Source organism: Bacillus rossius, chromosome 7, assembly GCF_032445375.1.
Source record: "Bacillus rossius redtenbacheri isolate Brsri chromosome 7, Brsri_v3, whole genome shotgun sequence".
NCBI lineage: Eukaryota > Metazoa > Arthropoda > Insecta > Phasmatodea > Bacillidae > Bacillus > Bacillus rossius.
Genome location: NC_086335.1, coordinates 61,363,420 through 61,435,508, shown reverse-complemented (window position 1 = coordinate 61,435,508; position 72,089 = coordinate 61,363,420). Strand labels below are relative to the sequence as shown.

Below are 72,089 nucleotides of genomic sequence, written 5' to 3'. Positions count from 1 at the left end.
AAACAAAACAACAGTTAATGCTCCAGATAAAGTTCCACAAGTTCTTGTTTTATTTTTCTATTCATTACACTATTCACTCAATTCAAATAACTAAATCAGTTCCTCTGGACAGCGGAGGTCTGGTAGTTCTAAGGGAGATTAAAAAATTTATTTATTTTTTAATTCATCTGAATTTTATGTGGCGAGGTTAAGGAGCTGACCATTTTGTCTTACACGAGAAAAATCTTAACAGAACGAACATTAAATCGAAAAAAAAAAATTATTGTATTATTTTGTAAATGTTTAGATTACCAGAACAGCTATTAGTAATGTTGTTTAAATAAAACAAATGATTATTAATAAGATAAAAAATTGGTTGTCTGTAAAGTCTGTTTACGGACGATAGTTTAACGTGACAACGTCATAACAAAACATTGATGAAATGATTGCATACTTTTATGAATAAAATTTAATCATTTTTATTGAATTATCACTATTAAGTATGGATACAAAGAATGATTGAAATGAAATCTACAATTTAAATGATAAATTTACTTTTATTTGCCCTCATTAATTCAAATATGTTTATTACTTTAACGAACAGATTATATTAACTATAACTTTTATACATGTTTGCTATTTAATTTCTTCCAATCTGTGTTATTATGTTAAGGATAGGACGGTGATAGGAAAAGTAGGAAACGAATGGGAGTGTTTCAAGTTTATTGTGCCTCGAAAAAGTCAAATTTATGGTTGTTCCAATCGAGTGGAAGAGAGATAGATGCGGCGCAAGCGTACAATGAGCTTAACGGGACAATGTGCGTAACGGGACACTTTTTCGTGTGTGCAGCCGGCCTTCATCGATTTATTAGACGTTGTCACGTCAAAACTCATGACGTGTGTGTGTACAGAAACGCGTGTTTCTTGCGGCGGAGCGCTGAGTGGATCTGGTGGCTGCGGGTTCGCGGACTTCTTTAATTGTTCGGAGAAAACCCTTACGTCGGCCCGTCGACGGTTAGAGAAGATCCAGCAGACATCGACCCCTCTCTTCTTTCTTCTCGTCACAACTGGGACACTTTCCCTTCGCCCCATCATCCCCGCCTTTCCCCCCACCCCGCATCCTGCTTCTCGGGCGCTCCCAGCCACTGACACACTCACCCACTGACTCCTTTTCTTTTTTTTTTCTTTATCTTCCGGAAGGACATCATCCTGCCGCTCCTCCGAACCTGTCCGGCGACTGAACGGCGCGCACGTGCCTGCCACCTCCCGAGGGGGGAAGAGGGGGGGATGACCGAGGATTTTCTCTTTCGTCGTGTGAGGCGCGACGGGTCGTTACCACAACGCCGAACGTACAATAACGCCGAATACCGTAACGCCGAAAAATGTTGCTGCGGGGAAGGGGGGGGGGGGCACAGGAGCAAAATGAAAAACAACTAAATGAATTTGTGTGCTAACATTACCTAACTAACCTTTGTGGCAGTCCTGCAATGACATTTTTCGGCGTTAATGTATTTCGGCGTTGTGGTAATTCGGCGTTGTGGTACACAGCAGTTTTCTAGCTGTCGGCGTTGTTGTCAATTTGGCATTCGGCGTTATGGTTTTCGGCGTTATTGTACGTTCGGCGTTGTGGTATTTCGGCATTGTGGTGCGTCCCCGGGCGCGACAGGCGAGTAACCGAGAGCACATACCACTCCTTCAGACGTCGGAGGGTCACTCTGACCCTTCATTCAGCCGCCGGTCGTTCTTTTCACTTTCCTCCGGGCTGGTCTCGCTCCCACCTCCCCCCCCCCCCCTCCCTGGAGACACCGCCCTTTCCCTCGGCTGTCGCCTCGATCACACTGAAAGAAAGGTTTGTTTGCCTCAACAAAATATTTGTTCGTGTACGGCGAAATAAATACATTTTGTTAATTCAAAAAAAATATTTTGTAGTAGGAAAGATTCTGTTGACCCAACAAAATCATTTTTCAACTCAAATGTATATTTGGTTAGGTGTACCAAATAATTTTTGTTACTTACCGAGTTTTGTTGAGCTGACAAAATATTTTGTTCCGCCAAGTAAATATTTGTTTCGCCATATTTAAATAAATATTTGTTTGATTCAAACAAAAACTTTTTCTCTGTGCATGACCGACGTCTTCCGCTGCAGCGCCCTTTGAGGTCCAGACGTGTTGCTTAAATCAGGCAACACCGCCGCAGGGCGAGCTGCAACTGTACTGTCATCACAGCCACTTGCGGGCCTCGAGGTCCAAGTGCAAGATCCGGCCATCGAACCGCGGGCCCGCGTAGAGTTCCAGGCCGCGGATCGCCGCCCAACTGCCTCTATATTAGGTTTAAATTGTGGACCCTGAGGTGTTGTGAGCTGGGGTGGTTTGGCCGGGGGGTTGCAGTCAGGACTCGAACCCGTGACTGTACCGAGGGCGATTCCAGGAGCACGGTGGGAGGACGTGTGTTAGTGTGATTTTGGGTTCGTGGGTTCGAATCCCAGTGGAGAAAGTTTCAGTTGGGTTGCATGCCCTGCACTGCAGCGCCCCTTGACGTCCCCGGGCCAGCGAATCCAGTGTTCGACGTCCGGCAGACATCTTTGTTTCACCTCCCTATCGACATCGCCTTCGATACTGCATAGGGAATCCCTTGCTTTAGCCGCCAGTATAAAGTCTCCCAAATGCACCTATATTCAGCTCTGCAGTTACACAAATAACTAATTTATAGAGACTGGAAAAATTCGCGAGTTCAATGACCTCCAGGATAGACTCCATCCATCCTCTACCTACTTGGAGAAACGGCGCCTGTTCATTGGGTGCTGAATTTTGAGACGTCTCAAGTGGGTAACTTGTGATTGTCTCTAACTGGCCAAGATTCCTACATATTAACAGTGAACAAATAGCAGAAGCAGCACAACGGTATAAATATTTGAATTTTAGCATATCACGAAATGAACCTGCGAATTTTTCCGGTCTCTACTAATTTACCCTGTTTCTGTTTGTGAAAAAATCACCAGGCACTGGTAAAAATTTACAGTATGGTAGGTACCTATTTCGAGTCTAATTTTTAAAAAAAAAAATCTTTTTTTTTAAATTTTATTTTGTCTTTAAAACAACTATATATTGTATATTGACCGCACTTCGCACTATCTTATATAATTACCATGTCCTTAAAAATGTATTTAAAAGCCAGTTAGTTTAGAAATATAACAACAAGAAGGTTCGTATTAAATTCAACACTCTGTATTTAATATCTTTTTCATGTTGAATATTTGTTTTTTGGTATGATGTATTACACGAATTTACATTGTTAAGTGAGTTAGTCTAAAAAAACTTAGGTTAAATTGTGTTTTTTTTGTTCATTCATTTTAACGAATTTTGGAAAAAAGGCTCATTCATAGTGAATTATTTTTGTAGGTAAGTAACAACCACAACGTACATATAAGATGAGAACATGACGCCATTTAAGGAAAGTGGTGAATTTAATAAATCATCCCAAATAAAAATTTATGTTTCAACTTAAAATAGAATTATATGAGAGAGATTTACACATTTTCCAGTATATATTTTGTTTTTAAAAACCGCTAACCTACACTATGTGGCCAAAAGCTTTTGTCCAAGAAGAGGTTAATGTTGAAATCATGTCCCAAAAATTGAGAAGAATGACTTCACTGCTTCTCTGGCATACTTTTATTTATGCATATAATTTAAATAACTTAAACTTCTTCTCATGTGTAAATTTCTTGACAGTCCACTTAAGTGTTTTCTTTTGGTTTATTGTGAGCGTTCCCTGTGTGTTTCGCCACTTTGTAGACACGACTCTCGAGTGTGATGCCTACCACCCAGGCGTTGTTAAATTCTTATTTGAACATCTACATACGAAATACATTTTGGAGAACGGGTTGACTTACGATTACATTATGTTGTCCTTAATAGCGACTTTTCTAGTAAGTACGCTGTGTTGGTCTTGTTTCCTTCTTAGCCTCAGATGCCCCATACTTAAAATTACTTGATTTTAGTTGATAAATTCTTTAGGCAGGGCGGTTAGAATTTTTGCCAGTTTAAGCAATAAACTCACGCATTTGTGAATGCAATTTAATGAAATTGTATATATTGTGTTAGGGAGACGTGATTAAAATTTAAAATTATATATATATTATATCTTGTATTTTTTATGAGCGTATTCGCCTTATTAAAATATATATTTGCCGGTATTTTGTGGAAAAATCACTACTACCCCTTTCAAAGAACTAAAAGCTTAATTTAATTTAGAGAATTAATAGGACAAGGCTCACTTGTTTTTCTCATATGCTATTTTGGGACCATTTTAATAATGTAAACATTCTTACGGCGAAATAACAAGAAATACAGATCCTTCATTTGCTTGGTTATTTATAAGCCATTAAATTGATAAGTTATTATTGAAAACATACCAAAGTATATGTTTTGGCTCAGGTTTATTTTGGTAAGAAACATACACATGCCAGTTATAAAAAGAACATTTAAGTACTATTTTAAATAAATACGAACGTAAATCCATTAAAATTTCAATAACTTATTTAATTTCAATTAATCAGTTTTGTAATGAAAACGAAACAAACATTTTCTACAAAAGTAATAGAGAAATATAAGTCGCACTTATTAACTGTGGCAGTTGAATATCGTATTAGGCGTTACCTGTGAAAATAAAATGCTATTCATTAGTAATTTCACTTGTCTGGAAGTATTCTTGAGAAATGAAGTACGTGTGAAGTAATCGTACTTATAAAAATTCAAATTATAAAACTTTAATGTGAAAATTTGGGCGGATTGTTCCTAGTATTTAACAAACCATACGTTTTAAATTTTAAGAACTAACTTACTTTTCGGGAAGAACTTTTGAGCAACTTGTGCACCTATTCAACATACTTGTGTAAAATGTTTAGATCCATTTACATAAATAGGTAATATTTACAAAGGTTCACGGTGTAATTTCCGTCTGAGAAAGGCCAACATTTTATTTGTTTCTGTGGAGTTAAACATACTTACCAGGTATTTTATTTTCAAGTATATTTCTCATTTTGTTTAATTTCTCATAAAATGCTTAAAGTAGTAATTTCCTTAACTTTTAATACACGTCCCTCTGTCGCGTGTAACTCGATTTAAAACGCTGGCATTGTTATAGTCAATATTTTATTTATTTTGTATAGCCATTCTAAAGTAAGGGCTAAAACAAATTATACATACGAACATAAACCAAACAAATATATTTAAGGTTGTTTAAGCTTTATTTCTAAAGATAAGAGTACGAATACTAAAAACTATTTTAGGTACAAATGTGACCTATATGACGTATTGATACCTTTATAACGCAAACAAATATTGCAGAAAGATGGATTTTCATCCAAAAATAACTTTGTCTTTTTTTATCCTTTTTTTGGCAGTTAAAATTAAAATGTAGACATAATTTTACAGTAGAGTCCCGCTAATCCGAACCCCGCTAATCCGAAAATCCGCCTAATCCGAACAGGGCTAGGACGAAAAAATAAATATTTTTATAACAATTATGAACCTTGAAAAGCAAAGAAAAACAAGTTCTTTTTCAAGTAATGTCATACGGTTATTAATATGTACATAAGAAAATTATGATTTATCTATTTCTCCTTCAACTAAAAAGAAAAAAAATACGATTACGTACATAGTACTTAAATATTTAAGTATTTATACTATGCTAAATACGCTAAATAATAAAGGTGTGTTTTGTGTCTGATCTTTAATATTTGACACATCACACAGATGTTAAATAGCCCACGCCTCATAAACACCATAAATGGCATTATATAAGAAAATTCCGCCTAATCCGAATTTTCGCTAATCCGAACAGGGTTCGGTCCCAATTAGTTCGGATTAGCGGGACTCTACTGTATTTGTAACTTTAATTAAAGCACTTCTTGGTCTTCAGATGAATCCAGTTTTATTCTGTGTGTAGTTCTCCAGCCAATTAAGTTAAGCTTATTGTTTTCCAAAATTGATTAATAACTAGTATTTAGGATCTCACCATAAATAACCAAAATTTATCCCTCCATACAATATTTTATTGCATATCTTTATCACAAAACCATTTTAGTTAAAAAAAATTAAAATTTTGTATTTATAGCATTTAAATGCAAAAATTTTCATTTTACTTTTACCGTCTGACATTATTTTTGTAAAAAATTATGTCTGTAACCAATTTCAATTTACACGCTGTTACGCTAATATCATGTTCTACTGTACAGTTTGTGTGCTTGTACATCCAATCACTGGTGCGGATACTCTCCGGCCCTTTGTAAATTTATGTTTGAAAAAATTACATCAACCATAATATTTATGTTACAACATGTGATTTGTTTTTAATTTTAATGTAGTAATTTTAGGTTTAAACCATTTTAATACTATATACATTAAAATGTATGAGTTTCAACACTTTTATTACAGAGTTTCTGTTAACTGCTCACTAAAAATATTGTCATTTAACTGACATATTCAATACAAAAAAACAAAACGACTTCAACTTTGGCTTTTTTATTAACAGGTTCATACAATGCATATAAAATTAAAAACATTTACTACACTTATACAAAAAAAATAATAATTTATTACAAAGTCATCACAGTCAGGCATGAATTGTATCACATTTTCTCATGCTCTTGAGTAATAGTTTGTTGTGTACTAATTTCGGATTACTGTCAGAATTTCATTACGTACTATTTTTGCGTCGTCAGTCATTAGCGGCGATTTTTTTTTTACTTATTGACAATAACAAACACCTTTGTAAACATAACAAATGTTCAGTCGTGCTTCCTCATTCGTCCTTTCAGAGTAATGTGTGATGAATTAGACAATTTAACATTTTACTTAATGTCAGTATTGAAAATTAATTACCACCGTCGGTCAGACAGTGAAGCATTTCATCTGTTTCAACCGTAGAAGGTCATGTGAAGTATGTCAGGTCGAAGTCTCGAGTTCAGCCGAGGTACCAGACGGCGTCACGTACAGTCTTCTCAAAGTGTCGCAATAAATTAAACTAACAACAACATTAAATAACAAACAACAACGACAGGATGAGCATTCTTGGTACTTGTAACTGCGGTTCAGCTGAACGCAGTTCATCTAAGACGTAGTTCGTCCGGGGTTGAAGTGTTGCTTCAACTCGGTTCAGTCTGTAACATTGAAAAATAAATACATTCGAAAATGTTTCTACCAACTCTGAGCTAAGATTATCATTTTGTATCTTATCGGTAGATTATTTAGTATATGTTGTCAATTGTGTAAATGGAGATGTGAAAATAAATATTTCATGTGTTCTAGTTTTTCTTTTTTAGTTTATACTTTTTAGAGCAATTTTTATCTTTTCCGATAAAATACTACATTTGTAAATATTAAATTGGTTACGTCATCTTTGAATGTCAGCCATTTTTCTTTTCATTTTAAGTTATGTGTAAACTGTAATCAAAATTACATTTAAAGTGAAAGGTTGTTTGTTATTGACCTAAGAAGAGGAAATTAGGTATATATCAAAGCGTTTTAAAACAAAGATGAAAATGTTTTTTTAAGAAAATTTTAGTGCCTGAAAGCAAGTTTTGTAAATATTTCTGTTCAGAGCAGTCATAATACAAATTTTACGTTTGTATGTCAAAATACCCCTATAAAAATTGCTTTATAAAATAATAACAATTTGCTTGTAGCGCTGCAAAATATTTGGCAATTTGTTTCTATTTTTATCACCTATATTATTTAAAGGTATGTTTTAACAAACAGAATGATATAAATTAGCTTTTTTTATTTCAGTTATATAACATTTTCAAAGATACTCATTGTTACGAAAATCGTATATTTCCAGACTTACAATATCTTATACGCAACAAGTACAATTAATTTTGTGTGGCCAATGACATATTTTTGTTGAATCGTGAAATATTTGGATGTAACAGAAAAAAATTGGTTGCCTGTAAAGTCGGTTTACGGACGATAGTTTAACGTGACAACGTCATAACAAAACATTGATGAAATGATTGCATACTTTTATGAATAAAATTTAATCATTTTTATTTTAATAATAAAAAGAATAAATACTTTAAATTAGACTAGTGATCAGATTTCTAAAATGCAAGAATAATTAACCTTTATTGCCGAAATTGTTTTTGTAATAAGCAAATGAAAACCACGTTAACTTTTCACTTCACTTCATAAACAGTCGAGTGGAAGAGAGATAGATGCGGCGCAAGCGTACAATGAGCGTAACGGGACACAGCGTGACGGGACAATGTGCGTAACGGGACACTTTTTTCGTGCGTGCAGCCGGCGTTCATCGATTTACTAGACGTTGTCACGTCAAAAAAAAAGGTTGATTTCAGTCCGAACATCCGAAGCTCTGCAGACCGCATGAGTGCCCGGGCCAATGCGGCCCTTGCAAGCCGATGCTAAAGGGGCAGCATATTCCCTGCAGCGAGCACCTGAGGTTCCCAGCCGGCTGTATCCCCCTCTACCGAGCACGGCTGCAGTGTGGCGGGCTGGCCGACCGGGAAAAACCGCGCTTGCTTATTGTGCATTGTGTCCAACAGAGCTCAGCGACGAACCACGCCGTGACGGTCGCGTTGGCGAGGGGAAACGGGGTGGAAAGAAGGGAGGGAATGTCGCTCACTCCTACGCTGCTCTGCAATCGGTCGATTGTGTCGGTCGGAAGATTATTTCCGCCATGCGGGAAATTTTTCAAGGAGACGCTACATCGCCGTGTCTGTTTCCTGCCATGTTTTAAACGCGACTCTTCTGTTATTTATTTGCTTATTGTTGTAACCCAAAAATCCCAAAAATTAACAAAAAAAAAAAGTCAGTAGCTCTAAAAACATGTTTGGATAAAAATTTTAGAAATGATAAAAAAAAAAATGCTTGCACGCTTAGTTCAATGCATTGCAAAACCCGTATATTTATTTGTCTGTTTATTTATATAACATATTTTTTGGTGGCTAAATGAGTGAGGTAAGCATTCTCTTAAACTGAATCACGGTTTTTATGTAAACTGTTTCTTATATTAGCTGTTCAAAATAAACAATTAAACGTGACAAATGAAAATGGAAATCTGAAAATCCCACTTAAACGCTAATTAAACGCTAATTTTTCCATTAATAAATCAACAAGAAATTAATTTACATATTGCTCTTAATTTATTATAGCTTAAACTGCTTGAAATTATATTCAGTGTAAACTTCACAAGGTGCCGGTCTTTGGAAAAATAAATGGTACCACATTAATTACAGCAACACACACACCACAGTTAGTGTTACTGATCATCAAACATGCGTCTTGTTCTATAAACTGAGAAGAGAAATATTTAACGTACAAGTCCCATAAACATTTTTATACTATTAGCAAATTATGATAATAATATTTTGTTTCTTAACTTTTGGTTGAATTTACTTGTTTACTTTTTCCATAATAAAAGTGGATGATATTGTAAACCAAGTAAAAGTTATTTGCAGTAAAAGTTATTTTCTTTTTAAAGTTTTCGAAATGACAAAGATAATATATTTTAAGTATATTTTGACGAACATGCAAACACATTACCTGTTGCAAGAAGGTATTTTATTTAATTTAAGTCGTATATTGTAAATAAAGATTTGTAAAGAAATATAAGTTCGGTGAAATATTCTAATTACTTTTTTGTTTATAAAATTTGCATTAAAAGTATTTTATTAAAAATTTACTGTTGTTGTAGGAGAATGAGCTGCCTACGACAAAGTGGTTTCATAACGAAAAAGTAGTTTCTAACGGACGTTTAAAAACCAAACATTGACTTCAACCTACTAACGGCCTTATAATTATGGTGGGGAAACTGTGAGTGCTTGATTGTTAAATAATTCAATTTTGACCGCAGCTCGTTAAGACGTAAGACGTACGTACTTCAATCGCAGCGCGTCACGCGCGGCTGGTTGAGTTAACAATGGCGGACCGTAATTACGGGTTGCGTCTGTGCGTGTTTATCCTGGCGGCCGGGATGGGAACAACACCGGCCATTACTTTCTGAACAACGTTCCGGGCCCGTGCTAGTCTGCTCGGCCACCGCGACGCGACGGGACAAACCACGCGCGGAAGCGGCGGCGCTGTGTGTGCTCGGGTGCGCTCCGCTAAACAATGGCGACTTGCCCGAAACGAGGTCGAAGAGTGTTTTTTGTCCGAACCGTGTCGTATTTCAGTGGTGCTTCGAGTTCAGTGAGCGCCATCAGAATGCTGTCCAACTGCCGTGCGCGTTGCTGCACTGATTATTAAAACCATTTTGAAAAATCAACGTTAGAGATGGACCAATCGAAATACAAATTTTCAAAAAGCCTATCATTAAATCTTTAGTATTCAAAGATTTTAAATTCTAGAAAAAAATATATTTGAGAAATAAACGCAAGTATACAAGGACTATATTGTTTTGTTTTTCTACATTCACGATCAATTTTTTTTGTATCTTTGTGTCTTTAGGAAACATATTTTGACAAAAAAATATTTGTATCACATAGGTAACTCGTAAATATACTTTCCTATTTAAAAAAAAAGTTTTATATTAATTTAATACTTTAATTTCGACATATTTATATTTTTTATTACTGTTTCTTAAGATGCATGTTCAGATTCGATATTCTGACTAGTGAAGAAGTCGATTCAACCCATGACTACATAGTTCAAATATATCTTCACGGAGCATTGAGTGTCTGTGGCTCAAGTGCATGATGCATAATTAATCAACTGTAATAGAAACGGTCTTGTTTTTTTGTGCTCCCGCAATAGCCCCAATGTTTTGCCAATTCATAGTCGTAAATTATTAATTTGAATGGTCCACAAGAAACGAGCTTAACGTTTTGAGGTTTTGTTGGTATTTTTCTCGACTTGTAAACTTCAATATTTCAATTTTTTGTTTATTTATGTGTTTTAACGTCACATATTTATGAGCAGAGGCTTAGGAGTGTCCTCCTAGTCAGGGGTTCGCGTTGGTAAAGCGGGATTATAAGTGCGACGCTCGCTGGTGCCTCTAAGTGCAAGGGCTCATAATTGGCGCGCAGTCTGCTCGTCATGCATAGGACAACTACGAAATTTATTCTGAAGACACACGTTCTAGCCCTCTACTCCCTTTTAAAAATACAGTTTAAGAATAAAATACGAAGACAAAACTACCGACCCGCCGTAAAAGAATACTTTTTTTTTTTGACGTGACAACTTCTAATAAATCGATGAACGCCGGCTGCACGCACGAAAAAGTGTCCCGTTACGCACATTGCTCCGTTACGCCGAGTCCCGTTACACTCATTGTTCCGTTACGCTGTGTCCCGTTACGCTCGTTGTTCCGTTACGCTGTCTGCGAGTGCAGTAATAATAGGTTATGTTACAATTGACTAAAAAATTATGGTGATTCATATAATTGATGATAGATATTTGATTACATTTTTATTTATATGAAAACTTGTTCATAATTATATTTAAACTTTATGGCTAAACGCCAGATTTTAAAATTAATTACTATTCATCTACACGTGAACTGTTTCGTCGACTGTTTATAAAGTGAAGTGAAAAGTTAATGTGGTTTTCATTGCTTATTACAACAACAATTACGGCAATAAACGTTAATTATTCTTGCATTTTAAAAATCTGATTACTAGTATAATTTCTAGTAATTATTCTTTTATTATTAAAATAAAAATGATTCAATTTTATTCATAAAAGTATGCAATCATTTCATCAATGTTTTGTTATGACGTTGTCACGTTAAACTGTCCTCCGTAAACCGACTTTACAAACAACCAATTTTTTTTTTCGTAAACAGACACCATTCGGCTATCTTGAGCAGTTTTCAAATCACTATATTTCTTCCGAAGCTGTGCGCACCATGTGTTGGTGTGTATGTGTGTGTGCCCAGGTATGTCGGGACCTCAAGGTGACGATACCCTTCAACCAGTAGGTTCACTGACTTAGTGTTTATGAATCTCAGACACGGCTAAGGTGTTGGGATCGAACCGACGACCCTCGCTGCGTGATTCCCTGGAGATAAGGCCACAGAAGAACCCTAATTATAGTTACAGACATACATACGTCCGGTGCGTCTACCCGATTTTAATCGGAATAACCGACTGCGTGAGCACTTTATCGCTCGCTTTGAGAGAACTAAGCTATTATTATAGTCTGTGTTTTGTCACTCTGACCAGTGACACGACTTCATGAAGTGTTGATCTTAGTAGGATACTAAGAAGTGTAAATTGTAAAAAAAACTCCTATTTTTGTAATATATGTTACGGCACGGTTACTTCTTAGGTAGAGTTTATTTTGGTTTAAGACTAATATTTTACATACTCCCGATCGTTCCCGAACGTACCCGAAAGTTTGCCACTTGCTCATGCAACTTCGCGTTCGTAATATTATATATACATATATACACAAATACATGACAATGAAAATTTTTTTAGAGTATTTTAATTTTTCGCTGACATACCTTTCACACGATCACCTAAACGTGCGAAAATCTACCCTTCTAAAAGGTGGGGGGGATTAAAGATCGAATTTTTGCGAGAATATAATTTAGTAACTGAACCAACCTAACAACACTTTTACTTTTACAACCGCCAAAAAAAATTTATAATTATATTTGTTGTTTGACTCGGGTTCAATGAATTGCAAGTTTCCCGATGGACTGTAGCGCTGTTTTTTTTTTTTTTTTACAAACGGACCAAGTTCAAGGTATTTTATTTTCTTCAAGCGAGTGCTTGTCGCATAACGGAAGCGCGTTGTTTCTTAACGGTGAAAGCTGAGGTACGCAAGGTCACGAACCCATTCACTGCCTTTCGGTTACTCGCAGCCAAGATGGTCTCGAAGCCGGGTTCAAAGACTAATCAGAGCGCGCGAAGCTCGCGTGGCCTCTCGTCGGTACCAAGGTCAACGTATAATTACCTCAGACTAAAATAAATGTGGGTCCAAATACCAAATCGAGCACGGATGTTCCAAGATTATTCGATTTGTAAACCGTCCCCAACTGAGCCTCACGGCATAACACGGATACGTTAATGCAATTGAAAAAACAAAAATAACGAATGCACTACTTGTAAGTAGATTTCGGAGACCAACAGCCTGTCGCAATCGTTATACCACGGATGGACTTCTGGTAAATTCTACATCCAGTTCATCGTTTCATGGTCTGAAAACCATTCCTGCCGAATTTCTGGACGCGAACCACACGTGGTTATAGCACCAGCCGCTAGAATTCGCTGCCGGAACAGCTACTTTGACTATTGAATCATTAGATATGCAGAGCGAAAGTTCAAACTAACTTCGATTAAAAGTGGAAAAGACTTGGTGAAATACTGAATCCCGTGTTTGGACCTGATTTTCGACAAAAGGAATTTTATTGAATATTGCCCAAACTTGTGAAAACTTGTGTAAATTTCACTAAACAGTTAATACTGTAAAGTTTCATTTTTCTTTTTTGTGAACTTTGGCACGCGCCATCCGCCACGTGAAGCAAAAAACATGGCTACACATTTCCGTTCCGTGAGACTTCCGTTCCGTTCACGGGATCACCCCCGCCAGACGCCGCGCGCCGACGGCCGAGATGTCTGCAACTGCGGGGGACTCTCACCTGGTCTCAGGGCTGCGGCGCGTAGGCGCGGTACGCCATGCCGTGCGCGTCCCCGGGGGCGGGGGAGGCGGCGGCGGCGGCGGCGCTCCGGCCCCAGCCGCCGCCGCCGCCGCCGCCTCCGTAACCGCCGCCCACGTCGGAGCTGCTGAACCCGCCGCCGCCGCCGCCGGAGGAGTAGCCCTCGTGGCTGCTCGAGTGGTGCGGGTGGCTGACGATCTCGTAGGTGACGGTCTTCTGCTGCTGCGACAGCAGCTTCTTGAGGCCGATGATGGCGGCGAGCACCAGCGCTATCTTGCCCACGAGCAGCGCCTTGCCGGCGATGAGCGCGATAGCTCCGAGCGCCAGCGGGATCAGCGCTGCCGCCTTCAGCTTCAGGGCCAGCAGCAGGGGCAGCAGGATCTTCTGCGCCTTCTCTGCGCACCACGGTAACACCACCATCAACACAACTGAGGGACGGCAGCCAATTAATACCAGCTAGTAAAGAATTAATAAAACATAAACACAAAGTAATAAAATATATGTATACAAAAAATTGAAAATTATAAAAATCAACCAATTAAAAACTGCCTCTGAAAATAATGAATAACCTCATAAAAAATAGTTTGAGTAACTGAACGTAATCCTACTCGATATAAAGGCTCTAAAATCGCCTACTTAAGCAGTTATTTCAACGCGAGGACTAGTCCACGCGCCATTAATCTACTATCTAGCCTGTTATCCAGACGTAAATTGCTTTGATACAAGTTGTTGTGAATGTTTCTTTTTTCTCGTATGAGTAAGCAATAAAATCAAACGTTCCACGCACTGTGCCTTGTGGAGGTCATGGCACAAGCAGGCGCAAGAGGAAAATGGTTTCTTTTAGCAGTGATGGTTCAATTATTATTTTTTTTATTATAGATAAATGTAGACGGAACGACCACCAATTAATTCCCGATACCCTGGGAATATTTTAATACAATTTCTATCCACGTGGAAACACTTAGCGATGTTCAAGGCTGATGGTAGCGGAACGAACGGTAAACAGCCGTGTCTTTTTTTTTTTCTTTCTCGCCGTTTCTCTCTTTCCAAACGCCGAGGATATGTTTGCGCTCGCTGACACGCTGCAGCACGAAAGCCGACTGCTTCCTGTTACACATTTCCGTCGCATTCACGCGATTACTCCCGCTAAAATTCCGTATACGCGAGAGCTAAACGTTTACCCATCAGAAAATTAGTAGTCGACATCTAGTGCTTCACGGACTACGAAGAGGATGATGGGATTGTCACACGGCACCAGCTCGTGACGACGCTTGCCTCGTCGAGACATGCGAGGATCGACGGAGGACAAGCGACGGGGAAGAGAGCAGCTGCGACGAAGCACTCGGCGAGGCGGACGCGTGGTCGCCGTGACGCAGTGGCGGATCAAGGATTTTGGTTTGGGAGCAGGGGTGTAGCCAGGGGGGGGGGGTGTTTTGGGTGTCCAAACACCCCCCGAAATATTAAAGTCGGGACACAAATTTAAGGTTATTTAAATTCAATATTTTAATTACGAAAGTGCTTAAAATAGCACCAATTTGCACATTAAAATCAAAATTTTTCCGGGGGAGGGCCTTCGGACCCCCTTCCCTAGTACGGGGGCAGGGTGTAAGTAAACACCCCCCGAAAAGAAATCCTGGCTACGCTCCTGTTGGGAGGGGCTTGACCCAGCTGAGGCTAGGCTTTATCAAGGCAAACACTAAAACAATAGTGGACCCAGATGCTTCTGGAGGGGGCTTGAGCCCCTTAGCCCCCCCCCCCTTCCCACTGGATCCGCTACTGGCCGTGAGCACTGGGAACGGGCGTCCAACTGCGATCGCGGACGTGACGACGTTCACGCCGCTCTCTCTCTCTCTCTCTCTCTCTCTCTCTTCTTGGAGACGCACGAGATTCCGAATGGAAAAGTAGTTACCACGCAACTGCTCCTTCCGAAGAGTCTTAGTGGCAGAGGTGTTGAAGGAAATTCATGATGGCACCTCTGGTGGTTGTCGTCTAGGGGTGAACGAAACTCTAGCCAAGACCCCGTCAAAAGCTTCTATTGGTCGAGGTGTGTCGCCAGGATGTGGAGGCTTGGTGCAGACGATGCAAAGCATGCTCGGCTAAAAAAGGGGGCGCACAACACCGGAGTCGTTGGGAAAATGAGGGCATACAACGTAGAGAGGATAGCCATCGACATCGCTGGACCATTTCCCCAAGACTGAAGATGGTAACCGGTATATTCTGGTAGCAATGGATTAATTTTGGCCCCACGTGACGCCGCGATGGGGTGGTGTTCATCGTCGGTCGCTTTTTTCGCCGTTCACCGACTCTCGTCCGTCCGTCGGGGCTCCCACCACGAGCCTGCAAGTCTCCAAGTCCAAGTCCCCCTGATTAGCATTTTCCGTCAGGGCACACTCTACTCGACTATACACGATTCAAGCCTTTTTACGTGTGTAACACCTTAACCTGTCGGTGTACGGCATTTGGTGCAACGGAAGTCGAGGAACGGAAATGTGTAACAACCACTGTTCTGCCATCTGTGGTGGATGGCCGCGAACCAAAGTTCGCAGATACAAAAGGGAAACTTTATGGTATCAACCTGTTTAGTGAATTTTTTAACAAGATGGGCAGAATTTTAATGATTTTCCTTCTTGTAAATCAGATCCAAATCAGGGGTTTTGTATTTTTTTCAACTATTTCTCGCTTTTATCGGAGCGATTTCATTGTATATGTATTATAAAATTTCGGTCTGCAAATGGAATGATTTTTATAGCGTAAGCAGCTGCTCCGGCAGCGAACTCTAGCGGCGGATGTGGAAACTACGCGTGATTCGCGTCCAGAAATTCAGTCCAAAAAACACAATTAGCGTGAGTTCGTTTTGACTTGGATCGTTATCAACGTGGCAGAGAATCCACATGTCTACACTCTTGACTTCTAGCCCCCCGTGCGGTTCGGACTTTTCACGATCGCCGAACCGCGAGACACCCGGTGATGGTGGGGTGTCTGCTCGCCCCTCTGTAATTTGCCCCACGGGCCGCGGGGGACAGACTGGCAGCCTCGCAAGTGGGCCTCGCTTCCCCCCCCCCCTTTTGGTTCGAGGTAGGAGACCTCGAACCACCAGTTAGTGGTCAGGCGAGAGAGAGGCCGCGACCGGGCAAACACAGGCCGAGGCACGACATGACACGACACGACACGACATTCTAGTCTGCATCAATAGGCAATGCACGCGGGATCAGACACTAGGCACGACGCCACCAAACTGTCGCGACCACACACGAGGCGACAGCGTCGAAGGACTGCTCAAACTTCGTCCGCGCGAAGACTGTCAGACGGCTGCGATGTTCTGCGCATGGCATGCCATTAGTGTACTTTAACTTTGAAGTAGCTCGACTTCTGGGTTGTAGCCGTGTCCAAGGCGAATTATGTCACCGACGTGTTTCGGTCGACGTTGCAGTCGCCATCATCAGTTCACTGAACTCCACCCTTTGATGATGACGACTGCAATGTCGACGGAAACGTCGGTGATATGGTCGCCTTGGACGCGGCTACAACCCAGATGTCAAGCTATACTTCAGACAATGGCCGCGGAAGCCTGCGATCTTTATTGTGCATAACATTGTTAACTTAATGGTAGTGTGTTTCGAGCAGACTAGGTAAATGCTGCTTGTTTTTATCGTAACTTTAATTTTAGGACATATTCACTTGTAAAATAAGTATTTCAATTGATATTTCTCGCATTGCGGATCTGGATGCAGATCAATTAGTACGTTCAGAACAGGAAAGTCCTGTTTTATACTATCCGTGTGCTCAGTGGTCAAGTATCTTATCATTTTTGATGGATTACCGGAAACGCTGATACAACTGACTTTTATTTATAAACAGTAGATTAAACACCAACTTCTAAATTTCTATATTACTAAGTTAACAAAAATGGACAACTTCCATAAAAACTTTACTTCCCTATTTGAACCCCTTAGGGGATGAATTTTCAAAAAAAAAATTCATTTCTCAGTGCTCACTTACATGATATAAGGAACTCATGTGCAAAATTTCCATTCTTCCAGACCCACCGGTTCAAGATTTGCGTTGTCTTTCAGTCAGTGTTGGAGTTTTATTAAGTGGATAATCAACATTCTGAAAAGTATCGCAACAGTTTGATCTCAAGAACGAATGAAGAAATAACGTTACGGAAGCAACGGCGTTGCAGCTGTCTCCGAGGCGTCGTGTGACGTCGTGTGACGTCGTGTGACGTCACGCCGTGTCGCGTGGCGTCGGTGTGTTACTCGGTGCGCGCCCCGCATGAGGGCGTGGCCCGGTGTGCGTAAAAGACATGATTCCTCACGTCCGCCAATCACTCGTGCGAAGCTTGTTGCCTACATCCAGGCACCTACCAGCTCCCTAATGGATACTTTACGTCAGCCAGACATTTTCTTTCATTCGAAGTGAATCGTTTTTACAGCCGGCAAAGGTTTCAGTAGAGGTGAAAGCTCATTGGAGCCCAACGTAAAAAAAGCAACGATCAGGAGTGGAGCGCTCGATGGCGTAGAGGGTCAGAAAACTGTAAGACTCTTTTGCATGTTTCTTTGACGATTCCAAACCTCCAGTGTCGACCTCCATTGCGTATTTTATGGTGCAAGTAAATCATTGAATTTATGTTCGTAGTCATTCAATAACATCGTGATTTTTGGAAACAATTACTGCCTTTGTGAACTATGCAAATTCGGCTGGGATTATCCTAATTATTTAACACGGAAAGCTTAAAGTATGTTTTCACTTAAGTTTTCTTCTAATCAGAAATAAACAGAAATTTTAACTTCTTGAGAAAATCAATTTACCTTACTGTCTGTTGAAAGATGAAAACCGAATTAAAAAGGGGAAAAAGGGGGGAAATAAATAGTGCTAAAAACACATAGAAAGATATTGTACTGAATACATTATTAACGGAGCTTAATTTACGCTGTCGCTTGGTATTTCAAACCACACTCTCATAAAGGCGCAAGATAAACATCGTAGCCTCTATCTAAAAGTCTGCATTTTGCGTCAGTTTATTTATCCAGTAAAACGCTAAATTTCAAAGTTAATTTTTTAGTGAGAATTTCTTTACTTTTACTTTTGTGTTGGATTTTGGTCCGATAGTTAATTTTAAACGAAGAAAGAAGTGAGTCATAAAAATAATTTTTCGTCTCAGTATTTCTTCATTTTATATATAACGTTTAAAAGAAAGAGGGTGATTTCCAGAAATATAATCAATGTAGTTTTAAGCTGTATATTCTAATACATGTACTTGCTTACCTGTATTATAATAACGCAAGCCCATCTAAGCATATAACAAAGACCACATAATTAATGGATTCTTTTCAGCGAATTTTTAAAAATCTAGAACAGGGTCATTTGTATGTTATAAATTGATACATCAAATTTTGTAAATGAAGGTGGACAAAACTTTTTTATTTTACTTTAAAAAAAGTTAGGAACATAGTTGATATTTCGTGAAATATGTCTGATTAACTCAGTTACCAGTGGCAGCTAATTTTAAGTCGTGGGGACTCAACGATAAGGAACAGTGATTTCCCTGTTGCCAGGAAAAGCTACCGATCACAATTATACCAGTATTTAATTTTAATTATTATTTATAATGGAAACTGCCCCTTAGTGTACATGACCTGGTGAGTAGGCTAAAACATCCATAACTATATTTCACAATTTTCAAACAAATTAAAAAAAAAATTAAAACAGTTTTAGATCAAAGGACAAAAACTAAAAAAAAAAAATACAAGAGGTTATATTTAAGAGTAATAAAGCCGTGAATATTAAAGAGCTTTTACCGCAAATTCTAGTGGTAGCAAACGCAAATTGAATAAGAATGTTTAGTGGAGAAAAGTAAAAATATCCCGGAATGAGTAATTTTACTTTCAACATTTTACACTTGTAGTTTAAATTTAAAAGCATTCGTTAAAAAATTTTCCTTATTAAAAAATTTTTTCCGTCCATCGGATGCCGTGAAGACTGTGCAAACGTTATTTATTTTACTAAACAAAAAAAATGTTAAAAAGGGATATTTTTTAAAAAAATATTCGTTGTCTGTTAAGTCGGTTTACGGACGATAGTTTAACGTAACAACGTCATAAAAATTAACTAATAGAAACTAGTTTAAATAAAGTATTAAATTCAAAAGCTACTTTTGAAAATCCCGCCTTAACCTATTTAATATAATAGTATATTCATAGGCCAATCGAGTGGAAGAGAGATAGATGCGGCGCAAGCGTACAATGGACGTAAAGGAAACACAGCGTAACGGGTCATTGTGCGTAACGGGACACTTTTGCTTGCGTGCAGCCGACGTTCATCGATTTATTAGACGTTTTCATGTCGAAAAAAAAAAACGCGTTATTGGTTTACTTTTCGAGCGTTGGCAGAGACTTCAACGCTTGATGGAAACGTAACCTCAAATGGCAGTAGGCAGTAGGCAGTAGGCAGTAGGCAGTAGGCAGTAGGCAGTAGGCAGGTGGTCCAGGACGAAGGACCGCACTCACTCTTTTTGCCGCGCTCCTCTCCTACGCTGCTGGCCTCCTGCTCCTCGTCCTGCGGGAGTTGGTCATCGCCGACGAGCGCTCGGCCGACGGACGCCGCGGCTCCCAGCACGTCGCTGCCCTTCACGTCGACCCGCAGCGAGTGCGTGGCCAGGAAGTCCTCGAGCCTGGACGCCAGCATCTCGTCGAGCCCCAGGCGGCCTCGGGGGGCGCCGTCCCGGGAGAAGGACCCTTCGGCGGTGCGCACCACGGTCACGCCCTCCGCCAGCCGCAGGGAGTCCTGGGACAGGAGCGCGCGGTCCACCAGCGAGAAGAGCTTGCGCCTGAGGCAGGCGGGCGAGTCCTTGCGCAGCAGGCAGTCGGTATCCGCGCCGCCCACGAGGTTGTCGTCGCCGAGCGAGTTGCCGGCCGGGGGCGGCTGGTGGGTCGGCCCGCCGAGGACCCGAGCCGCCCCCGAGAACACCACCACCAGCAGGATGCGCCACAGGCCCATTGTCCAGGAGTCGACTGTCTTGTGGCGTCGCCGGCCGGCGCGGGGGGACTTTTATACACGTGGCGCGCGACCGTCTCTCGTCCTGTGGGAAGGTTCGGCGTCCTCCCCCTCCCCCACACACACCGGGGACCCTCCCTTCCCTGCCTGGCCCGTCGCTGGCCCCCTTCTCTCCAGCGGGGCGGGTTTCCGGCGGCGTGTGTGATCTGGACCGCTTTCTTCCGCCGAGACCCGGCGCAGCTTTGTTCCCGTGGCCGCCGCGTCCTGTACCCCACCCCCAAACCTCCTCCCCTTACACCGGCTCCATTAACGGCCAGATATCCCCCCCTCCCCCAGATCACAGGTGGCACCACTTTCGTTCCACCACACCTCCCTCCCCCCCCCCCCCCCCTTTTCACAACCCCCTTAACTTTCGTTTCTGCTATTTCCCGACGAGTCATCCAGCAGACGATGTACGTACATACATTTAACTCTCGGCGCGCGCTCTATCTCTTTGGCAGCTTCGCGCAAACACTTTGGCTCAAGGCTGAGTTGGCATGCACTATTTTTTTTTCTTCCCCCACAACGCTTGAAACGTAAACAAACTAAAATAAACAAATGACATCGTTTGTACGTTTTTTTACTAGTATTTCTTTTTTTTAACATTTTTTGTCTTTTTTTAGTAGGTATACATATCTAATACAAAAACATTATCAACCATTTTTTTTTTAATTTAAGTTTAAATAATAACTAAAATCTTCAAAAAATTAAATTAGAAGACATATAATTACAATAATTACTGTTGTTTTTAAATGCAGACTGTTTGTGTAAAATATTCAAAGTAATATTACTCATTCCAAATATTTTTACTTTTCGCCAATAGACATACTTATTACCTTATTGTTTCACGTGAGGGTTTTTTGTTTGTATTTTAATTAAAATCGTCAATGGAAAACTATTTATAAATAATACTGATCAGGAAAAACATATTAAAAACAGCAGTGATTACATTTTAAAAGCAAAAAAATTTCATATTACTTTTTAAACCACAAAAAAGATAAGCATTAAAAATTCAATAAAATCACTCATGAAGCATAATGAATTGATGGCGATTCCTGGATTTTTCCCCCCACAGTTTACGGTTATACACACTATGTAAAGTTACATCCGAACCAAAGAAATGTTCGTCAAATATAATTTATTTTCCAGTTTATCACATAAAATACAAATTTACGTTAATGCATATGTATTGCGAAAATCACCCCAAAATTAAATATGCTATATACGAATATCGGGAATATGATTACTATATTTTCACAACGCTAATTTTGTCTGGAGTTATGTAAACAAATATAAAGCTAGACGAGACAATAATTTTACTTTCAATAGGTGCTATTTTTTATGATAACGCTGAACCAAAAGTAAAGTACTTACAGCACAATTTACAACTTGTTATGCAAAGTAAAATAAGATGATCTTGAAACCAAACCTTCAAGGTAAATGAAAGGTCATCAGAGGTGTGAAAGCATATTTTTTAATATTATTTTATATAATTTACGCAAATACATTATTTTACAGAAAATAAACCTTTATTGCGTGTGAGTTTTTCTAATCTACTTTATGTTCGTGTGCTGTATTTGTACTACATATTGTCATATAAATCTCACAAAAACTAATAATTATAAATATAATGCTAAACGTACAAAATATTAATTATATATTATATAATAAATACACTTGTATATAACATATATATTTCAAACTAACATAAAAATAAAATAATTCAATCATACTTAAATATTAGTAAAATTTCAAAATCTGTGTAGTCATCCAAGCATAGATTAATAGAATGTTCTCTTGGATAATTATTTTCAGTGTAGGATTTTTTAGAAAGAATATGAACAGTTTATGGAAGTCAAACATTTTAATTATATACATGAAAATTGTTTCGTGAAGTAGGAAAAATTTGAATTGATATGATGTGTATGCCAAGTAGGATAACTATGAGCTACACATATATAATTTGACTGAGTTTTACTTACATACATACTGTGTTTTTGCAGCTCGAATTTACAATTGATCAATATACTACATTCTTAAAAGTTTAAAATGTCCTTTGGATGGACAATTAAACATACATTAATAAACTAAACATAGTATAATTTTTTTGTTTTGTAATTAGTTCTTTAGTGACTATAAATAAATAGGTGTTTCGATTTTTTCCGTAGAAAAATCAGCTCTTGTTATTGCATTTCCAAATGTACACTTCTTTAATAAATTATACTCTTGGATGTGTAATCATGTGTTATTGTAACGATAGTGTCAGTGTCAAATGTTGACGACTGTACAGAAGTGGTTTTGAGTTTCCGTAGGAAAAGGAAAAAAAAAAAAATTGGTTGTCTGTAAAGTCAATTTACGGACCATAGTTTAACGTGACAACGTCATAAAAAAACATTGATGAAATGATTGCATGCTTTAATGAATAAAATTGAATCGTTTTTATTGAATTATCACTTTTTTGTATGGATACAAAGAAGGAGTGAAATGAAATCTACAATTTAATTGATAACTTTACTATTATTTGCACTCATTAATTCAAATATGTTTATTACTTTAACGAAGAGATTATTTTAACTATAACTTTTATACATGTTTGCTATTTAAAACTTCATACAATCTGTGTTATTCTTTTAAGGATAGGACGATGATAGGAAAAGTAGGAAACGAACGGGAGTGTTTCAAGTTTAATGTGGCTCGAAAAAGTCAAATCGATGGTTGCTCCAATCGACTGGAAGAGAGATAGATGCGGCGCAAGCGTACAAAGAGCGTAACGGGACAAAGTGCGTAACGAAACACTTCTTTCGTGCGTGCAGCCGGCGTTCATCGATTTATTAGACGTTGTCACGTCAAAAAAAAAAAGAGGAGCCGGTAAAAGTCGCACATGCGAAGGGGAAGTTAGAGGCGGCGAGAGGTCGGCGGACAAATAGATCGTGTCCGACGACGTTTCGGCCGGATCTCCCTCCCTCCCCTCGCGGAACGAAAGCGCGGGCGATGACGGTCATTACCTGGGTCCGGGCGTGGCCGGCGCGCGACGTGACCGTGACACGGAGAGACCGTCACGCCGGCAGTGACCACGCCGCAGCGACTGTCCGCCGCCGCGACCAACACCATACCTTGGTTGGGGGGTTTGTGAGTGAACCTTCTACGGCCGGTATTCCACTGTAAAATATTTTATAAAACATCTTTTATAAAATATATTTTCCATCTTTTAATAAAATATTTGATGAGTGCTTATTTTATAAAAGTTCTTGGCTGCCAAGTACACTACATAAAAGATTGTTGTCAAAGAAGTAGTCAGTAATTGCATAGAATTTGATTGTTTGCAGTGTATTAAGTGTTCATTAAACAGTTAAACTTATTAACCACATTGAATTGTTTAAAGAAAACATTATTATGGATGACAGGCCCCCCCACATCATTCTGTGGGCCCTGTTGCTAGAGGTCATGATGATCCCCCCCCCCCCCCCCTCATTTTTTATACTAAAAAGATTTTAAAAAATTTTTGGCTTCTATGTATATTAATTCTTAACCTTAATCACAATTATTTTTGTAATCTTCGTGCTTTGCACTGTACAGCATTTCATTACATTCATACTCAGCAAACAACATTTTTGTTGTTTCCAGAGTCCAAATGTACTTATTTGAGGGCTTAGTGGACATTTTTAAAATTTACTACCATGAATAGTGGTGGGCAGTGAAATCTATACCTGTTACTTTTTCACCGATATCAAAATTTCACGGGTATACCTGCGACCAGTTTCTACAAGTATCAGTGAAATTCGGTGAAATTGATTACCTACAGTAATACGACCACTAGCTTTTAGTGTCCACAAAATCGTTGAATTAAGTTTCTGACGTTTCAGTCTTAGTACAATCAATTTTTTATGTATATATTTTGAAGTAAAACTGTATGTGGAGTATACGAATTGCATACTTGTAATAATTACAGTAAAAAAAAAAATCACCGTTCACCGAATGAAAGCCTAGCAGAATATCACGGAAGATAATGAATTCTCATAAATGTTTTAAAATTAATATGTGTTCATTATGTTATTGAACTGAAAGGACAGGGATATAAATATGAAATCAATATTATTAAAAAAAATTAAAATAATAATTATGTAGTATTTTACAATTTTAACTCCAAATAAACTCAAAACATAATGAAAGGTTTCTGTGAAAAACATTGCATGTATTTAATTTCATCATTCACCGAGAGGCAGTGATTTCACTTATCCCCTTTATTTCACCATTTTTCGGTGCGAGGAAGCAGTTTACGATTACGAGCATTACTAAAGAGAGATTTCACCGTTCACCGTTTAATTTCACAGGAACCTAAATTTCACTGGAACCGATATCACTGATACTCAAAAGTAACAGGTAAGCCCACCACTAACCATGAATCAATGTAAACAATCAAATTCTTTTATAAAATGTAATGCCAACCTATTACATTTTATAAAATAAATTTTATAAAAGATATAATTTATAAAATATGACCTATTACACTATAAAAGAATCTTGGTCAAATAAGTTTTATAAAAGATGTTTTATAAAATATTTTACAGTGGAATACCGGCCTACGACAGATTCCTTCCGAAACCCAGTCACCAGGAAATTTGTTTTGTGACACCACAACAAAAAAAAGTGTTATTAACTATTTTTTGACGTGACAACGTCTAATAAATCGATGAACGCCGGCTGCACGCACGAAAAGGTGTCCCGTTACTCTGTGTCCCGTTACGCTCATTGTAAGCTTGCGCCGCATCTGTCTCTCTTCCACTCGATTGGAACAACCATCGATTTGACTTTTTTGAGGCACATTATACTTGAAACACTCCCATTCGTTTCCTACTTTTCCTATCATCGTCCTATCCTTAACAGAATAACACAGATTGGAAGAAGATAAATATCAAACATGTATAAAATTTATAGTTAAAATAATCTCTTAGTTTAATTAATAAACATATTTGAATTAATGAGTGCAAAGAAAAGTAAATTTATCAATTAAATTGTAGATTTTTATTTACTTCTTCTTTGTATCCATACAAAATAGTGATAATTCAATAAAAATTATTCAATTTTATTCATAAAAGTATACAACCATTTCATAAATGTTTTTTATGACGTTGTCACGTAAAACTTTCGTCCGTAAACCGACTTTGCAAACAACCATTTTTTTTGCACATATGAAATTTGCGATTTTCGAGATAACGCTGGGAATTTCTTGGTGAATTCAGCGCATGATTTTATAATAGGCCTAGTTCTATTGATGTTTCATTTGAAAAATGTTTATTTTTATATCTGTGGAAAATGTAAACGAATATTTAATAATTGGACATTTGTTGTTTTTTTTATTAATATCAATGCTGTGCACAGGTTATACTGGAAAGATATTTAGGGAACGGTTCACGCAAAAAAAAATTCACGTTTGGACGTACTGGGACAACGCAAAGCTTAAATTCCCGGGAAAAAATACGCCCCCAGTATTATATATCTGTATAGTTTGTTTCTTTCGTCGTAATTAACAAATTTACAAAATACCTGTAATTTAAAAGAAAATTTACAAAATAAATTACATTGAAATCTATTGTTTGTAGGATTCATAGGAAAACTCATAAGTGATGCGATACGCACATGCCACATTTACAGTTTCATCCCCAGTTACATTTGCTGTTTTTTCTGGTGTGAAAAGTTATACGTAAAACAATTGGGAGGGAGCCCGACAAAATTACTGGCCCCTCGGTTCCATGGTGTAGGGTTCATGGTGGTTGAAACATCGATCTCCAGGTGTATTCTAAAACCTCTCGACATTTTAAGTAGTGATGTCACATCCACCATCTTGAAAATCTATATTTTTTTATTACTTGCACGCACAGACGTCTGCCTACAACAGTATTGAATATTCAATTTTTCTTTCCCATAGATTTAAATTATTATGCGCCAGCTGTAGATGAGAAATAATTAGTTTTACCTCCAAAATGGATTTCATTTACGCAATAATAGCCATGTGTTGCCACAAAGTTACAATATATTTATTGTAGCCTTACAGACTAATTCTTGGCGACCGGTTTCCTAAGTAGGCTAATCTTTTGTAAAGTACAGGGGAAATAAATGTTTTCCTATGCAGAAAAGTGGGCTTGGCGGTTTTGTGGTGACTCAGGCAATCATTGCAAAGGGAAGAAACTCTACTTTCCAGCGAGGGAGGGAGGGAGGGTGGGATCCCCATTGTGCCCAGAAGCCGTGGGAAGTTTTGCATCCGGGCATTGGCTGCAATTAGCGCAGCCCGGTTCCCTGGCCGGTGGGAGCACTCCAGGTTTCCAGGCCGGAGTCCCGGGTGCAGGCGAGGTGGTCTGGCGGCCAAGCGCGGCGCTGATGACGGGCGCCAGAGATCCGCCAGAGCGCGACTGCGAGGACGCTTCCAGACGTCGCGAGCTTATTGTGACCGTTCTCTGCAGTTCCTTCGCCGGGCTTGGCGTTCCCACACACGCACACACACCTACACACACACATCTACACACACCAACACACCTACAAACCTACACACCTACACACTTACACACCTACACACCTACACACACACACGCATGTACAGAGCTCCATAAGACGATCACTTCAATACATCCAAGTTGCTGCGAGTCTACGAACAGTTTTTTTTAAGAATGTGCTGAGTTCGTAATGGTGGACCTGCTTCCGATTTCGTTTCGTGGAGAGTAAAAAAAATGGATCAAAAATCGGGATGTTTTCAGGACAGTTTTCAGGTGAGAACCTCTGGAGAGAGATTCTTGTAAACACATTTTTGTATTTTACATTAATAATGTATAATGCACGGATCATCGTTAATGATAGCACTCCCTGACTTGTTACCTCCGCGAGCGTGCGCGGAGAAAGCACCTGTGTTTGTGAGGCAGGGAAGGTGGTCGCATACGCACGACTCCACTCGAGCCACTTCTGGTCGACAACTGACAAATGGGAAACCACTCACTTTCCACTTATAAGAATGTCGAATGGCGACTTGGCAAACCAACCAGTTCGCGGCAGACAGAGACGTTTCCCCTCCGTGGAACACACTTGCGCTGAAAATAAAACGTGTGTCTGCGTAGATGCAATTAATCTACACAAACTAATAAAATATAAATGTCGATCTAAGGTTTTCAAATTATTACGTTGTTTTTTACGTGAGAACGTCTAATAAATCGATGAACGCCTGCTGCACGCACGAAAAAGGATGACTCATTGTCCCGTTACGCTTTGTCCCGTTACGCTTTGTCCCGTTACGCTCAATGTACGCTTGCGCCGCATCTATCTCTCTTCCACTCGATTGGAACAACCATTGATTTGACTTTTTCGAGGCACATTAAACTTGAAACACTCCCATTCGTTTCCTACTTTTCCTATCATCGTCCTATCCCTAACAGAATAACACAGATTGGACGAAGTTAAATAGCAAACATGTATAAAAGTAATAGTTAAAATAATATGTACGTTAAAGTAATAAACATATTTGAATTAATGAGTGCCAATAAAAGTAAATTTATATATTAAATTTTAGATTACATTTCACTCCTTTGTATCCATACAAAATAGTGATAATTCAATAAAAATGATTCAATTTTATTCATAAAAGTAGGCAATCATTTCATCAATGTTTTGTTATGACGTTGTCACGTTAAACTATCGTCCGTAAACCGACTTTACAGACAACCAATTTTTTTTCTAATACCAATATATATATATATATACCTAAACAAAATATAACATTAAAAAATATATATGAGCGAGTGTTTCGTCACTCGCGAGTGATGTGTAAACATCTAACCTCCCGGTAACAAGAAAATTATTGTGTTTTCATGTTACGAATAAACTTACAATACCAAACTCGGACACCATAATTATTGTATACTTCTTAAAAAATAACGGTCAACGTGATAAATATAAGAAAATTATTCATTTATGAGAGCGTGGTTTGAAATACCAAGCGACAGCGTAAATTAAGCCCCGTTAATGATGTATTCAGTACACTACTTTATTATGTGTTCTTAGCCGTATTTATTCCCCCTTTCTATCACCTTTATAATTTGGTTTTAAATTTTCACCAGGCAATAAGGCATATTGATTTTCTTGGGAAGTTAAAATGTTTGATTTTTTTTCTGATTAGAAACTGTTTTTTTTTTCTCTTTTTTTTAAATCTAACAATAATTATGTTTAACAAGATGATAATATGTAACCTAACTGAACCGAATTGAAACTAAACCCAGGTATGTAAGGCTAATAATTTATTTTTTGACGTGACTACGTCTAGTAAATCGATGAACGCCAGCTGCACGCACGAAAAAGTGTCCCGTTACACAAATTTTCCCGTACCGCTGTGTCCCGTTACGCACATTGTCCCGTTACGCTGTGTCCCGTAATGATCGTTGTACGCTTGCGCCGCATATATCTCTCTTCCACTCGATTGGAACAACCATCGATTTGACTTTTTCGAGGCACATTAATCTTGAAACACTCCCATTCGTTTCCTTAACAGAATAACACAGATTGGAAGAAGTTAAATAGCAAAAATGTATAAAAGTTATAGTTAAAATAATCTCTTCGTTAAAGTAATAAACATATTTGAATCAATGAGTGCAAATAAAAGTAAATTTATCAATTAAATTGTAGATTTCATTTCACTCCTTCTTTTTATCCATACAAAATTGTGTTAATTCAATAAAAAATTATTCAATTTTATTCATAAATGTATGCAATCATTTCATCAATGTTTTGTTATGACGTTGTCACGTTAAATTATCGTCCGTAAACCGACTTTACAGACAACCAATTTTCTTTTCCTACAACATGAGAGCACATGAATCAGGACTCGTCATGTTCATTCGCAATTCAAAAAAGCAGGACTCTGGTCATCTGAAAGGCCGGGCCAATCCGCGCGACCTGGGTCGGTCACCCGGGTGGCAGACCTCGAGTTGCGCCCTTCGACCCTCCGCGGCGAGCACTCACGCACGACTTGGTGGTCGCAGCGAGTCTCCCGGAGGTCAGAAGGTCGCCGACCTCGTCGGGAAAGCTGTGGCCCGCGGACCCTTTCCTGTCCGAACTACAAGCCTGATACCCGGCTTCCAGGGAAAAAAAAATAGAAGTGATGCCCCTTCGAGACCTACTTGGGCCACTGCGTCTTTGTGGTCACACAAAGCATGTTCGTTAAGCAAAAAAAAAAAATTCAAAGCAGTCATGAGGACTGCCGACAGAAGTGAAAACTTGGTAAATATGTAGTTTGGCGGTATTTGTGAAAAACAATTTTAAAAATCCGAAAATACTTTTATTATATGCTCTTTAACTACCTCTTTTCATTAAACCCGGCGGAGATAATAAATTCCAAATACTTAAGAAGATATCGAATTTTTTTTAATGGTCATAGTTGGGCGATATTTGTTAAAAAAAAAAATTAAAATTCCGAAAATACTTTTATTCTATGCTCTTTAACTTCCTCTTTCCATTAAACCCGGCGGAGATGAGATATTCCAAATACTTAGGAGATATCGAATTTTTTAATTTCCATCACAATACCTGTGCATTAATGCGGCGTGAACGATTGTTTTTTGTTTACGAGTATGAAATATTTTTTTTTTCGCGCCGTAGGTGAACGACTACATCATTTTCTACTAATGGCAAAGGAATTGTACCCGCCTCTAACTTAGGTGAGTTTTTAACGTTTCAAATTTTAATGTTTTATTTGTTATGTAGATATTGTTGCGCAAGTAATAAGTAAAAAATATTACGTGAGTTCCTAGTGTTCATCCTTTGTCCCGGTTTGTTAAGTCAGGTCAGTTACATTATAAATACTTTAAAACTAAACAACCATTAAAATTAATTCACATTATGTTTAATGTCCGCTTAGTTTGAAAGTATTTATAATGTAACTGACCTGACCTAATCGACCATTTTAATTAATTAGGCATTCACGAACACACGGCAAAATACAAAAATCGCGACGGTCGAATGATTGCACAGGTCTTGTATTGCAAAATAAGAACGGCGATATCTCCTAAACTATTTGGAATTTCTTATTTCCGCCGGGTTTAATGAAAAGAGGAAGTTAAAGAGCATAAAATAAAAGTATTTTCGGATTTTTAACATTTTTTTTCGCAAATACCGCCCAACTACATATTTAGCGAAAACCTTTTCGCAATATTTTTACGAAAAAAAATATTATCACACAACAAATTTGTTTTATCACGTTATTAAAAAAAATTCCTTAATTACTATAAAATACGCATTTCATAGTTATTGTAGGTATTAAATAAATAAATGAAAATTTTCTTAATTTTTAGGTTTTATTGCTACAAAGACTCCGTTTTCTTCGTTATTCAAACTATATATCTACAATTAGTATGACAATATTAATATATTTTATACTCACTTTTTACTGCACAGTAATCGTATACTTAAGATTTAAAAGCGCAATAATATATACTAATAGGAACAGTTATAGTCTTCCCATAGAAGTTTTTACTTAAAAAAAAAGGTTTTGTGCATCTATAATGCTAAATTTGAAAAAAAAAAAAAAAAATAATGCGGAATGTAATCAATGCATGCCAATTGTGTTTTCAACTGCATTTCTGAACGCGAATCATACTTAGTTTCCGCGCCCGGCCGCTAGAATTCGCTGCCGGAGCAGATACGTCGACTATCAAAACACTCGATTTGCAGAACGAAATTTTTAAACAACTGCTTCAGGGGCGAACTACCGACATTAAGGGCGAGAGTCATCGAACCGCGACACTAGGTTTGCCTTACTCCCAGCTTAACACCAGCGCCAATTATACATATAGGACGAGAGAACTACACTACAGCCGTATTAGGTAACAGCAAATACACTAGAGACTAATACCGGACAGCTCTATACTAACAACACAGGCGAAAGTGTGAAAAATAACCTAGCGGCAAGAGGTGTAACTACAAACATATTTTATATATAGTGTCAAATTATCTATAATATTATCTGGTATCAAAAATTATTAATTTAATTTTTAAAAATTTAAGAACTGTAGGTTTCCAAGAGAAAAGAAAGTTCTTTTTGATGCCATAATTTTGGTACCATAATGTATTTAACAGATACATTGTTCATACTGGGCATACCATTTGCCATCTATCGGACTGACATGACAACAACGCAAGGTTATCACACAAATTTCTTGGAGCTGTCCGGTATTAGTCTCTAGTGTATTCGGTATGGCCATGGGACCATACCTGGTCCTTTTTTTTCATCTGTAAGCGCAGCAGTCCCAGAACCTCGCGACCTTCTGCAACCACACTAGTAGGCATTAGGCTCCATTATGCTCCATCATGCTTCATTAAGTCTCAATGAAATATATTTAATACGAGGTCTCCTAACTACGTGACTTACTTTAGTTGTAGTGCCTACCTCTTATGTTTTACGTCTAATATAATATGACCTTTAAAAACATGAGAAGAGGTCCATTGCAAGTTCGTTTCATAAGTCCTCCTATCCCATATGCTGCGCCCTTGCCGTGGCCCGCTCCCGAAGAAGTTCCATGTATGTAGTTCAGTTAGAATTGTAATTTTCACATATTTTGCACATCAGAATATAATTGGTTTCATTTCGTTTATGTCTGGTACAGGAAAAAAAAAGGCTGTGAATATATATTTTTGTTTAACTTCCCGTCAATAGCGGAATCATTGTAAATGATTAACATAGTAAGCTTGGCCATGCAGTCCAAGGCATTGGAATATAAATTAGCCACGGACTATGGTATAAAACTATAACAGCATTTATCCTAAGTGATTCGGGGAAAACAAAAATTAACGTTAATCGTAATGGCAGAAACTGAATCCGAACCGAGGTCCTCATAAATGCGAGCCCGGAGTCCTGTCACTGCGCCACTCTGCTTCACGCGTGCGTACTCCAGTTCTGGTTCGTTGTGCAGCCCGGCGGCTGACAAGTCTGGACGTCTCGTGATGTTTGCTCGCGAACGCTCGCTACCACGTGAAGTTTGTGAGCGATGTTCGTTCGCGAACCCTCGCGGCCATGAGAAATTGTTAGGGACCGGAAAAATTCGCGGGTTCAATTACCTGCAGGATGAACTCCATAGTTCTACGTACACTCGGTCAAATGTCACCCACTGATTGGCTGCTGTCGTGTGAGACGTTCCAGCGTAGCAGCCTGTGATTCGATAAAGCTTTGGTCGGGTGTTTCTCATTGGCCCAGCGTCATCCAGGTGATTTGTGAGCCAATGGCAGAGGCAGCACTGAGGTATATTTTAGCCTATCGCGAAATTTTCCGGTCTCTAGAAATAGTTCACAGGGACGGATGCATACTTGACATTGAAGTTTTATACGATGAGTGACACAGTAGTTTTCCCGCGCCAACTGTCACGTGACGAGGGTGTGCTGGGTCCTATACCAGCCCACTCCAGCACGAGTCAAATATTCACGAGAACCGAGTGGGCCGCCAGGTGGTTCGGAGCCCTTTGTGATCTCGGAGTCCCCGTCGACCTAAACCTCTGTGCTGGACCGTGTGACGTGAATTAGTAATTTGTTACAGGTGCGGCTGATTCGTAAAAGAAAAAAAAAAAGAAAAATTCCAAAATGGTATATTTCCTACTAAATCCAAAAAAAAAAAAAATTATTATCATTCTCACCAAAAAATGTAATAATTTTGAAAGCAAAGCAAATAGTAAGTAAGTGGTCCTATCGCCTGTCGACTGTCGTTCCTCCAAAAGAAACGAAAGTCCACCTTCCCAACACGCGTAAAATAATCAAATTCAACTATGTTCCCAAATGACCAGTAGTGACCGAAATCGCATTTGATTAAAAACAAACGTGAAATTGAAAGCAGAGATTAAAAGGAATAAACTATTAGTTTTGTTGGTGATTAATATTTTTTACAAAAGATAATTTGTAAAAAAAAAATATATTGCAAGGATAATTACAAGAAATTCTATAATCGCAAAATGTTTAACAAAATATGGCAGGTGCTCTATCCCCCCCCCCCCCTTTTTCCATGCAAATTAAAATTCTGCGTACGCTACTTCATTGTGGTATTTTAAGTATTTTTTCCGATAGTTTAACGTTTTAACGGTTGGCACATAAGGTTAGATCAGTGGTTCCCAACCGTTTAGTGGTTCATCTCCCCTTTCTGGAGGTTGACTAACACCTATCCCCCCCCCCCCTTTTTTTTTCAATTTCATTGTATGCCTAATTTTAATTTGAAGTAAACTGTAAAATGTAAAAAAAAAGTTTTATTTATTTAAACATTTAAACAATTTTATTACCGTATATAAAAACAATCAAAGGAGTTTTATCCAGTCACTCTTAAATAAAACATAAAAAAATTAAAATGTACATTTTTTACAGATTTATTTTTAAGAACAAAGAACTAAGATCATTGACATACATTAAAAAAACAGGAGTTCGTGTTTTCATTTTTAAATTGGAATCTGGAAAAATTAAGAAAGTTGAAAGTTAAAATTTGAAAAAATTATTCAAAGAACTTTATTAACACCAGAAACAACTGTAGCAATCATTCAAGGTTAATTGAAAGTTTTAAAACTATGTTATTTTTTTTTATTTTACATTTTCAATTGCTGCCTTGTGGATTTCAGTTACAGCTTGAATATCCGGCTTTATGTTCGTCAAGTTCTGACGCAAGTTTCCTTTTAGGAAAATGTCCAACTTATTTCTTTGTTTTGTGAGGAGCTGAACAACAGAACTAAATCCTTTCTCAACTAAATATGTTGACGGAAACGAGATGAGAAGTGGTTCGTTTTTCCCCACAGTTGTGGATAAGTGTCCATAAGCTTCACCCATGCTAACTCGTAACCGCTCTGCTTGAAAATGATTTTCGCCTCACAGTCATACATCAGATCTAGAAACTCCGTCTACAAAGAGTTATCAATCTTATCCACAGCTTCAAACGAAAACGGATCTAGAATCCAATCCGGAATTTGTAACTGGGTCAAATCTTGATTCCATGTCATTTTTTAACTGGTCAAGGTGATCGGTAAAAAGTAGGATTTTGTCTTCTGGGAGTTCAGGAATCTCGTTATCTGACAGAGAACACTTTTTAAGGGTCGAAAACTGAATCAGCTCTGTACGGCCAATATTTACCTTGTGAATATCAAACTTGACGATGAATGATGAAATAATTCCTTTGGTCTTGATAAGGTTCATCTTGTTTCCTTGAAGCCTTATATTGACTTCGTTCATTTTTTTTTTTCAAAAATATCTGTAAGGTACGCAAGTTCATACTTGTGTTGCTTCAAATTCTCACTTAAAACAGGATCAGACGTGTCGAGAAACTCGATAACCGTGTCAAATAATTCTAAGAAACGGCGCAAACAGTTTCTTTTGGAAAGCCACCTCACAGCCGTATGTAGAAGCAAGCGTTCGAATTCCTCATCATTTTCATGGCATAGTTGTCGGAACAAACGGTCATTGAGGGGATTAGCTTTGATCTTGTTGACACCAGCAATAACCAGTTGTAGGGTTTCATTACAAGATTACCACTCAATTTTTTCGCAGCTAAGTGTTGACGATGAATGACACAGTGAATAGTGATGACCTCTGGCACTTCTTTCTTAAGGTGGGCTAGAAACCCAGCATGACGACCTGACATGGCAGGAGCACCGTCTGTTGCGCAAGCACTCGCGTTTTTTAGAGGAATCTCTTTTTCCTCAAAATAACCTTGCACCGCTTTAAAAATCGACGATCCCTTCGTATCAGTTATCAAAGTTCTAGCAAACAATATTTCCTCGGTAATTTAAGCAGAAAAGACACGCACAAAAAATTATGGTGAGGCACACAAAGACTGGTGAAGACTGAAGACGAATGTAGATCAATGGCAAGTGTGTTGTGATACCAGGAGGGGGAGGGGGTTTAGTCACCAGTCAGCCACGCTGAGCAACAACAGGTGGGTGACTGTGGTGAGGGGTGAGTGCAGTGAACTCGCCGGCTAAGAATAGCTAGCGACAATGCTATACGGCAACTTGTACTGTACAGTATTATTTTAATTTTTCCCCCTTTGAATACTCATCGCCCCCAAATCGCCCATCCCCCCCCCACTTATTTATTGCCCCCCTGAAAACCCAAATCGCCCACTTGGGGGCGATCGCCCCCAGGTTGGGAACCACTGGGTTAGATTATCTGCGTGCATTAAAATCGCTAAACGCCATTTTGTAGGGTAACAAAATATATATACGTTAATTTTTTTCGTTGCAGCCCCTGAAGTAACAAATTACTCGTACCTGTAACTTTAACCTGATTAATTTTTTTCCCCTCTCTCTCTCTCTCTCTCTCTCGCGTGTACCTCCCGGGCGGTCGGTTGATGAGCGAGAGTCGAGAAAGTTCCTCTGACCAGGAGGTGAGGGTCAGCTCCTGTGGTTCAATGTCGGCCCCTGCAACTCTCCCTGCTGGTTCTTCCCCTTCCCCCTTCACCCGCTCTCTCCCGGGACTGGCAGAAAGTGTAAACACTCGTCGCACCCGGTGGCCGCCCCAGTTCGCTGACGTGGCGGCCACTCGTCGTCTCGAGGCTGGCCGACCACACGTAGCGTCGTCCGGCCTGCGGTGCGAAGGGGGTTCTGGGTTTGGGTCCCGGGCGTACCGTACACACGCTGATGTTTGATTACGATTTGATAACGAGGTTTCGAACGAGGACGACAAATTGACCGTTTTTGGCTGTTGGCGACCAGCTGTAGGCCACTCAACACACAAAAAAAAAATTGGTTCTCTGTAAAGTCGGTTTACGGACGATAGTTTAACGTGACAACGTCATAACAAAACATTGATGAAATGATTGCATTCTTTTATGAATAAAATTGAATCGTTTTTATTGAATTATCACTATTTTGTATAGATACAAAGAAGAAGTGAAATGAAATCTGCAATTTAATTGATAAATTTACTTTTATTTGCACTCATTAATTCAAATATGTTTATTATTTAACGAACAGATTATTTTAACTATAACGTTTATGCATGTTTGCTATTTAACTTCTTCCAATCTGCGTTATTCTGTTAAGGATAGGACGATGATAGGAAAAGTAGGAAACGAATGGGAGTGTTTCAAGTTTAATGTGCCTCGAAAAAGTCAAATCGATGGTTGTTCCAATCGAGTGGAAGAGAGATAATTGTGGCGCAAGCGTACAATGAGCGTAACGGGACAAAGCGTAACGGGACAATGAGTCATCCTTTTTGTGCGTGCAGCCGGCGTTCATCGATTTATTAGACGTTGTCACGTCAAAAAAGTCGTTTAGCCTTGGCCAGTGTCGGTTTATTCGAGTCGAATTCGAATACAAACCATCGAAGTATTCTTTTATGCGAATATGGAATTCCGAATAGCAAGAGTGCCGGGGGGGATTGGGGGGGGGGAATGAAAAGTGAGTGAACCTTTCAGTACTCGCAAGAGGTGTGTACATCTAACCTCGGTAACGAGTTATTTCGTGTGTTCTCGCGTTTCAGTGTTTTCCAACTACATTTCTTAACGAGAATCACTCGTAGTTTACTCGCACGCCGCTAGAATTCGCTGCCGGAACAGTTTCGTCGACTAGCCAATCATTCCATTTGCCGACCGAATTTTTAAACTATAATAATGAAACGGCTACGATAAAAGCGAGAAAAATATATTAAACCCCTGTTTTCGATCTGATTTTCGACAAGTAATTGTATTAAAATACTGTCCATGTTGTTAAAGTTCACCAAACAGTTAATACCACAAAGTTTCCCTTTGTCTTTGTGAACATTGGTTCGCGCCAACCGCCGCAGATGGCAGCACCGTGGTTTCACATTTACGTTCCATGCGACTTCCGTTCCATTCACAAAATTACTCCTACCACATGCCGACCACCGGGAGCTAAGAATTTACACATAAAAAAAAGTTTCGTATTAAAAAACTTAACGTCCTGGTTGAAAACTACGTGTTTTTACAGAAATAATATTTTTAGAAATAAAAGTTATGCACCTATAAATATCATTATTTTTTAACCAATACATAACAAAGGTTTTTAACTTAAATTTAACCGTCAATAATACTTCAAGAAAATATATACCGACATACAACCACTCACTGACTGATACACACTTAATTCAAATATTTTATGTACAAAAGCAATATATATATATATATATATATATATATATGTTGGATTGAGCTTTTTTATAACATGGTGGAAAGATAATACTAAAAACTAAAACGCTACAAAACTACAAAAAATATTTCTGCAAAACTCCGTTCCCCCGGAGAAACCCCCGGAATGGCCACCGCATGGGGAGCCCAAGAAAAGCAACGGGCTCCCCATTTGGAAGCCACCTGGAAGGTTTTTTTCTGTTCCACCCACCGTTTCTTTGGTAGCCTGACTTGTTACAAGGGATTGTATTCCTACCAGACAAAATGCCACCATTTTGTCTGGGCAATCCGCCTTGGAGGAGCCGGGGCGCGAACCCGGGTCCTACAAGTCACAAGGCAGGCGCTCTACCCCAGAACCAGAGTGGTAGAGCGGATACTTGCAGTCTTCTTAACACTGACATCATGTTATTCCACGAGTTTATTGTAGCTTCATATGTCATTAACACGTGGAGTACGTGCAGTAACATCTAACCTCGGTAACAAACAAATTTGTGTTCTTATGTTGTTCGTTCAGCATGAATTATGTAATTTCATAGCAGTGAAATATAATTTGTATAACTAGTCTGGAAATATTTTAGTTAATTTCCTGCAAACCAACTTACAGTCCCGCTGTAACAATAATTTCGCATTATCATTCTTAACGTGCTTGACTACCCTTCTAGTTTGTGAAACAGAATTTTGTACTTTTAACAGATTCAACCAAAAATATTCAGTTTTTAATTAGTTTTTGCTTAAACTCTGTGATATTTATTAAGGGACTTCCTAATAAAATTTGTTATTGAAACCTGTATTTGCGTCTTGAAATTTCTTTTGCGTATAATATAAATAAAAATGCGAATTTGTCATTAAAGATGTAAAATTTTATAATTTAACTTGTAGTTTTTATTAAAATAAATAAATTGCTTGAAAAGCGATTTTTATAGCTTTCCTGCGCATTTCACACAAATAAGAAATTAGAAAAATATGCACTAGTTGTCTCAGATATTCTTTCCGAGAAAAAAGAAACAAGCATGAGTTCACGTGTAAAACACATTCAGCGATATGCGAGGTTCTTTTACTAAGCAGTCCCGTTTACAAGAACGCATTTACTAATTAACACTTGTGTTAATATACATTGCAGGAGTAAAAGCGAGAAAAAGAAAATTCTGGGAAAATGTTTATATATTGTACTTGCGTGCGTGATTAGGAAAACTCTTCACGAAGGTATACAAGGTAGTACTTTTAATTATAACAAACCGGGTGGTATAAATGTGGCAACAGCGTTCGCCTGCATAAAATTTTCTGCCTGGTATGAGATCTGTGGGCCGGCTGAACTGGCTCGGAGATTGACGTAGTTCGTGAGGAAAGCAAGAGATGGCGCTAGTAGTGACACTAAACGGCTAGCAGCGTCTGCTTCACGCACGGCTGGTTTCGCAGAGCTGAGAAGAAAACTGAAGCTAAAATCAAAGTTAATACTTTTTAGCTTCGCCTGGAAGTCAACACAAGTTATTCCTAAAGCCAATCAGCTTGGAAACGCATTTTGTGGTAATTTTTATTTTCCAAAGTTTTTTTTTAAATTTATTTATTTATGTCTCCTTCAAAGTAGGTACCTATTTCGAAGTCAAATACGTATTCAATGCTTAAAAAAAAAAGTTTTACTGTAAATCAAATTTATTTAGGAACTGAAAGCGTTATCGATGCCAATGAAATGGTAAGTAGAAATAAATTGTGCGTTAACCACTGAGTGTTCTATGGGGTTCAAGGTCAAGGTTGTTTGAGAGGGGGCGCGAAAGACTGCCACACTGGAAAACTACCATAATGTCCGAATTCCGCCTGGCCTCTTCGAAAACTGCCGTAAGTTAAAATAACGAGACGGAATTCTACCATTTTTTCTTATACACTCCATGGAATTCTCTCGAAGTAATGTATAGAATACTCGGTAGGTAGCGCTGTCAACCCTTCAGCTGTTTCTCAGGTTAACTTTAAAGCCTACTGATGACGCTTCTGACTGTCATAGTTGCAATCACAAATCACCGCATAGATCACGCACTAGTATAAACAAATGTTTCCAAAAATGTGGAATAGAAAACAGCACTGTATTCTTATTACAACGATTTGTAAAAAAAAAATTGTCCTGTTTTGACGGAGGTGACGGAAAAGTACCATGATGGAAAATTGCCATAACCTAAGAGGGCAATGAGGAAAACGGCCGTACTCGTAAAATCGTACTGTAACTAGCTTCATAGAATTTACTTTTTTTTTCCCCACACTGGATTAGTAAAAATAATTGTAGATCATTATTTAATGAGTACAAATCCAACGCAAATATTCAATTTCTTATGTAATTTTTTCAACTCAGATATTAAGGTTTTTAATATCCATATTAAATTATTTAAAGTCTACAAATGTATTTGTAAGATTCTGAAATGGGGGGAAAATATTTTTGTGTAGTGTAAAAGGCACAGGCTCTCTAGGGGAGACATAGGCTCGTATATCGAATGTTGGTGGGCTTTGCACAGGCTTGTAGTCTTTCAAATATAATCTATGCTGAAGTTTTTATATTAGAAAATAAAAAAAAATATTACTATGCGTAACATATTATCTTGCTTCATCAAAACTGTCAGATCAAATTGAAGTTCAGTTTTTTGTGCATTACAGCACCTACGAAACACACGTATAAATAAAAATTGATGAAGTTAATGTTAACTAATTGGTTACTTTACAAAATCTTTACAAAAATCTTAAACAGAAACTAAAATTGTGTCTACAATATAAATATGTAGATTGCAAAAGTTTTACCAATGAATATTTGTAGATTATTCAAAAGCAGTTATAATGTTTTACACATTTTATAGTTAATAATGGTTCTGTAATTGCAAGTTTGAATTCTTAATCTAAACCGAGATATTATATCTGAACCATCAACATTTATGCTAATAGTATCATCTACATTTTGGTGGGGAAAAAAAAAAAAAACAACTTCGCATCCAATACAACTCGAAGGTCTTAAAAGAGGACGCCACGTTTAATGTCATGTGATAATTCTGATTACTTGAATTAGTTTGTTTTACTAAAGGTTATACAATACAGTTGGAATATCATTTATTAAATATTAAAGAGAAGTTGCGATAAACTACTAATTTGTGGAACACCTAATACCATTAAATTGCATTTGCAAATTTGACTGAAAAGCGTCTATTCGTAAGATAATTTAAACATATATATACCACGCATTGCTTGACGACGCCTAAAATTGATAATTATTTAATAATAAGATTGTGTTGGAAAGTATCAAAGGCTTTGTTCATTTTGAAATAAAAATATTTTATTTATGTCTGGATGGTACACACATATATATCAAGCGTGTGTTAAAGACAAACTTCCTGATTGAAAACTATGTGGTTTTACAGAAATAATATTTTTAGGAATAAAATTAATGTCCTACCTATAAATATTATAATTTCTAAAATACTACATAACAAAGATTTTTGACTTAAATTTAACCGTCAATAATACTTCAAGAAAATATATACCGAAAAATGGTTGAACACCTAACATCGGTATACAACCACTCACTGACTGATACACACTTAATTCAAAAATTTTATGTACAAAAGCAAAAAATATATATGTTGGATTGAGCTTTTTTTATAGCATGGTGGAATGGTAATGCTACAGTTACTAAAAACTAAAAAGATACAAAACTACAAAAAATATTTTTGCAAAACTCCGTTCCCCCGGAGAAACCCCCGGAATGGCCACCGCATGGGGAGCCCAAGAAAAGAAACGGGCTCCCCATTTGGAAGCCACCTGGAAGGTTTTTTTCTGTTCCACCCACCGTTTCTTTGGTAGCCTGACTTGTTACAAGGGATTGTATTCCTACCAGAGAAAATGCCACCATTTCGTCTGGGCAATCCGCCTTGGAGGAGCCGGGGCGCGAACCCGGGTCCTACAAGTCACAAGGCAGGCGCTCTACCCCAGAACCAGAGTGGTAGAGCGAACACTTGCAGCCTTCTTAACACTGATATGATATTCCACGAGTTTACTGTAGTTTAGTGTGTAATCAACACGTGCAGTAGGTAACACCTAACCTCGGTAACGAACAAATTTATGTGTTCTTATGTTGTTCGTTCAGTATGAATTATGTGATTTCATAACAGTGAACAGTTGTTTAACTAGTCTGGAAATATTTTAGTTGATTTCCTGCAAACCAACTTAACAGTCCCGCTGTACAATAATTATATAGAAATATAGACTAGTAAAAAAATATGTAAGATGGTAAAGTTATTTTTAAATAAATGTTAGATATTAAAAGAGTGTGTTAGTTAAAAAAATATATGTGTGTGCTTACAAGCATGAAGTTATTGAATAAACATTTTATTAATTTGTTTTTAAAGCCACAGAAAAGTTAACTTTTTATATAACTGTTAGCTTTCTTTTGTTTTACCGTGTTTAATATGTGCAGCTAATACTGGAAATATATTCAAACAACTGTTTGCCAATAGGTGTTTACAAAATCTTCAATTAAGTACTAAATCTATGATAGTGTTCGAGATGTCAAATTAAAAGATATATTTTCATTCTGACATCGCCGGAATTTCAGGTAATGATAGTACTGACCTTAAAACGATCAGTTTGTGAAGACTAAGAATTTAGATGACACTAGTTTTGTGATATTTGCTTACTTATTTATAAATAATAACATTATTTGAATACAAATATATTATATTGGAACTTGCAGTACTCCTGAGTACATAATTTGGAATTAGCATACCCCAGGGTTAAGCAGGAGCATATATGAGAGTTTAGCAGGAGCATAAATGTTTTATTTCATACAATGAAACCCTGAGAAACTTAATTAAATCATCGGGATTATTAAACATGAACTTCTTTAAGTACACAACCATATTTATAGTTTAGGACATACACCATTGCTCATTACAATGTATGTCATAAGAAACCTCAATAACAGACATCAAAACATAGATAATTACGTAGAAAAAATTGGTATTAGAACAGTAAATAAAGACGAAAAATACTTTGGACAACTCACAGAATTAAATTTTCAGTAGGTACTTTTACAAAAGATTCTATTGTAAACCAGTTGACCAGGAATTGTTTGCAATACTAAAAGAAAGATATAACTTAGTACATCACATCGCTTTGGTTATTTTTGCATATGTCGTGGTATAACTGAATATTTCTTCCAAAAATCATTAATAATTTTATACTTTAATTGAGTGTTCATTCGGCATATTTTTTTAAAACCATGGAAATATAATCGATCGAATATTCAACAATTTGGCTTTCTTTTGTTTTACCGTGCTTAATATGCGCATCTAATACTGGAAAGCACACAACTTTTTGCAAATAACTTTAAAAATTGGAGGGGCATTTCATGTAAATGTACAAATTAACAAATATGTAACTTTACATGAATATTTCTGTTCCATTTACAAACGGCACAACGGCAAACAGAATAACTCAACAATGAAACATAACAGATAAAAATTGAAAAAAAACAACGACTATACAGAGACGCACAGGTGAACCCAGTGATGTGAATAAACAGTGACGACAGCATAGACAAACACCGTAAGCAACAGTTGAGCGAAAAAACAGATATTTTAAAAACCACAACGATGATAGCGCAGACTAACACACAGTATATGATTCCTAAGATAACAGTTGAGACGTTTCGGGAAATAGATCTATTCTCTTCTTAAGGCACAAACAGACTGAGGTTTGTCATGACATACAGTTTAATGAGTAATGACGTAGCTATGTCCGAAACCACATCTTGAATTAATTTACCCATTATTGAAAATGTTGTTTGTCAGTTGAAATTTTATTTAATGAACTACACTGAATTTGTTGAAATTCACATAGATACTAACATTCTTTAAACAAATTTGTGTTTTGTTTGTTTTATAAGCTTACTTAAAAGAGGAACCTGTTTCTGCAACAATAAGTGTCAATAGCGTAGTAAAAAAGAGGGGGGAAGTATGGTTGCCAGATTTATTTACACAAAGTATTTTATTTTACAAAGATTACAGTGGCAGGACTTTCAAAAAGCACTTAAGGGATCGTCAACTAGTCTAAAAATGTATTTTCAAGCTTTATATTTTTAAAAGAGTTTCCAGATGAGGGACTGGCTTCTGCCCTCCCCTTCCACAAATACTGTCTACACCCATGGTAAATGTGTAAACAAAATCACATGTATTACACGCACTCGTACACGATATACTCAGAACACGTGAATTAAAATTTTGATAACTGTAATTTAAAAAAAAATATAGGTGTCGTATTTATAATATTAGATGTCAATAATTTTTAAAGACATGTGATGATAGCCTATATGGAGTCCTCTAGTATGAAACTATGTATTTGTACAGTTATGCAATGATCGTACACTCACGCCTGTAGCATGGGGCATCAATACAAGGCAATCTGAAGATGAGGAAAGATACACTATCGAAGTTTATGGAACTAGTCTTAAGACACTAGATTCATATTCCAGTGAACACAGGTTCAAATCCCGGCTGGCCATTTTCATAACAGAAGACATACAAACAGTGAGAGTGTGTCATTCTTCTATGTCAATCACACGGTCATATAGTAAGGTCTGTCAACTTCCTATCCTTCTCCTCGGCGAGACCCGTTCACTTAGTGGAGCTCGCGTCGAATAGCGAACTAACGGCGCTAGAAACAGTTTAGTTTTTAACTTCGTCAATAAATAGCCTGGGCAACGCCAGGTACTGCAGCTATTACTATTATAAAATTGTAGTTTGTCTGTTTGCTCGAGTTTGATGCAAAGCTACTGTACCGATTTTGATGAAACTTTTTGTGTTTAAAAGTTTATCTGTCTTAAAAACTAGTGTATATTTAATCTCGCTAAGATGTCGGGAGCCGGAGATATTACTATTATAAAATTGTAGTTTGTCTTTTTGCTCGAGTTTGATGCAAAGCTACTGTACCGATTTTGATGAAACTTTTTGTGTTTAAAAGTTTATCTGTCTTAAAAACTAGTGTATATTTAATCTCGCTAAGATTTCGGGAGCCGGAGATATAACAATAAAACCACATATTTTCACAACCAAGTGCAACCGATATAAGGTGAGCTCTCATTTTTACCAACACCCACTTATACCAATACTACTATGTGCCAAATACATAAATTAATTTATTTATTCTATCACAATCAATAATTATTTTACGATTTATGATAACTTTATTTTATTACATTATGTGATAATGAAAGAAAAAAATCACCCTATGATTATTCGCACGGGGACACACACTCGTATAGTAAATAAATTCCGGGCTCGGGAGGGGTTGGGGCCGTAATAACTTGTATTTTAAAATTTAAAACAACAAAGGGTAAAACTGTAACTCAATCAATATCTAAACTGACGATCAATTGACTTGAGGCTATGCAGAAATAACATAAATATTTTTTTATTAAAGTCTCTATAACATCGTTGAAGGTTTGTTTTGGTCCTTCATACAAGGACATTTCAATAGTGTAGTGAAATATTGTAGAAGATAGTAAAGGAAATGAGGGTCAGTTTTGGGAAAACCTTGGAGCTTTATTCACCTGTCAATTCATACCTCGAAAAACAATTGTTTTTTTTTTTCAGACAATACTCTTCAAAGCACACGGCTCTCTCTATGAGGAAACGAAGAGATGAATTTGTTGTGAGTAAGAATGCAGGTGTAAAAAATTCTCAAGAAAATACAAGTGTTTGCAATAAAGGTAACAATAATTTTATTCAAAACTGAAATTAACAAAAACATAACAAAACACGATACTGACTTACTATTATGAACACAAAAATATTATTGCATTTTTTAAAAAAAATTAAAGACTAGTTGCTGTAATGTTTTCATAACTTGTAAAAAAAAAAAAACGAATCATTCTAAAATCGTATTACTAGTTAATTCTTTCACCTGAGTTTACCAACAAAAGTACAATCCCTTCAATTGTTTCATACCTTAAGATAACATATGTCTCTTTCCTTACTCAAAAAATTATGTACGTTTTGACCACTAAAGTTAAATATAATATTCATACAACATAAGTACTTGTATAATAAAAATTTAACTAATCTATGTGAACTTTATGGCAATAAATTCTCACATCGTAAAAACCTATTCAAAATATTTAGAAATATATTTATCAGAATGTGTTTTTATAGTAGGTACTGTTGGAACGACTAGTTGAAAAAGTGTCATTCATAAACATGCATGTTCTTAAGTTCCCCAAATTTTGGGGCTGTGTCCTGGACTCTCTTAGACTAAAGATAAGTAATTTCACAAAACAAAATGTTAATATTGTAAGGTACACATGTGTAATGATAAATTTAATTATTTATTTTATTATTTGCCTAATTTAACAATAATGAAGGGTGTGAATTGTTGATGTATCACCTTAGCGTATTTCTGCTACCCTGATACAAGTATCGCAATAAATAAAAAAAAACTTCAGTCTCTATGTTTAAGTAACAGTCGTCGTCGAGAAATATAAAAAAGTCTATCTACCTTCAAACAATTTGTCTGAATGCAATTATTTGCTTGTCGTTTTTAATACAGACGCAGTTGTAGGTAACTCTTGTTGTAACACAATAAAATTAGTTGTTATTATAAGTAAGTCCGTCAAGTATTTTAGATTTTAGACATAGCAATAATATTTTTTATATTTTTAGAGCGGAAACAGATTGAGTTAAATCAATTTTATATAATTACAATTACTCATATATATGTATATAGAATCAGTTCAAACACATTTTTTTTTAAACCATTGCACCTAGTTATGTGTGACTGAATAAAAATAGTGCAGTTATAGACGTTAATTATTATAAGTGGATCATTTAAAACTTCGTAGCTCTCTTAGAAATGAAACGGCAATCTTTTTTAGCAGAAAATTACCATTAATTTCTTTTATTCCCTTGTTTTTGGTCGAATAGAGGCAAGTTGTAATAATTTCCCGCAGCCTACATTGCGAGTATTTAATAAAATATAGTTTCAGGTAGCCAAAGCGGCCGACATTCACTGTGAAATACTTTACGTTAGTGCTGGTTACAAGTTTGCAAAGTAAAACTATCGTAAAAACTACGCGTTTGAAGAAAACATTGTATAAAGAATTTCAGTACATCATTTCGTCGGCCACGTGCAGTGAAAGTAATAACACTTGTCTCTAATTTCAGTCCAGCGATATTATAGCGTGTTCGTCAAAAAATACTAACCCACAGTTCTTTTGTCGCTATTATTGTCTGTGTCACCGCGGAATTTTTCTCCTTCATAAGTACGAACTCACTTCTAAATATGAGTTCGGGGAGCATGAGTAAATGAGTCAGTTGCGTCACTGCGACCAGGATAACAGCAAGACGTTCAGATGCTTAAGTTGAGGCTATTTCTTTCTTTATTTATGGATTCGCAAAGCTCTGTTGGTGTGGATATTCAGTCTTGTAGCTTCCTGGATGGTCATTCCAGTTCGGGGGTTGTTGGGATGTGTTGTCGGTCGGACGTGCTGTGTGTGTGGACGCGGTATATGTACATGTTAGAACGTCAGTTTGCGGATGTAAGTGGTGTTGCAGCATCTTGGGCAGGCAGCGGCGTGTAGCCTCAGCGACTTTTTTTTTTTTTTTGTCGCGAAAGGGCGCTACATACGCCGTGCGCGCCGGTGTCTCAGCGGGACGAGACACGCGCATCGGACGCCACTCCGAACCTTAAATAAGTTAACAAAAATAAATTAAACTGGCTTGACACCTCGTGGGCTTGCGCGCTTCTTCCAAGGGTTCCTCAGCGACCGGCCGGTCTACCTGAAACAAACAAACAAACGAAAAATAAGATCAAGGAACGGGCCGATCAAATCCTCAGATACCCAAACACCATTCAAATGTTCAGCACTCGAAAAGATTTTGCTTTTCGAGGGAAAAAATAATTCCAAGAAAATTGTTTGAGAACGTAAAATTGTGAAGTTCAAAGAGTAGCACATCTGTAGAGGACAAGGAATACAGGATGTCCATAAAAGAATATCCCAATTTAAATTTTATATCATAATAGATTAATTTAGACAATTTAAAACAAATCAAACATCAAAATTGAAGGTAAGCTAACCAAGTTCTTTTTACAAATATTCAATATGTGCACCTTATAGTTATACGGCACACATCCTACCTAGAGTCCAATTCTTCCCACAATTTTTGTTAACACGTCTGGAGAAATGGAGGCAATATAAATTTTCAATTCCGTGTCTCAACTCTGGAAAATCATTAGGTAGCGGCGGAACGTAGACACGATCTTCTATTATTCGCATGCCATTATGTAAGTTGAACGTGAAGGCCAGAGAAAAAGAGCTCTGACGTCTCGACCATTACGACCAATCCAACGGTCAGGGACTTCAACAATTAAACTTTAAACGAGACGCACGTTGACCTGAAATTACAGATTCACTCTTAGAAAATTGCAAAACACAAAACGTTTTACGCTCAGGAGTAGAAATTCTGCGTAGGTACCGCTGCAAGCGAAGAAAACAAAAGCAGTACTTACGCATGCTCTTATCTAAAACTGTTTGGTAACTATTTAATTATGACCTTTAACCAAAAATCTACAACGCTTACAGTTGATGCTATTAAAATTTATAACTGGAATATTCTTTTGAGGACATACTGTATAGTATTTACTTTACAGAAACTATCAAAGAAATATACGTGTTTGCCACCAGCTAGAATGAAATATCTCAAAATGTTCAGGGAACGTTTCTAAAAATAATGAGTTGTTTCTATCCTAAACAAATAAATCAATAGCGCGGGCCAAGCTTAGAATTTGTGGAAAGCGGATGACCAGAGGGTTTTTGGGTAAGTGGAATACCTCACAGTTAAAAAGGTGGGCCGAAATTTCTAGAAAATAAGTACGTAGCTCCTTAAAACGTCACTTTAAAGAAAATTAAATATAAAAACTACGGATTTTTCTTATTTTTACAGTACTATATATATATATATATATATATATATATATATATATATATATATACATATACTTTCAGTACGGTAGCACTATGAAAAAAAATTGAACCGACTTCAAGGGGCAGGTGTGGTCTGGAGTAAATTATATTTCATTGTTACCTCTCAATTTTTGTATAGTTTACGTGGGCTGTTGGGCTCGGGAGGGGGGGGGGAGTGAACACCCCCGTCAGCACTCTCATAGAACCACCACTGATATGAATACCTATACTCTTTTAAGAATCCAGTTCGATATTCATTTTCAGGACAATTGAGTCAAACCCATTAATAATTAAGAGGGTTTTAGACACAAACATAGAACCACAAAGTAGAGGCGATTTGGCAAGGAATCGTCTCGTGCATGGCCAGACCCTCTACTATTTATCCTTGTTTTACAACAAATCTGCTCTACAAAAAAACGTTTGCTTATTTTCCTTGTTTGATTTGACCACCGAAAAATTTGACAAGCTCTAGAAGACATCGAATCGGTGTAGGTACATAGTTAGTATTCGAATAATTTTCAAGTCAAAAAGCGGAATGTCTCTCACTCTCAAGTGTGTGCATTACTGTAAAGTATTATTATTACACCGTGAGGAAAAAAAACAGCGAAGTTATGCTGAGAATGATTCCTGAAATAAATACAGAGAAACCAAAACATATACTCTTTTCACATGAGTGATTATGACTATTTTTTATGATAAATTCCTTCATCTAAGCTAATGTCAACCGCGATGCGTCTAAGGTTGTCAAGACAACGTGGTCCTAGAATGGTTTGGTGTTGTATTTCACAAGACAGGTATTTACAGAACAATATTTAGGTATTAAACTCCCGGTATGGATATTTGAGAGCATCCAAGGAACTTTGCATTCATTTTTACGCTATAAATAGAGACTGGAAAAATTCGCGAGTTCAATGACCTCCAGGATAGACTCCAATATCCTCTGCCTACTTGGACAAACGGCGCCTGTTCATTGGGTGCTGAATTTTGAGGCGTCTCAAGTGGGTAACTTGTGATTGGATACTTTTTTTTATTGATTGTCTCTAATTGGCCAAGAGTCCTACATATTAACAGTGAACCAATAGCAGAAGCAGCACCACAGTATAAATATTTGAATTTTAGCATATCGCGAAATGAACCCGCGAATTTTCCCGGTCTCTAGCTATAAAATGTTATCGTCCCCCACTAAAACTTGCGCTTCGGAGGCGACACCTCGCTAGAAGCACCAGCGAGCGTCTCGCTTGTCATCCTGACTCATCGGCCCTGACTGCGGCACGATGACTGGACGTCTCGCAACGTTTTCCTCTCCGGGCTCGTCGACAGCCGGTCAAATGGGACAGCTAGCTGTTCCGCTACGAGGGAATCCGTCCTCGCAAGGTCGAAGCGTAACAACGGGACTCGTGTTCTCGTTAGTCCGGCCTACAATCGCAACCGGTTTTACAGATTTATTATTTATTTTTTTGCTTGTTTGTTTCTTCGTTGGATATAACGACGCGTGGCCTTGAACGCGGACTAGGTCGACGGCCGAACCGACCGCATACGCTTTGGAAACAAGCGCCGACGCGTCGGCTGCAGTAGGTCAGCCCGCCCGGAGAGCTGACCCAGGACCCGGGTCACGCCTGAGGTGCACACCAGCTCGTTACGCGGCCTCAACCGTTCCGAATCTCACCAAAGCTCGCCGCTCGCTCGTGCAACTCCGGTAGCACCTGTTAGGCCCGTCGTAAATAGGGCGCTTGCGTCCCTGGTCACTAAATCCAGTACTGGACAATTAGCAAAGCGGACCACGAGTCCAAGTGCCCAACCCCCGCATGGTAGACTCTTGTCTACTCTGTCCAACACTTCATCCAGAACATCCTCTGTCTCCTGTAAATTCCTACACGTAATGCATGCCAATTTGCATCCCGCATGAATGTGCCCAGGGTTTTCCCTGTGGCCATGCAGGTTTTACCTGGGCCCAACCTATCTCTAGTTATAGTCTAGATTTAAGAGTGAGGGGAGTTAGTCATGGCGCCAATCGCTGCCATGGCTGGCCAATCCTCTCCTAGCACATGATGCATGCGACCCTCTCCCTGCATGGCTAATCCCAGCATGACTAGGCGTATAGGCTTCGGCCTGAGACGCACCTAGGTCCCTCCCTAACCCGGACCCCTCCAAAATACACTTAGTTTTAGTTAGGTTAGGAAAAAATAAATGAATCGTCGTAAATACAGCAAGCTCCCAACCCCCATCGCATGGTAGACTATTCTCTACTCTTTCCAACTCTTCATCCATGCCATCCTCTGTCTGTGACCAGGTCTGTGTGCAGGTTTCAACTGGGCCCTACTTGGTATATTTTTTTATAGGAAAGTTATTCATGGTGCCAATCTCTGCCTTGACTGGCCAATCCTCGCACAAAGCACACGGTGCATGCAACCCTCTACCTGCACGGCCAATCCCAGCATGACCAGGCATGTAGGCTTCGGCCTGAGACGCACCTAGGTCCCTCCCTAACTCTGACCACTTCTACGAAAACAACACGTAGTAGGTTACGAAAAAAAACAACTTTAAAATGACACGGAAACGGAGATGGACCCGTACGGATTAGATCGGCGATACTGAGCTGATCTGTTTACGATTGTTTGCTCCGTGCGACCAATAGAAGCCGAGTACTTAGCTGTGGAAGGAGCCGTGTTTGTTTATGTTTTGAATACGTTGAAAGTTTTTTTTTTCAAGTTCAAGCATATCTAGCATTACATTATAACGTTGTAGTTTATTTTTCTTATTCGTGTAAATTATGCGCGTGCTATGGTTTCGAAGCAAAATATTTTTTGACGTGACAACGTCTAATAAATCGATGAACGCCGGCTGCAAGCACGAAGAAAGTGTCCCGTTACGCTGTGTACCGTTACGCTCATTTTACGCTTGCGCCGCATGTATCTCTCTTCCACTCGATTGGAACATCCATCGATTTGACTTTTTCGAGGCACATTAAACTTGAAACACTCCCATTCATCTCCTACTTTTCCTATCATCGTCCTATCCTTAACAGAATAACACAGATTGGAAGAAGTTAAATAGCAACATGTATAAAAGTTATAGTTAAAATATTCTCTTCGTTAAAGGTATAAACATATTTGAATTAATGAGTGCAAATAAAAGTAAATTTATCAATTAAATTGTCGATTTCATTTCACACCTTCTTTGTATCCATACAAAATAGTGATAATTCAATAAAAATTATTCATAAAAGTATGCAATCATTTCATCGATGTTTTGTTATGACGTTGTCACGTTAAACTATCGTCCGTAAACCGACTTTACAGACAACCAATTTTTTATAATTAAATCTTTATTTCGTAACCTTGAAACTAAATATCACTGGTTGCCATGTGTTACGTTTCCTTCCATTGTGGAAGCAGCAGACGCGATAGTGAAATGTTTTCCGGGGATCCGTCTCCGTTTGCGTGCCATTGTAGAACGGTCCTAAGGCTGGGGTTCTAAACCGCAGAAGGAACGCATCTACGCCACAACGCAATACACAGCCAACGCAAGGAAATCTCTGACGTTTGTAAAGCAAGCAAGTTGCAAGACGTCAATAACCTTATAATTTAATATTGTAAAACTGTACAAAACCAAATTTATTCCCCGGGTTTCTTTTGATATATTTTAATTTTATCACGAAAACAAAAGAAGTTGTCAGTAGTCTGGTTTAAAAGTGTACTTATTTTTGCAGTTGTTTGAAAGTTTAACAAGTGTATACATAATGTCTGCGCCTTTATAAAGTTTCAGAACACTTCACTTCAAATTTTACAATCGAAAACGCAAGCCAAAACGCAAGAAAGTTGGAAGTTGAACAATACCGCGTTATTGCGCCTTGCGAAGTTTATAAACCGGGTCTAATTCCTTGCTGACGTGTAGCTTAAGTCTTTGTTTAACTAATAATCAGTTCACGGTGGCTTGTTTAACGAATCTTTCTAGCGAGTTTCTTTCAAGCATGTAGGTACGGTTTGTTCTGCTAACTGTTTTCTTACCAGAATGTCTTCAACTGTAGAACAGACTAACACTTCTACGATGCACTCAGCTCTTTATTAGCTGGTGTTGTGTGAGTGCTGACATTAGTGTTTTCGAAAATGACCAAAGCTACGATAAGGAATTTGTTTTTCTACATTTGTAGGCCTGTTGTGGATTGTAGTTAACACTACTCGTAAAGATATCAGCATCAATAAAGAAAACTGTATCTAATCGTTAGTGAAATCTGAATATTTTTTTTAATGTAAATACAAAAAACTATACAAGTCATTGGGCATATATACCTCATTTGCTTACTATTCGCCTAATAAATTTTAAAATCAACATTGCAGACAGTGCCTCCGACTTTTGAGTTTGTTTAGAGTCTTTATTTTTAATTTATAAATATATTGTATTAATTTACTGGTCCACGAAAAAGCAAACACTTGACAACTGGAATTTGGGCGTCTGGATTTTATGACATCAATGTACAAACTATGTAGGCCCTACGTGTTTTTTTAACAGTAGGCCTACTGTTGGCAAACGTGTTGTAATAAGTTAAGAAGTGAGTGTTAGTAATTTCTACCGTGTTATTAATATAATTTAAAATAAGGAAATACCCCCCTTCCCTTTTTTTCCTCTTCACACTACATGCAACATTAACATCCGAATAGCAAACCTTCTTATTTGTTATAATGAAGTTTAACGCCAAGTCCTTGTTTGTATTTTGTTAACATCTTTGTTTAACATTACTTACTATATATGATGACATCTTTTTACGTTTTTTTTTCCTTGCGAGTTCTTTCGAGCTATTTCTGGGATATTAGCCTTTATACATCTCTGATTTGTGTTGTATTTCCACTTCAGAACAGTCATCCAACAGACAGACGACTTACAGCTCTGTCGTTGAGCGTCTTCACACTCTCCAATCCCTGTCTAGAGCTCTCCGAGTCGCCGGGACTTTTAACCCTGGTGTGTTGGTTCATTTCCAGTTCGTTAGCAGAGGGATTTTTTTTCCCCCCAAGTCCGTGGGTTTGAAAAGTGGCTCCGCAGTGGGTCAACGGGACGGCGTCACACGGCGGACCTCGGAAACTGCTCACCCCCCCCCCCCCCCCCTCCTTCCCCCCGGATCGCTCCGTGGGTCAGCGGCAAGACGGCGCCGGAGCGGAGGTCAAGTTCTGGGTCGTCGACGCCCCCTCCACATCCGCGACGCCTACCTCGCCTCCCCCCCCCCCTCCTGCTCCTCGTTTGCAATCCTTTAAGGGGCCCGCCTACCCGGATACACACACGGTGCGCGGAGCTTCAGGAAAAACAACGCGATTTCAAAACTACTCATGATATCCGAGTGGGGTCTGCTTACGAAAAGCATTTAAGGGTTCGCTGAGGCCCGGAAAGTACTTTTGATATTGGATTAAGTTTTTAAACTGTATTTCTAGAAGAGTTAAAAAGGCTTAGACGCATGTTTTCAGAGTAATTTTTAGGCGTAAAACAACCGGTACAGATTCTTGAAAGCACTTAAGAGACTTGCATTACACCTTCATCTTCATTTCTCAGCCATATAATGTTACGGTCACCGCTCAAATTTCATTGTTATCCTGTGACGACGAGAAGACTGCGCGCCAGTTCAGAGCCTTGCGCTTAGAGGCTATACCGCGCTGGAAGCACCAGCGAGCGTCGCGCTTATCATCCCGCCTCGCTAACACACATACACCCCTTAGCGAGGCGGGGCCCTTAACGGCTTCACTCGTCTACAACCGGGCGGACATTACCACGGTCGCATCCGGCTACACGACTCTCCATTCGACCCGTCTATCGCGCCGTCACGCCTCGTCTCCCGCGTGACGTCACAGGGAAGTAACTAGGGGGGGGGCTCATTGCCGCCAACTTGGCAGAGCAATTTCTTTTTATTTACTTGAATATCGTAGTGCTAGAACACAAAAAAAAAATCATAAAGTTGGAGAACATATATGAAAGATACATGCAAATGTTTAAAAACTGGTATTTTTCGCGTACTATCGAACTTGTGCAATGGGGATTTTTGATCTAATACAATTTTCTTTGGACATGTACGCCATTGCAGTTTTGCACTGTATTTCGTGGAAAAAAATTGTTTTGAAAAGCAAAATAATAAATAAAAAATAAAAACATAAAGCAAATCTAAATTATCTGCTGTCGAACAGAACATTATGTTAGACATCTGCTGATTTAGGTTTTGGTTCTCTGTTGGTTTTAATTTTTTTATTCTAAATTTTCGAATTTTTTTTTCAATGACAAACAATGGGAAACTGCAATGGCGTATGTCCAAAATATTAGTATTAAATACAGCCTATGTATTGTGATAGTGTATCATTTTCAAATGCTACTTAAAAACAAAAAAAGCATGCTAATTTTTTTTTTTCTGTTTGATGTTTAACGATGTGGTTATCTCCTGCCTAACGACACCGTTTAGAATGAGCACCAGCTAGTTGTTGATAGTTCATGCCTTAAATATATTCATATTTGTCCTGAAACGAGCGCCATTACAGCTCCGCTCCATCACACACCGTCGCCTTGTCTCGTCTGGGGACGACGGCGGGAAACGCTAACAGCTTCCATTAGCGGTCGCGGTTACAAACCGGCTCGCAGAGGTGTTCCGTCGCCCGAGAGAGCCACCACTGTTTTAACGACCCGTGGGAGAACGAGACCTCATTACAATAGCGCGCCAGCAACGTCCTAAAGGGACCCCGCCTCGTCAGGTGTGTATGTGTGTTAGTGAGGCGGGATGATAAGCGCGACGCTCGCTGGTGCTTCCAGCGCGGTATCGCCTCTAATCGCAAGGCTCTGAATCGACTCGTAGCCTTCTCGTCGTGCACAGGATAACTTTGGAATTTTAGCGGCGACCACAACATTATATGGCCGATAAATGAAGATAAAGGTGTAATGCAAGTCCCTTAAGTGCTTTTAATGATCTGTACCGGTTGTTTTACGCCTACAAATTGCTCTGAAAACATGCGTTTTAGCCATTTTAACTCTTCTAGAAATACAGTTCAAAAACATGATCCGAAATGAAAAGTACTTTTCGGGCCTCAGCAAACTCTTAAATGCTTTTCGTAGACATACCCCACTCGGATATCTTGAGTAGTTTTGAAATCACGTTGTTTTTCCTGAAGCTCTGCGCACCGTCTGTGTGCCCAGGTAGGCGGAGTATCGACGCGTGCCACTTGGCCGAGATCCCGAGGCACGAGAGTAAAGGTTCTACGTGTTTAATACGTTACACCTGTAGAGTAACCGTATTCCTGGTGCACGAGAGGATTACGGCCAGTCCCTTGCTTTTACGCAACGGATTTCGGTGTCCTATCCGTTGCCGTTCTGTGGCCCGGATTCCGCGCATGCGCAGAGCTAGCGTTTTCGTTTGTTTCGTCCGGATGGCGAAACCCGCGTCTGGCGCCGTTAACTCGTGTGTTGTCATTTCTGTTATCATCGGGGGGGGGGGGGGGGGGGGACGTTCCAAGCGCGTTTGGCGTGCCAAATGAGACTTTATGGTAGCGAAACTATCCTGGAATACGTTTTGTACACTAATTGGTCATAACAAGATAAGAATTTTTGTATGTTCTATACTGCCCATATTTTTGACATACATCCATGGAATGATCAGAAAACTTTAAAATGCACGAAAAGTTTTCTATACAACATGGTTTTGACGTTTACGTTTTATCAACCCCCGTCACACAAGTCACAAATTTGCAAGCAGTCCCCCGGTGAACTACGCTCATGATTTCTGGTAAAATATCTTCGTTGGTAAGTCCCGTTAAGTTTACTGCAGTTCGTATGAACTGAAGGTGGATGTGTGAACTGAAGGTAGACGTGTGAACTGAAGGTAGACGTGTGAACTGAAGGTAGATGTGTGAACTTAAGATAGACGTGTGAACTGTAGGTAGACGTGTGAACTGAAGGTAGACGTGTGAACTGAAGGTAGACGTGTGAGAGCCTACCTCTTGACGGGCTTCTGGCCGCTGTAGGCGAGCGTGTGCGCCACGGGCGACGAGTGCGACCCGTACTCGCCGTGCCCGCTGTAGCTGGAGTCGTAGCCGCCGCTGAAGCCGCCGCCTCCTCCGCCGCCGCCGCCACCGCCGTAGCTGCTGAAGCCGCCGCTGCTGTAGGCGACTCCCCCGCCGCCGCCGCCGCCGCCGCCGTAGCCGCCGCCGTGCGCCTGGTACGTCTCCACCTCGTAGTGCGGCTGCCAGCCGTGGTGCTGCTGCTGCTGGGACAGCAGCTTGCGGATGCCGATGTAGGCGGAGATGGCGATGGAGATGAGCGAAGCGAGGATGGCCTTCTTCGCGATGAGCGCGATCGCGAGGTAGGACAGGCCGAGCAAGGTGGCCATCTTCAGCTTCACGGCCAGCAGGATGGGCAGGATCTTCTTCAGAAGCTTCTTCTTCTTGCCGCGGCCTGCAACACACACACATGGCGACGCGTTCCTTTCAACGGTCCTTTCAAGCGGGCAAGACCGATTTAAAACGTTTTTTTTTTTTACATACCCCATTTCAGGTCACACTGCATATAATCAATAGCAAACTGGGTGACCGAGGGGTCCCAGGGATGTGAGAGGTATGGTTCCGTGTCGGTGCTACTCAGATCCCACAGAGGGGGCTACTAGCTCTGCAGGTGGTCTGGGGGTCCACGGCGGAGCTGGGGGCGGGTCGGTGGGGCCGAAGTTGGTATGGGTCTCCTCAACCTCTCGACCTAGCCGTGCGCTCTCCAGTAACATGCCGCGATTGGAAATGGCGAATCTATTTCCCTGTTCTCGGAACCCATGTTAGGTACTGGCAACAGTGTCTGGCATGTAAAAGACCCATCTTTCTCCTAACCAGCATTATGCCCTAACGGGATTACTTGCCTGGGGGAGTATTGATGAATATACGTGGTGTGAACCTAAAGTACATGTATATAATTAATAAAATTCTTAACATTGACTGACAAGACAACGCACATCTCCAAACGGTGGGTCTATAAGCATGAAATTTTGCACAGGAGTTCCTTGAGTACTGTCGTTGAACACTAAGAAAAGATTGTTCTAGACTGAATGAAGAAATTTTTTTTCTTTTTAATGTTACGATTTTGAAATTACGTATGTAATTATATTCTTCAAAAGAAATAAATTAACATGTGGTTCATTATTTTTTGAAATGGGGTTTGGGGACGTTTAAGATCATAATTCTCCGCTCATGGTCGAAAATCCCATGGCAATAATGTTTAATTGTTGATGCTTCCTTCGTCTCCGTTAAAATTTTGCAGGGACGTTAAAGATGAAAGTTTTCCCGTGAATGTCCTACAGAACAAACTCTGTAGAAATGTTCCTTATATTAGATAGACCTCACATGAGAACAAGGTTTTCCTAAAATCAGCTCCCAAGGGTGGTTTAGCCCGGGAAACGCCGGGTACAAAATCTAGTGTCATAAGAAACCTCAATGAAGGAAAAGAAAACAATTACCAGTCTTTTTGTACCTTGGACGGGAACATATCTCAGTTATATAAACGTCGCAACTGTTTTGTCTTAGTAAGCTTATGTGTTCGTCTGCGATGTGATATTTTTTTCTAACTCATTTCAGTGAATTCTCTGTGCTTTCTATGATTTCAACTTTTGACATCGGCTGATTTTAAGCTTGTTTTCTGTGTATTTATATTTAACTTTTTTTTGGGTTCGATTATTGTGGTTTCCTACGATGTACAGTATAACCAGCAATGGCGTATGTCCAAAAAAAATAAAAAAAAAATTTTTCAACCAACGTCAATGCAACAAGCGAATTCTCGCTGAATGATTTAAGGCCCAAGGACTCGTAGGCATCGAGGTCATTACGGACAGTGTGGCGCGAAATTAAGAGAATGGACTCGTATTTCATAAGACCCGTGTTCGAATCCCCATTCGTCATCCTGATTTAGGTTTTTCATATTTTCCAAAAATCACGCCGGAATGGTTTCCTTGCCATAGGTCACAGCCAGAGATGTTAGTTTTTTCAGAAAAAATATTTCGATAATTTACCGAAAACATATGTCCATACAAGAAGGTCTCAGTCAAACATTTTAATGGTATCCGTTGTAGAGTGTTGGTTCAAGGTCACAATTAAAGTTTAACTCAAACGGTTTTAGATAAGCGCATGCACGAGTACTGTTTTGTTGTTTTTTCGCTTGGAGCGCCACCTACTCAAAATGGCTACTCCTGAGAGAAAAATCATTTTGTGTTCTGCAATCTGCTGAAAGTAATCTGTAATTTCAGTTCAACGCGCGTTTCATTTAGAGTTTAACAGTCGAAGAACCTGATCTTTGTATTGATCGTAATGGTCGAGACGACAGAGCTCTTTTTCGCTGGCCTCCACGTTCACCTGACATAACGCCATGCAATTTTTTTTCCTTTGGAGCTATATAAAAGTTCGTGTCTACATTCCGCCACTACCTAATGATTTGCCAGAGTTGAGACACAGAATTGAAGAGGCTATTGCTTCCATTACTCCGGACGTGTTAACCGAAGTGTGGGATGAATTGGACTTTAGGCTGGATGTGTGCAGTATATCTAAAGGTGCACATATTAATAATCTGTAAGAAAAACTGTAAGAAAAACATTAAGTATACCATGTTTATTTGTTCTTTCTCTAACACAGTCTTTTTGTATTGCTGCTAATGGCAAGGTACTATAAAATTTTTGGTTGAATACAAATTTATATTACAAAATGTGTAACATGTAACGTCCATTTCATAGAAAATATTAATTCCAAATTTTTATATAGAATGTTTGACGTTAATGGGTTGTTAGAAAAAAATAATTCGTAAGGTATATTTGTATTATTTTTGGTATGCTAATTTTATTGTGAATATTTGTACTGACTATTTAGTTAATAATATTGGCATTTATTTACTATCAAGCGCATGAATGTAAAAATAAACCTATATTTTTTTCTCAAAATTGAGACGGCAACATGTTTAGGTTTGATAGAAAGTGACAACGTAAAGTTAATTTACAAAAATCATTATTATCTACCATAACGTTATATCCATGATTGTATGAAGATGGAACTCATTAACTAAACATATCATTAGACAGATTAATAACAAAATCGTCGACAATTATAATGTGAGGATTTGATTAAAGATTTAATATATGACTATCCAGGAATAAAATTGCTGATCGTTATTATTTGAAAAATAAGTCGAAGGACCACATAATTAATAAGTAAGTTAGTTTCAGTACATCAAATTTAACAAGCCTATTGTTAGCATGTCTCCTTTTAAATTAATTTTTTTAAATTTATTAATTGTCTTTATTGCTGGCGAAATTAAGGTGGTACACGTTATCGTTTACTTAATTATGTAGTTTATAGATCATGCGCCCTAATTAAAGCGATACACGGCATCAGTTAATGGTTTAATTGAGTAGATCTTTCACCAACTGACGGATAAATCAAGCTCAACACTGCATGAGAAAGAAAACTCGATGTAAACAATTTCAGAAGAATGAAAACCACGCTTGAACTCAGGAAGGAGCTGCAGATTAATATTGTGATTTAACATAAAATTATATTTAAAAAAAATGAAATAACACGCTTTAATTGTGTTATGAACTAAAAAGAAAAAAAAACTAAGCTTCAAAAAAGAATGAAGTAAGTAATAAACAAAACAATTGATTTTAACGAAAAAAAGGCGTTAAGTGTTCTTTTTTTTCATTTACATCATTACCCTCTCACAACGAATGACTTAAGTGGTAGAAAATTTAAGACAACTCATATCAAGCACCCAACGCTTTTTAGTTCATAACACAATTATAGCATGTTTTCTAAGTTTTTAAAATATAATTTTATATTTACTTTTTTGACCAATTTTAATATATTGTTTATAAATTCCTCGACATGTAATGTGAAATTCTTTATCAAAGTCCCGAAAGTTTTGGAGGCAATTGAGGGCCCCCCCCCCCCCCTTCCCATGGAGGTCCGATGGTGGTCGAAAGCCCTGGAAGCACGTCAAAATTAACGTACTTTAATTGTCCTGACTTTCAAAAAATCGGGGACAAATGACATCTTCCTGAGGGGGGAGGAGGTGGCTACGGCTCGGAAACACTCCAACTCTAAAGAAATTCAATTTCTTCAATTTTCGAAATTTTTTGTTTTGATTCCCCCCAACCCCCCCCCCCCTCCCCCCCTTGAGGGGGCAGTCGATTTCGGGCAAATTTCCACCATTCCCCGGACTCATGGATATACAAAAAGCATGGTTATTGCCCATAGCATGAAAGTATTGGTTTTTGCCCCTATTTCCCCCCCCCCCTTTTCGTCTTCATATCATAGTCATGAGATTATGGTTTTGTCATCGGGATCACATAAACTTGCAAAGTTTCAAATCGATACGACAATTATAAATCGTCTTGCAAGATTTGCTTACATATTTACAAGTGAAGCTAATAAAAGCGTGTTAAAAAGAAAAAAACTAACACGGATTGCTGTAGAACCAGAAAAGCTTATCATGCACCAATAATTACTTCTTTTTTTTTAAGACTTGCGGTGTCACACGCCATGTTGATTTGATCGTTTATCACATGATTAATGTATCAAGGTTTTTTTTCTGAGATTTTAATTTGATATCTCCCTGGCATTCTTTATTATACCACAAACATTTTCAACAGTTATACACTGGGTGAATATCTCTTGACAATATTTGGGGAAGCCTACGATGTACATTCTCTATTGCACAGACCCGAATACTCACGTTGGCAAGCCTTCTTTCAACAGACGAGAGAGCCAAACCTCCGATCGTGCATCTTCGGGGGTTTATTTTTTTTGTTCATTGTAAATGAATAAATATACAACTCATGATAACTAATGGTCAATTAGGTTAGATTAGCTACATTATAAATACTTTAAAACATTGTGGACGGTTGATTTGGTTAGGATAGCTACATTAAACATACTGTGAAATCATGTAAACAAAAAAAAGCTAGCATGAACTTCGGGGAACTTCGTGTTTGGCTCTCTCTCGTCTGTGTAAAGAAGGCTTGCCAACGTGAGTATTCGGGTCTGTGCAATGCAGAAAGTACATTGTAGGCTTCCCATATATGTGGCAATAAAACAAATGCAAGGGAGGTATAGAGTAAATAAAATAATTGAATGACGTGTGGTCTACGGGAATGTCGGGCTGTGGAGGTCTGAATGTTCCCGTCAGAAGAGATTCACGTGTCGTCTCGAGCAGACAACGACCAGACCTCGGCTCGAAAAAAAAAAAGAGTCACTGAGTTCCGAAAAGCACAAACCCACCCTGTCGATAGTGCGCCAGGGACTGAGAACGTCCATGCTGTCATCCTCTCAATCAAAGGTTTCAAATGTGCTGGGCTCTGAAAATTATCTTGTTCGTAAGTTCTGCACCAGCTCTAAGCACTACTTCTGTTCGAATCCAGAATGTACAACGTACATTTCAACATATCTTAAGTCTAACTGAGCCCAAGTACTACCTGCTGCTCCTGATTATAGAACGTTGTTTTTTTGTTTTGTTTTTTTTTGTGGAGCCGGGATCTGAGTATAAATACTTCAGAATTTAAAAAAATATATTTTTTTTTTCCACGGGAAATGGTGAAAACAAGAATGTTCCATCCCCATTGCTAGAATACTAAACTCTTCCAATGAGTATCCGTGGCGAGAGCGTACTTGAGTTTCTTGCCATTACTTTTTGCAAGGGGGAAACAAAAATAATCATAACCCACTCTCACTTTTCATTTAATTAAATGTCACAATATTTTAGTAGGCTTTGTTTATATCGCGCCAAAGACAAACTGAAAGAAAAGAGTTCGCACATGAGCGAAATGATTTTCTTTACAATGTGCGAACTTTTTTTTTCTTTCAGTTTGTCTTTGGCGCGATATAAACGAAGCCTACTAAATATTGTGAAATTATATAAATTGACAAAAAATCTTATTTTGCAAATTGAATAATGGGATGATCTTATCAAATTAGTGTATTGTCATCGGTCCTCGATAAATCTACAAAGTTTGAATGAAATCCGGCCGTTTAAAGTGGGTGAAAATTGCACCCAAAGGAGTCGGTTACAAACAAACAGGTGAAGCTAATATGATGCGTGTAAAAAAACAGCCTTCGGCTCGAAGTTGGTCGGTCGGCTAGAGGCTCCTCACCTTCGACGTCGTCGTCGTCGGAGAAGATCTCTGCCAGCTTGTCGCGCACGGCGGCGGGCACGCTGTCCGCCAGGCCGCGCGCCGTCTCCGCCATCTTGTTGGCGACGGGCGACAGGTCCCACTTGAGGCTGCGCTCCTGGAAGAACGTGGACGTCCTGCCCAGCGCGAAGTACTCGAGCGCAGACTCGCGGCCCTCCACGTCCTGCGACTCCACCACGGTCTTCTCCCCGCCGTCGTCGTCGTCGACCCCTGACCGGGCGCCGGCGGGGGTGGTGTCCGCCCCGGAGGAGCGCGCCTCCCGCACCAGGGACAGCCCGCCGAACAGCTCGATGCGCTCCTGGTCGAAGAAGGACTTCATCTGCCGGAACACGTACATCTGCACGCAGGAGATGGAGTCCTTCCGCAGGCAGCCGTCGACGGAGGACGCGTCCTCCTCGTCGGCCCAAGCCGGCGGGCTCAGCAGCAGCGCCGCCAACAACAGCGGCGCCATCTTGGCCGCGATCATGGCACACTCGGGAGGAACTGCGTTACGCGGGCGGGACCACGTCGTGTTGTGGGGTGGAAACCTCGGCGGGGCGACTTTTTAAAGACTAGCCGCCGCTTCTGGGTCCTGGCGAACCGACCCGACCACTATTTATCGGGCGCGAGGGGGAACGCCCCCTCGGAGAGCCCGGGGACCCCCCCCCCCCTCCCCCACCCCCCCGTTCCCGCCGCGACGGCGGGAGGGGAGTCGAGGCATAAGGGGATGTGCGTCAGACGTCGCGGTCGGCGTCGAAACCCGTCGGTAACGCCTTCGGTGTGGGCACCACGGCGTGGGGAGGGAGGGGAACAAGAACTGGGCCAGATAACCAGTTTTTTTAGGTCGGCGATCGCAGAAACGCAGTCCTCCGGATGGCCGCGTCGTGCGGGCCTTAGGGAGATGAGGACAGGGAAGGGGTGTGGTGCGGTGGGGGAGGGGGGACTCGACAAGTGGCAGTGCCTCGCCACATTCCTGTCCGGGGAAAACTGTCTTCCCTCGCGGTCCCCCGCCCCACCCTCCCAGACAGGCCGTCGAGGCTCTCTGACGCACCCAGCAAGTATTTCACCTTTGCAAGCTAAATAAAATACGCTTTTTTTAATTAGGGTAGAAGTTTATCCTGCAATTAGGAATTTTTTCATGTGTAACATCTTATCTGTCAGTCTACGGCATTTGGTGGGAGTAATTTAAAAAAAAAACGATATATGCTTACGTCAAAGATCGAAGATGTGTAACAACTAAAATGCTGTCACCTGTGGTGAATGGCGTAAGCCAGAGTTCACAAAGGCAAAAGGAAACTTTATGGTATTAACTGTGTAATGAATTTTAACAAGATGGACAGTATTTATAAGAATTATTTTCCAAAATCAGGTCCGAAGCTATGGGTTTAGTATTTTGTGATTCGAATCAAGGAATGCAGTCGAAAAAACAATTTGAAGATATTCATCACGCTCGGCATTATTTCAAGGAATTCTACGTTAAATTACGTGTCCAATTTTCGTGCTATGAACGTGTTTGCATCTTGAGAACACGTGAATTGTCTCGTTACCGAGGTTATACGTCTGCACATAACTGGGGAGTACTGAAGGACTCGCACACGTTTTATTGACGTGACGTCTAATAAATCGATGAACGCCGGCTGCACCCACGAAAAAGGATGACTCATTGTCCCGTTACGCACATTTTCCCGTTACGATCGTTGTACGCTTGCGCCGCATCTATCTCTCTTACACTCGATTGGAACAACCATCGATTTGAATTTTCCGAGGCACATTAAACTTGAAACACTCCCATTCGTTTCCTACTTTTCCTATCATCGTCCTATCCTTAACAGAATAACACCGATTCGAAGAAGTTAAATAGCAAACATGTATAACAGTTATAGTTAAAATAATCTCTTCGTTAAAGTAATAAACATATTTGAATTAATGAGTGCAAATAAAAGTAAATTTTATCAATTAAATTGTAGATTTCATTTCAATCCTTCTTTGTATCCATACAAATTAGTGATAATTCAATAAAAAATATTCAATTTTATTCATAAAAGTATGCAATCATTTCATCAATGTTTTGTTATGACGTCACGTTAAACTATCGTCCGTAAACCGACTTTACAGACAACCAATTTTATTTATTTGCCTCTTTAACTGCTACAATAGTCAGATAACATGTTTTCAGTTATACTTCAATAAGAGAAAAGGGTATGTTTATTATAAATCTTTAATATATACTACCTTGATAAGAATTTACTTTATGATTGATTATAAAAGTTATTGAAATATTATAAGCCCTATCATTGGCAATTTATACGTTTATTGATTCGCAAATATATTTCGTTAGACTAAAAGGACAATTTACTGTGTTAAATTACACCGAAGTATGCGTAAATAAACTGTTATCTTACTCGATACTATCAACAAATTTTTACTGAAAATATGTATTTTAGTATTTAATATAATTTTATGACTTTTATTTTGTCTCACTCTAATTGGTATTTGTAGTTAAATACATTCAAACAAACCCCCGCTGCAAAAAAAGTAAAAATTATACTTTAGTAAAATGAATATGCAATTTTTTTTTCGTATTGGCTAACTGCTACAACAATTGTATTTTTTTCAATACTAGTTTTCTTATAGAGTAAATATTGATGGGTAATATTTTCTAATGTTATAATATCTATAAACAAACATTTGAAACAACTAGGAAGTAAAATTTCTACAAAGACGTTGAAATATTGTTGAATTCTATTGTTCCTGGCAATACAATAAAATATGTTCACTGCTGGCCTAAAACTGGGTTTTTGTCTGTGTCTGCGACATTACGCTATGTTCGCTCGATTCGAAGTACCTCAAAAACGATAACTTGTTCTAGTTTTGAGTATCAGTAGCCCACCGAAATTATGTGAAGACAATACTTTTATTACAATAAATAAAATTGAAGAAAAAGGTTCATTTAAAGAGCCTATGTCAATTTATGCCAATTTTATAGTAATTTTTTACAATATTCTTTTCATTGAAGCAAAGGTAAAAAATTCCAGAACAGAATAAAGCATATACCACTGGATATTAGTTCTTACAACCACATAATGGAGGTTATAAATTTTAACGACTAATTTAAAGGAAGTGTTAAGCAGACAAATAGGTTTCACTTGTTTCATAGCGCGATATTACAAATTTAAGTTTACAGAAATGTGTTTAGTTACTAGGAATTTCACTTCATTCAGCTAAATTTGTTTTTAATTTGACGCCGTTATATCGTTACAATACAATCAATTAATTGAACAGATCCGTAAATTTCGTTTTATTTTTATTCACTTTTTTTTCATTAAACTATCGCTGATTCTAAGCAACCTTTACTGTACAAGCTCATAACCTCGTTTGCTGTAATCGTTTAGAAACTCGAAAAAAAAGTTATGTATGTCACAGTGAAAGAGGCGCGGCCACTAACATTAAACGAGTTTGTCCAAACTTGTTCTCGAGAATTCATGAATAAGGAACTCCCGTGTTTACAGAGAAGAAAGTATGGTGTCTGAAGCACACGTGCCAGTTTCATTTAGTCTTTGTGGGAGAAGGAAAGACTGATTTGCATTTGCTTGGTAGGTAAACGTTGAAGTAAAAAAGAAATAAGTTCACAGAGTTCGTTCTTTTCGACACAGTGCCCAGTATTTTGTATATCGGCCAGAAATGCTCTTCAGTGTATCCACACAGAGCTAATGAAATATTTTTAAAATAAAAATTGTCACTTAAATTTTGTGTAAAGCAATGAGCAACAGGAATTTTATTTATAAAATCAGCCTACAATGTTCTGTGTACTGATAGGAACATAAGAAAGTTTTAAATTGTAAAATATATATATTTTTTTTTAGCAATTCCCTAATACATTTTTAATATGTATCAATTAAAAAGCGACTCTCCAAAAATATCAATACCAAAGCTCCATTGGTACAAACAACGTTTAAAACCTTCAGCTCATATAACTCATGTAAAACATTGAGATTTTTTTTAGTGTCCCATGAAATAATTATTTTGTTTATGCAGGCCTTCCAGTAATATTTTGACCGTCAGATGACGCTAATATTTTATAAATTTTTATTGATATTAATTTAATCAGTGTGTAGATTTTCAAAGCAGTTAAAAGCGGTTAACAGAGTTTGATTGAAGCTGAGTTAGGTTTGGAAATGTTGCCTAATATGTCGTGTCTGATAATATAGTTAAGAAACCCTCACTTCATTGCAGTTGGTATTATTATGTATTAAGAATGACAAGTCTTCTTGTTGTTTCTATGGTAAACAGCGCCAAGTATACATTAGCTAATCAGTCGCGATCATGTGCAAATAAATAAAAAAAATCTCTGCGGAAATTACCTCTGTAAACGAATGCGCTAAGCTATAATGGCAACCAGCCGTCGGTAAACGTGAACACACGCATCATCAAGACTGGTTAGTTCATTCTCTCTCCACTACTCAAGCAAAATTACACTTCGCAAACAACCATTAGATGTTGAGTTATTTGAAGAATAAATGACGAGTGCATTATCAGAGGAAATAACTCAAAGAAATCCGCATGTAAATTACTTTCCTGTAAATTGGTGTGTAAACATCTAAGCTCTCCGTGAACGGCATTTGGTATGAGTAATTTCATGAATGGAACAGGAGTCGCATGGAACGGAAATGTGTAACCACGGTGCTGCCATCAGTGGCGGATAGCGCGAACCAAAAGGGAAACTCTGTAGTATTAATTGTACAATTGTACTTCAATAAAAATTAATTTTAGAAAAACAGGGAAAAACCAGGGATGTGAGAGGCATGTTTACGTGACGGTGCTACTCAGATCCCACAGAGGAGGCCGGCTCTGTAGGAGGACTGGGGGTTCACGGCGGAGCTGGGGGCGGGTCGGTGTGGCCGAAGTTGGGATGGGTCTCCTCAACCTCTCGACCTAGCCATGCGCTCGAGCCAGTAACATGCCGCGATTGGAAATGGCGAATCTATTTCCCGGTTCTCGGAACCCATGTTGGACACTGACAACAGTGTCTGGCATGTAAAAGAACCATCTCTTATCCTAACCAGGATTACACCCTAACGGGTTCAGTTGCCTGGGGGAGTTTTGATGTATATGAGGTGTGAGCCTAATAACTTGTAGAAAAACAAGGTCCAATCCGGGGTTAAGTATTTTTTTTAAGCCTTTTTATCTTTTATCGGAGCCGTTTCATTACGATCCTTCACGGCGATCCTTCGTCAGGCCAGGGACAACACTTGAAGTAGTTCGTCGTTCCGTGGGTGAAATATCTCTGTAAGTGACTTTAACGATGAATAGAGAACAAACCCTTTAGTTCTGTTAAAGATGTATATATCATGTTGGTAAAAATAAAATACTGTTCAATCTGTTTTTTAAACTGCGATCTCGGTGACTTTAACTTATGATTAGACAACAAACCCTTTAGTACTGTTAAAGATGTATATCAATCAATGTTGGTAAAAAAAATACTGTTCGATCTGTTTTTAAACTGCGACCTCGGTGACTTTAACTTATGATTAGACAACAAACACTTAGTTCTGTTAAAGATGTATACTTATATAATGTTGGTAAAAAAAATAATACTGTTCAATCTGTTTTTTTAAACTGCGACCTCGGTGACTTTAACGAATGATTAGACAACAAACCCTTTAGTACTGTTAAAGATGTATATCAATCAATGTTGGTAAAAAAAATACTGTTCGATCTGTTTTTAAACTGCGACCTCGGTGACTTTAACTTATGATTAGACAACAAACACTTAGTTCTGTTAAAGATGTATATCAATCAATGTTGGTAAAAAAAATACTGTTCGATCTGTTTTTAAGACTGCGACCTCGGTGACAGTGATAGCCCACTCGTCTCACTGTCGAGTGGCCGGGGTAGTGGGATGGATACCAACACCGTCGCATGACTCGAAAATACGAGCACAGGTTCGATGCCCCAATGGTTCGAGCCCACTGCTAGTTGGCTCCAGCACCCGCTTGGACAGCTGATAGCATGGACGAGCCCAGTATTTGTGGTAAAGCGGGGTCGAAGCGAGTTAGCAGAATACAATTTTTGGATAGATCTGTTTCTGAGGCTTCACGGGTTTATGGAATACCTTCCTTCCAGGGAAGAGTTAAAAACTTTGGTTGTCTGTAAAGTCGGTTTACGAACGATAGTTTAACGTGACAACGTCATAACAAAACATTAATGAAATGATTGCATACTTTTATGAATAAAATTGAATATTTTTTATTGAATTATCACTATTTTGTATGGATACAAAGAAGGAGTGAAATAAAATCTACAATTTAATTGATAAATTTACTTTTATTTGCACTCATTTATTCAAATATGTTTATTACTTAAACTAACAGATTATTTTAACTATAACTTTTATACATATATTCTATTTAACTTCTTCCAATCTGTGTTATTCTGTTAAGGATAGGACGAAGATAGGAAAAGTAGGAAACGAATGAGTGTTTTTCAAGTTTAATGTGCCTCGAAAAAGTCAAATCGATGGTTGTTCCAATCGAGTGGAAGAGAGATAAATGCGACGCAAGCGTACAATGAGCGTAACGGGACAAAGCGTAACGGGACAATGTGCGTAACGGGACAATGAGTCATCCTTTTTCGTGCGTGCAGCCGGCGTTTATCTATTTATTAGACGTTGTCACATCAAAAAAAAAAACCTTAATTTTTTTTTCTAGAGCTTCTTCGACATATAAAAATCTTCGATATTTATTTTTTTTATTCAGATAGATCTTTACACTATGTACCATTCCTTAAGATGTTATGTCCTAACACGTGTAAAAAAAAAACACGTCTACTCCAAGTTTGCATATTCAGTGGCCATAAATTGAACGATAATTGAGATTTTTTCAAACTGTTTGATTATCGAAAAAAAAATCATACCCTACCCTGTCTACGTCGTTAGCTGGTAGAGGCTGGACAGGTTCTCGACCGGATCAGCATGATTGAGGGGTGCAACACTGTAAATATTAATTGAATAGTTTCACACAAAATGTGTGTGGCAGCAGATTTCTCACCGATGTTAGTGTAATTTTACGACTACACATGTTAGTGTGTTGTTTACTCTTGTGCTTAAGTAAATTATACTACCGAAACATTACAAGTTCAATTCCTGTGGTGATACATAAACTGCGTGATACATAAATTTACATGTTTGCGTGTGTGTATTTGCCACAACTTACAGTTTATTTAGTACACCACTGAGTTAATTTACATTAACAATGAACACTTTTAATTTTTAATATTTAAAGAAATTGTAGAATTTGTTGAACAACGAATACCCTGAAGCTATTTTGACGTGACAACGTCTAATAAATCGATGAACGTCAGCTGCACGCACAAAACGTGTCCCGTAACGCACAGTGTCCCGTTTCGTTGTGTCCCGTTACGCTCATTGTACGCTTGCGCCTCATCTATCTCTCTTCCACTCGATTGGAACAACCATCGATTTGACTTTTTCGAGGCACATTAAACTTGAAACACTCCCATTCGTTTCCTACTTTTCCTATCATCATCCTATCCTTAACAGAATAACACAGATTGGAAGAAGTTAAATAGCAAACATGTATAGAAATTATAGTTAAAATAATCTGTTCGTTAAATTAATAAACATATTTGAATTAATGAGTGTAAATAAAAGTAAATTTATCAATTAAATTGTAGATTTCATTTCAGTTCTTCTTTGTATCCATACAAAATAGTGATAATTCAATAAAAATTATTCAATTTTATTCATAAAAGTATGCAATCATTTCATCAATGATTTGTTATGACGTTGTCACGTTAAACTATCGTCCGTAATTTCAAATAACCGACTTTTCTTAGAAAATACGCCGTATTTCGACTTCCGAGTTGTATGTTTCGTTCTGAATAAAGGTAAAGCTACACATGGACAAAATAATAGTGTTTTACCATAGGTCTAACCAGTTTTACCAAGAATGTTTTTTATTAATGTTAAAAGTAAGTGAACTCACCGTTCGTAAATTCACGATGATAGCCCTACAATTTTTCTAAGATCCCTGGATATTATGTAACCAGATTTCTTCGTAAATTGAAGACAAAAATTTTCAACAGTGTGATATTTGTTTACAAGCACTGACAGAGGCCGCCCATGAAATGTGTAACAGTCACTTTGAACGGTAGAATACAACTTAATTTGCGCTCTAATGAAAATTATCGAATTGAAAAAAAATTTAAATGAGGCCATATTAGTGAGACCTTTTTTGATACGATTCACGCACGAGCTGAGTATCCCAAACTCTCTTTTAATTTGAATTAACTGATCAAGTCTCCATCTCGTCATACAAACATGCAATTAGGTAGCTTTCGACAACTGATAAATGAAGATTAAACGTACCTTAGCTTTCGGTGCACTGCAAGTACCAATATGGCGGCCGTTTGTTCACAAATGTGACATCTGTGCCTGAATTGGAAGGTTAAATTGAAAAAAAAAAGTAAACTCATATCATTATAATGATTCGTTTTTGACTTTATATAGGTATATATATACATGTTAACCATTAATACTTTGATCTAATTTTCTTCGGAACATCTTAGCTGCAGTGTTAATAAAAGCAGGTTAGAGCAGCTGATGCAAACACAAACAAACGTTCGCCATGTTGGTTTGCGGGAATCAAGGGGAAAATATGGGGGGAGTGAACGGCTTCGCGTCTGACGGCTGTATGCACTTCAATACGAAAAAAAAATAAAATTGCATATTATATTTACTAAAGTATAATTTTTAAATTTTTTTTTGCAGCGGGGTTTTGTTTGAATGTATTAAACTACAAATACCAATTAGAGTGAGACAAAATAAAAGTCATAAAATTATATTAAATACTAAAATACATATTTTCATTAAAAAACAATTTGTTGATACTATCAAGTAAGATAACAGTTGACTCATACTACGGTGTAATTTAACACAGTACAAATTCATCATCATAAACGCTCAATTCGACGATCAAATCGACACTGATCCTCCACCATCGACACTCAGTTCGATACTCATTTCCCATCATCGACACTCAATTCGACACTCATTTTACACCATAGGCAGACAATTCTAAACTCATTTTCCATCATCGACACTAATCTCATTAGTCATTTTCCAACCATCGACACAATAAACGTGTAAATGCTAGAGACCTGTAAAATTC

General features: G+C 38.5%; 2 protein-coding genes across 2 annotated transcripts; both read right to left on the bottom strand.

The window, feature by feature from the left end:
- Positions 1–13,590: 13,590 nt before the first annotated feature.
- On the bottom strand, positions 13,591–20,601 carry LOC134534578 (keratin, type II cytoskeletal 1b-like). Its single transcript, XM_063373059.1, has 3 exons — positions 20,185–20,601; positions 20,112–20,154; positions 13,591–13,997 (listed from the first exon to the last, which is right to left on the bottom strand). Exons 1-3 carry the CDS (start codon positions 20,599–20,601, stop codon positions 13,591–13,593), a joined length of 867 nt encoding a protein of 288 aa, XP_063229129.1.
- Positions 20,602–45,497: 24,896 nt separating this feature from the next.
- On the bottom strand, positions 45,498–63,436 carry LOC134534462 (keratin, type II cytoskeletal 1). The gene is made up of 3 exons (XM_063372936.1): positions 62,884–63,436; positions 56,714–57,170; positions 45,498–47,574 (listed from the first exon to the last, which is right to left on the bottom strand). Exons 1-3 carry the CDS (start codon positions 63,386–63,388, stop codon positions 47,571–47,573), a joined length of 966 nt encoding a protein of 321 aa, XP_063229006.1. The 5' UTR covers positions 63,389–63,436; the 3' UTR covers positions 45,498–47,570.
- Between the last annotated feature and the right edge of the window lie 8,653 nt (positions 63,437–72,089).

What these genes read in the sequence shown, in the direction of transcription:
- LOC134534578 (XM_063373059.1), bottom strand. Translation starts at nt 20,601, where the DNA reads ATGGGCCTGTGGCGCATCCTGCTGGTGGTGGTGTTCTCGGGGGCGGCT. An exon ending in CGTCCGTCGGCCGAGCGCTC is followed by an intron (nt 20,155 to 20,184) that starts GTCGGCGATGAC and finishes CCGCAGGACGAG; the next exon opens with GAGCAGGAGGCCAGCAGCGT. An exon ending in AGAGGAGCGCGGCAAAAAGA is followed by an intron (nt 13,998 to 20,111) that starts GTGAGTGCGGTC and finishes CGTGGTGCGCAG; the next exon opens with AGAAGGCGCAGAAGATCCTG.
- LOC134534462 (XM_063372936.1), bottom strand. Translation starts at nt 63,388, where the DNA reads ATGATCGCGGCCAAGATGGCGCCGCTGTTGTTGGCGGCGCTGCTGCTG. An exon ending in CGACGACGACGACGTCGAAG is followed by an intron (nt 57,171 to 62,883) that starts GTGAGGAGCCTC and finishes TGTGTGTTGCAG; the next exon opens with GCCGCGGCAAGAAGAAGAAG.